General features: G+C 37.3%; 4 protein-coding genes and 1 non-coding gene across 5 annotated transcripts; 1 reads left to right on the top strand and 4 right to left on the bottom strand.

Annotated features, from left to right (window-relative positions):
• Window positions 1-32,327: 32,327 nt before the first annotated feature.
• LOC104248630 (uncharacterized) lies at window positions 32,328-34,438 on the bottom strand. The gene is made up of 6 exons (XM_070163263.1): window positions 34,376-34,438; window positions 33,579-33,827; window positions 33,384-33,466; window positions 33,214-33,301; window positions 32,540-32,697; window positions 32,328-32,460 (listed from the first exon to the last, which is right to left on the bottom strand). Exons 1-6 carry the CDS (start codon window positions 34,436-34,438, stop codon window positions 32,328-32,330), a joined length of 774 nt encoding a protein of 257 aa, XP_070019364.1.
• A 952-nt stretch (window positions 34,439-35,390) lies between these two features.
• Window positions 35,391-39,902, top strand: LOC104216741 (syntaxin-22-like). Its single transcript, XM_009766860.2, has 7 exons — window positions 35,391-35,893; window positions 36,658-36,751; window positions 36,984-37,123; window positions 37,332-37,406; window positions 38,474-38,631; window positions 38,712-38,812; window positions 39,545-39,902. Exons 1-7 carry the CDS (start codon window positions 35,706-35,708, stop codon window positions 39,608-39,610), a joined length of 822 nt encoding a protein of 273 aa, XP_009765162.1. The 5' UTR covers window positions 35,391-35,705; the 3' UTR covers window positions 39,611-39,902.
• Window positions 39,903-40,281: 379 nt separating this feature from the next.
• Window positions 40,282-45,921, bottom strand: LOC104216742 (uncharacterized). The gene is made up of 8 exons (XM_009766861.2): window positions 45,761-45,921; window positions 44,043-45,408; window positions 43,579-43,768; window positions 43,365-43,468; window positions 43,159-43,261; window positions 42,770-43,065; window positions 41,261-41,566; window positions 40,282-40,901 (listed from the first exon to the last, which is right to left on the bottom strand). Exons 2-8 carry the CDS (start codon window positions 45,360-45,362, stop codon window positions 40,545-40,547), a joined length of 2,676 nt encoding a protein of 891 aa, XP_009765163.2. The 5' UTR covers window positions 45,363-45,408; window positions 45,761-45,921; the 3' UTR covers window positions 40,282-40,544.
• Window positions 45,922-48,615: 2,694 nt separating this feature from the next.
• Window positions 48,616-58,737, bottom strand: LOC104216743 (heat shock factor protein HSF8). Its single transcript, XM_009766862.2, is given in 3 exon segments — window positions 48,616-48,895; window positions 48,898-50,098; window positions 58,154-58,737. Coding segments are annotated over 3 exon segments (1,551 nt in total). The 5' UTR covers window positions 58,436-58,737; the 3' UTR covers window positions 48,616-48,827.
• A 5,556-nt stretch (window positions 58,738-64,293) lies between these two features.
• On the bottom strand, window positions 64,294-64,365 carry TRNAW-CCA (transfer RNA tryptophan (anticodon CCA)). The gene has a single exon. It is a non-coding gene; the product is annotated as a tRNA-Trp (tRNA).
• Window positions 64,366-72,089: the final 7,724 nt, after the last annotated feature.

Genomic DNA, 72,089 nt, shown 5'->3' with positions numbered 1-72,089 from the left:
AATAATTTAAAATGTGGGTACATAAATGTCATTGTGTTGTCATAAGTAAGGTGATGCCATTCTTGTCCAAAATATGCCGAATGTCCCCAAAGGGCGCCGAAAGGCTGTTTTTGCAAGAACAACCGCCTCAAAAAAAAATTGCCGGTTAGCAAACACAGCCTTTAAACCTTCTTCATCGAAGTGTTTGTTATATATATGAATTTTGTTAGAAATATTAATGACTTTTTTTTCAAAATGAGTCTTGATTTTGGGTTTATTAACATCGCTCACAGGTACAAAATGAGCACCACCCAAAACCCACCGTTTACAGTTGTAGATGAGTTTCTATTTCGGCTTCAGATTTGGTGGTGTGAATTAGAAGGAGATGGTCAGAAATGAGTCATTAAGTATTTGGGAGCTCTCACAGATATTATGAAAAATAAACCACGCGATGATTTGATTACGACACTAGTGACTTTTTGGGACCCTGTTCACAATGTCTTTCGCTTCTCTGATTTCGAGCTTACTCCTACATAAGAAGAAATAGTTGGATATTCCGGTTTTGACGGAGATTTGAGAAACCAGAATCTTATATTCCCAAAAGCTCCCTCAGTACACCGATTCTTTGGTCTTCTGAATATCAGCAATCAAATCAGAAAAAGCAACGTTATCAAAGGGTGTTGTTCTTTCAACTTCCTATATTCAAGGTTTGGAAAGACGGATGGATTTGAAATTCATGAAAAAGGCCTTACCAACAAACAAAACAAGGACACCTGGTAGATTCACCGATACTTTGCTTTCATGGTGGCTTTTCTGGGAATCATGGTCTTCCCAAACAAAGAGCGGACGATTGATATTCGTATAGCCAGAGTCGTACAAGTCCTCACCACCAAGGAACATCACACTCTTGCCCCGATCATTCTCTCAAACATTTATCGGGCGTTGACTTTGTGTAAATCCGGGGCAAAATTCTTCAAAGGTTGCAATATTTTGTTGCAAATGTGGATGACTGAACATCTCCGATGTCACCCCAAGTTCATGAAGTATGGTCCAAGCAAGGACAATTTCATCGAGAGTTATGAAGAAAGAATAAAATATTATAAATCTCCATGAGGGGTGGAAGCCTGGATATCCCATTTAAGATCTTTAATGGCAAGTCAAATTGAGTGGACTTTGGGATGGCTCCCAGTAAGAGAAGTGATACATATGTCAACCTTAAAGAGTTATTTGCTATTGTTGGGTTTAAGAAGCGTCCAGTCGTATGCACCACAGAGAGTTTTAAGACAGCTAGGGTGATACCAAGTGGTGCCCGATGATGAAGATTTGAGTGTGCAAGTGATTGAACTACACCCCGAAGCCACTCTCCCTGAGGCTTTAATCCAGCGAATTTGGAATGGTTGTCGATACTTGAAAGACGATACCCAAGTTTCAGATCCTGCGAAAGGCGAGATAAATCCGGGTTATGCTAGGTGGTTTGAGAAAAGATCCTGTGTGGTTGATGCACCAGAACTTGATCTTAGAAGGCCCATAAAAAGACCGCATGTTCAAGCCTTTGATGACAAAATCCAAGAACGGTTGGCTTGGGGTGAAAAGGAAAAAGGGTACAAAGCAACTATTCATGCCTTAGAAGAAAGCCTGAGGAACCTCAATTTAGATAAAGACTTACAGACACAAGAAGCAGAAGGTGAAAAAAGAGTCTGATTAGCGAAAATAAAATTCTTCGCGCTCAGTTTAAACAGATGAAGAAAGCCTCTGAAGCGCCAGTGAGAAGTTGGAAAGATCAGAAAATCATTGCCAATCTGATGGGAAAAATGCAAGATTATGACTCCATCTTGACAAAGATTGAAAAGGCGTTAGACAAAGCTAAGGAAAAAAATCATACAGTTAAATGAGGAGGCCAAATGTAGTAAGGAACGCCAAGTAATGAGATTTGAAGAAGAAATGGCTCAATTCAAGAGAGAGAAGGACCATTGGATACATTCAGAAGCTCAACTCCATGCACAATTGGAAGAAATGAGAAGGTAAAATAGAGAACATCAGCACACTGATATTGATAGGGAGAGAGCACAAGCAAGACTCGATCAGGCCAGACTTCGAGCTCAATTGGAGTCAGCTTTAGATCGCGAAGACCACATAAGAGATATAGTCACCACTCGCCAACAGAAATTGCAAAACCAAGACCAAAATCTCCAAGATTTCAGAGCACAAATCCATGATTTGGCCGTTTATACTTCTCAAAGTTATGTGAACTGCCAAGGGATGGATTATGAAAGGTTTCTAGAGCATGCACCTACTTTTGCCCGTCATCTTCCAATGGAGTTAGAAAGAATGTACCATACACTAGGAGGTCAGCCGGGTCAAGCCCCACCGTGAGCAGATGTTCTAGTGATTAAAAGCAAAAGATTGTGGAGTGAAGCGTAGTCATAGTTGTTGGAACTTTTCATATAATAGTCATGTTTTAGTTTAAGTCCATGTTGAGTCTTTTAAACCATTTTTCTTAAAGTGTTGTCCCAATGTAATGTTATTTCCGTCTTTGTAATGTTTTGTTTGTTAATAATAATAATTGTTTCCACCAGAACTACGCTCGGTCTGATTCATGCAGGGTCATGATACGTAGGCAATCTTCATAAGATTTGACCACAACCAAAAGAAAAGAATAAAATGAAAAAGGGGAGGGAAATAAAAGTAGGCGTGAGTGACAATAAAAGGGAAATGTCAGGAAAAGCTGGGATGACACAAGCAACCAAGCAAATTCATGATAGAAAATGGTTAATTGCCTAGGTGCATTGCATCCCAACGTGTAATTGCATATGTGTGAGCACGTGATTTTTTCCCTATATATGGATAATTCCCAAAAATTCAAACAAAATAATTTTTCTTTATTTTTACAATTTTTGTGAATTTTGGTGTCATTTGTGTTAATTGTTTGCATTTTATTTGTGCATTTTTATTCATATGAAAATATGAAAAATGCAATTGGCATTTGCATTTAGGATTTAACTTCATATTTTAGGATTAATTAGGGGTTAATTTGTGTTAGAACAAAATATAAAGAAAATAACAAAATGGTCCGTTTTGCATTTTTAGTTTAAATTTGTATTAGTTTGCATTTTTTAAGGAATTAATTAAGAAATATATTTTTTAATGTAATTTGATTGTGGGTTTTTATTTCAGCATTTTTGATAAAAATCAGAAAAAATATATAAAATGAAAAAAGGAAATAATACAAAACAAGGAAAAGAGAAAAAGAAAATAAGTCAAATAAAAGAATTGAAAACAATGAACGAGGCCAGCCCAAATCTTTTAATTCCCAATCCGGCCCAAGTCACGCCCCATCAGCCCATAACCCGTTTCCACCCGGTCCGATTCTTTAAACTCCAAACGACGTCATTTTAGGGTTCGATCGCAGCCATTGATTCTTAATCCAACGGACGAGATCATCCTAGGATTCCCCTATATAACTGTCCGAAACATTACCCCCACCCCGGTCCCTCGCCTTCCTCACCCTACCTCTCCTCTCTAACCCTAATCCAAGCCGCCACTAAACCCCTCGCCGGCGGGAAACGCATCGTACGCCGTTCACCCCCAAGCTTACACCATAGATTCCTCATGAACTCCTCTTTCCAACCATACCGTTGGTTTCCCTCGAATCACAACCAAGGCCGTCGAATATTGATTTTTAATTTTCCGGCCAAGTCGTTACTTTGTCCAAACGGGCCCAAAATAACACCACACCATCCCCAAACTTTCCTCAACCCAAATCCATGACCATCTTCCTTCGAATCTCGGTGAAGCGACTCGAATTTCAAATCTAAGAGTTTCCGGCCAAAACCCTAACCCAAAATCTTTGTGATTTTGGACCGTAATATCCTTAACCATGTGTTCTCTTGTAAAAACACATGGTTAGGGATGTTATGTGTCAAAAATCTGGAAAGATTCGGACGTCAGCGACTGGCCGGAGTTTTTCGTACTTCAGTGAGTTTTCCTGTTTCATTCTTTTACTTGCATGAGTGAAGTTTTAGTTACAATTTTGATTTCAGTAAGTGTTCTGTTAATTTTATGTTTTATTTTGTTTATTAGTATAGTTTAAATTTTCTTTTTTCCTCATTCCATTTGTTTTAATCAGTGAAGCATCTTCTCATTTTTAGTTTTGTTTTAGTTTGATGCATGTGTCATTTGTTAGTTAATCATAGTTTTAATTTCAGAATCGTCATAATTGATTAGTTTGGATTCGATACAATTTTGTCCATTAATTGTTAGCTAGATGTTTAGATTAATTTCAATTTCTTTTTAGTTCTGAATTTGATGTTCGAATGGTCAATTGTGAGCTTATTGGTTTAAAGTTAGTTTAAGTTTATTTAATGTTGACTATTAGCTTAAGCTTTGCTTTGATTGATCCTGGTCTCCTGATTTTCTAATTTGTTTGAGTTTGGGTGATTGAATAACTGGGATTGGTTAGTTCAATTAGTTAATTTCTGAGTTCTAATTAATCAGTCCTAGTTAGTTTTGAATTAATTTAGGGGATTGGTTATAGCTGTTGAAAATTTAGGTAGAATCAGTAACTTTGAGAAGCTTTCAGGGGTAGTTTAGGCATGGAAAAGGGTAATTCTGATAAGAATAGTAATTTCAAAGTAAAAGGAAGGATAGTATAGGTATTGCATGGGTGGAAGAATACCCTAGGGTCTTCTAGAATAGGATTTTAGTGTATATTTCAGCACAATAGAGGGGCTTACTTGAGTAACAAGTTAAAAATAAGAGGACTAAACTGAAAATAGAAAAGGACTAAAAAGAAATCAATCTGATTTACCCTCTTGTGTCACCTATAAAAGGGCATCAAGTGCCTTGAGGAAGAGGTCTTCTTTTCAGCCAATATTAGCTCCCAAAACTCTGGCCATTATAGATTTCAGATTTGAAGCAGCTTTCTAATTCAAAGACCAAAAATACAAAACCAAAAGTTCAAAAAAATATACAAACCCAAAAATGTTACTGTTCCATTAGGCATTGAGTAACTTTCAATTCTCAGCTTTTATTTACCATTTCCTAATTCAGATTTTGGTTATCATGACTTAGCAGTCTTCTGGGTCCATTTCTGTTGGTTTTTCGAGTTCATTTGAATCAGTTCAGGCCCTTCAGTTGATGCAACAGTCGAGTAGTGTGTTACTTAGTGTTTGGTGAAGCTGTTTTTGTGTTAAATACCACTTGTTTGGTTGTTGTTTGAGATTGGTTTCTGGTGTTTAATTCTCCCTGAGCTGCTGAATATTGTTCTTGGATACTGTTGTTGTTTCACCTGCTTCTACTAACTCCTTCTTCTTTCACTACAATTCAAAAACCAGGTACATATCCTGAAGTTTGACGCTATGTATCTTCATTTCACTGGAAATATGAATCAGGATTGAAGTGAACTATATGCTGTGGAGTTGTAGTTTAAGTGTGATATGATTTTTGGCATTAATGCTTAATATATGTAGTTCATCTGTTTCATTATAATTATATCCTTTGGTTAAAACTGGTGATGCATGTCTGATAATCGAGTTATGTAGCTAAACAGATGCTCATTGGACTGTTAAACTATTTGACTTCATTGTAGGTAGAAAACCTGTTTAGATTGGTTTGGTACACACGTTTGATAATTGATTTCTACAGCTAGATTTGAGTTATTGGTATTGTTAAATATGGGTTATGCAAATCCAAATGTCACCTGTTATTTGTATTCGAATTGAGCTCATAAATCAGGTGGGCCATGACCCATGTGGGAATGGGATTTGGCCTTGTGAGGGCTCAATCCCAGGCTGTCAAACAGTCTGCCCTCATGAATTTAGGCTTCCTAGGGAATTCGATCCCAGGTGCAGTCATCTGTCACCTGGGCTTCCTTCTCTCCTGCCTGACCATAATCTTTGGGCCATTTCTGAAGCCCACTTTTCTTTTAAATCTCTAGCCCATACCTGGGACCTTAATCGTCTGCACGTAATTAGTTTTCTTTCCTCTTTTAGAGACAATTGATCAATAGAAAATTGTAGTCACTCTCAAATGGGCCTTTTAATAAAATGTTGAGACGAACCTCGCCAAACAAAATCATGTATGCGGGGCCCTCAACGAATGGTTATTAAAATAATTAAAATTTGGGAGGGTTGTTTAGTAAATTTCACGGCCTTCCCCAAAAATAATAATACGTTAGAATCTTCAGGCACGATTTAATTAAATTACTTTCTTAAATTCGGGTGTGCATTGATGCGGCCCAAATCCAAATCTCGACGAAGTCGAAATGTGTCGACAACCACGGGTGCATTGATTGCGACGTGGTTCGAAACGCGTTTTTACAACGTCGCAATTCTTTTAGAATAAACAATGATAAAAAGCGGTTTACGAATAAAAGGCACATAGCTAGTATTTATTAAAATCAAATAAAATCAAATACAATAGTTGAGAGACCGTGCTAGAACCACGGAACCCGGGGATGCCTAACACCTTCTCTCAGGTTAACAGAATTTCTTACTCGGATTTTTGGTTCGCGGACCGTTAATAGAGTCATAAATTTCCTCGGTTCGGGATTCAACCGGTGACTTGGGACACCATTAATATCCCAAGTGGCGACTCTGAAATAATTAATAATTAAATCTCGTTCCGATTGTCCTTTAATTAGAAAAACTCCTTTACACGCCCTTGCGGGTGTGTGAAAAAGGAGATGTGACAGCTCTGGCGACTTTGCTGGGGAGTCGAACCCAGAATCTCTGGTTCAGGGTTCAGATTCGAGCTTAGATAAATTGTTGTATTTGATTGTATCTGATTTTCCTACATGTTTTGTGCTGAATGTGCTAAATGTTACCGCTTTGATGTTATCTGAACTGTATATAAACTGTGCCGATACTCTTCTCTCTTCACCTCCGGGGATGTGCTTACTGGTTGAGACTCCCTATTCTGTTAGTGTCATACCTTGAAATAAGAAAGAGGCTGGACAAGTTACGAAGCCGGATGGCCTTTTGGTTCCCGGTAAGTTGCCCCCTTCTCGACTTGAGTTGTCCGCTCGGGTACACAGTCTAGAACACCGACTCAGGATTTGAACATAGAATAACATGACTTCATGCCGAATCCCTAGTAGGAACAGTTATTTGCATCATGTTGCATTTGACTTAGGGGACTCAACACAGGGGTTGGGTCCATCTAGGGCTAGCAACCTGAAATGAAAGGACTATCCTGATGCATCCTACTTGCTCCGTACATATATTTGTTGCGAACCTGCATGTTGACCGGTTTCTGAATCTCGGGAATGTTGAAAAATCGAGGGAAAAAAAAGAAAAAAGAAGAAAAAGAGAGAAATAACAGAAAAACCAAGTACTGTCGAAACTCTGCCGAAATTTTGAGAAAACGAAAAAAGAGTCTTTTATTTTCGGACAGTTGTTTGTTGAAAAGAAAATGGAAAAGAGTCTTTGTTTTAGTTTGGAAAAATAGGTTGTTTTATTGTTTGTTGAAAATGAAAAAAAAAAGTCGTTATTTTGTCTTGTTTTCAAAAATAGAAAATGAAAATAGTTTGTCTTGCCATGAAAAATAAAAATAAAAAAGAGTCTTGTTTAAAATGGTTCGGTTAATTCGCCCGAACTACGCCGGTTTGATTCTCATAGGGTGTGGGATACGTAGACAACCCTCATCGGGTCCAACCTTTCCTTTGCAAAAATAGCCAAAAAAATGTCAAAATTTTTATTTTCGTCGTAAATAAGTTGGGTGATGTCGTTTTGTAAAAATAGCCAAATGTTCCCAAACGGAACGCCGGAAGGCTTCCCTTGAATAAATAGCCACCTTTGGTCATGTTTTCATTTTTTGACCCTCACAGCCTTAAGTTTTCGTCCTCGAGGCGTTGAAAGGTCGTGTTGCAATACCGAGTCTTTTATCTTAATTTGAAAAAAAAAACAAGTAAAGAGTTGTAAATAAGTCAAGTAGGGCCATCTTGTCATAAATAGCCGAATGTCCCCAAAAGGGACGCTGGAAGGCTGACTTTGCAAAACAGCCATCTTGGTCAATTTTTGAGTTTTGACCGGTTGACTTTCGCAGCCTTAAAATCTTTGTTCTCGAAGTGCTGAAAGGCCGCGTTTGAGTATCGAGTTCTTCATTTTTTTAAAATCTGAAAATATATATAGGTAATTTTATTTTGAGACGAAAATATAGATAGTTTTTTTTTCTTGAGTCGAATAACAGTTTTTCTTTTGCTTAATCGCCTTAATAAATGTGCAGGATGAGCACAGTGCTAAATGAGCCCTTTTCAATAATGACCAAAATCCCTTTTGAGTTGCGATTATGGTGGAATGATTTAGGCAAAGAAGGGCAAGACGAAGTGAAAAAATATTTGAAAGATCTCCCGAATTTATTAGACATTCAGCCTCGGGGGGATATTATCAGGGCATTGGTCGCTTATTAGGATTCGGCACATAATGTATTTCATTTCTTGGACTTTGAGCTCACCCCGACATTGGAAGAAATAGCGGGGTACATCGGAAGTGATCAAGCTCCGTTGAGGTTCAAATACTTAATTGTTCCCAGGGCCATTACCGTACACCGGTTTTTGAATTCCTTGAAAATACCCCGAACAGTTCATCATCCAGATTTTGCAAAGGGTTTCTGCAGTTTCCGCTTCATATATGATAGATATGGCCACGTGGGCGGGTTCAATAATCCAGACTTTAAGCTATGCAGTAGAAGTAACCGACAAAAATGGGAGGAACACAGACGGGTGGCTTTTATGATAGCCTTTTTGGGCTTCATAGTATTCTTAAGGAAAGATGGAAATATTGATTTGAAAGTAGCTGGGGTCGTCAGTACCTTGCCAACCATGGGAAAAAGCACTTTAGCATCTATGATCGTGGCTGACATCTTCCGGGCTCTCACTGCTTGCAAAGCTGGGGGCAAATTTTTTGAGGGAAGTAACTTGTTGTTACAAATGTGGATGACTGAGTATTTGTGCCCCCGCTCTCAGCTCTTGAGTTATGGTTCGTTTGAGAAAACTTGTATAGGAGAATTTTACACAAGAATCAAAGGGGCTAGTCTACCTGAAGGAGTAACGGCTTGGACATCATTATTTCGGACCCTCACTGCCAGCCAGATACAATGGGTGCTCGGATGGTTGCCTGTCGAAGAAGTCATATATATACCAGCGGCCAGGCCGCATTTTCTGTTGATGGGACTCAAAAGCATCCAGCCCTATGCGCCATATCGGGTTCTGAGGAAACTTGGGAGGTATCAAGTAGTACCGAGAGATGAAAATCTGAGTACCCAAGTGGTCGAAATTAGTCCTGACGGTCGGTTCCCCGAAGAAGAAGTTCGCCAAATCTGGAGTGAGTGTCAACATTTGATGGCGAACACTTGTGTGTCAGATAGAGCTAAAGGGGAAGTTGCCCCGGGGTATCATGATTGGTTCAGAGGTGACGTGGCGTGTGGGAGACCGGCTAAAAGACCTTATCTCAAAGATTTCGCCGAGTCGTCCCAAGAGCAGTGGGATTGGTAAGCAAAGGAAGAAGGCTATCGAGCTGAGATTAGTAAGCTGAAGTAGCAAGTTGAGAGTTTGAAATTCGAGAGCAATGTACAGGTTGCCGCGGATCAAGGTGAGAAGAACAGACTGGCTCGAGAAAACGAGACGCTTAGGGCTCAAATCTGGCAATTAAGAACAACCGTCGATAAGTAACCAAGGAGCCGATCAGATGATCAACTGATAAAAAGGCTGGAAAATGAAGTCAGGGAATGGCGGAATAAATTAGAAAAATCCGAGAATATCATGGAAGAGCTTAAAGCGCAGTGGGCTACAAGAACAGAGGAGCGCCGCCAGTACTTGAATCAGTTGAAAAGGGACCATGAGAAAATTGTTGCCAATTTAAAGAGAAAAGTGGTTGCCCTTGAGGGTAAAGCGGTTAGGCAGGCTAGAGATTTTGGAATTGAAAGTGGACATTGTTACGACTTGTTGGACCAAATGGAGGTAGAAGTGCAGCAGTTGCAAGATCAACACCTGCAGGATTCTCGAGCTTTAAAGACGTGCAGTGATCAGATAAGACGCTTACTTATAGAAAAGAAGCAAACAAAAGACATGATTAGAGCCATTGCTCATGCCATTTTTAGGAGAGGCTGGATTTGTGAAGGCATGACCTATACTACTTTTGTCTCAACAGTAATGATCTATGTGAAGCGAACCATGAATGAATTAGAGCAGTTTAAAAGGGATTTGGATCCTAGGCCCGCGGAGAGGCCGAACGACACCCCGCATACACCTAAGTTTGAAGAACTAGAGTATGCATAGTCCGTGTCTGTAGTTTTCTACCTTTTGAGTCTGTCTTTTGTCTGTCCGTTGTCTTTTCAGGTCAAGTATGTTTGCAGTCTTAGAGTCTGTGTTTGCTTTTAATTTGCGTCTATTAGTTTCATTTCGAAAAGTGTTTAGTTTGTAATAGTTCGTTTTAGTAATGAAAAATGAAAATTTCAAAAATAATTCTTATTTCCACCCTTTATTTTTGCATTTATTTTCACGAACTACGCTTGGTCTGATTCGTGCGGGGTCACGATACGTAGTCAATCTCCATAGGATTCGACCGTAATCGTAAAAACAAAACGTAAGAAAGAGAGAGAGATAAAAAGAAGGGAGCGAAAAAAGAGAGAAAGAAAGAAAAGAGCGGAAAAACAAAAAGAGAAAGAGAAAGCAAGAAATGAGCGGAAACACAAAAGAGAAAGAAATAGAAGAAAGAAAAGAGCACAAGAGAGGGATAAAGTGAGAAATTTGAAAGAAAGGTAAAAAGAAACAAGGAACGAAGTGTCGGGATGACGCATGCAATCGAGCAAACGCATAATAGAAATGGTTAACTGTATAGGTGCATTCATACCGACGTGCGGTTGTCAAATCTGTTAAGACTTAATCGCTAATAAAGTGGTTGTCTAAATGTGTGAGTTCAGGTAGGTGGTTAGATGATTGGAAGTTCTGGCAACTAACCCGTACAATACCCGGTCGAAAGATAAAGTAAACATGATAGGACAGGACTCGGAAATTAGCCTTGTGTACCCTTCAAATGAAGTTGAGGTAACAGATGTGGGTGCTATGAAAGAAGAGATGAGGAAACTAAAAGCACAAATGGCCGAAATGCATCGGGAATGATCTCAGGGACATCCGACACCAATATACCCCGCTAATCCATCTTACATCCCACCTCTGGCTCAGGTTCAGGAGCCCACCACTCCCCACGCATCTTCAGCCTTCTCCTATCACACCCAGGGATATGGTACTACTTCATATGCTCCTCCAGCTCCATCACCCAAACAGAACCCTCCCTTACCCATGGTTCCAGTCTTTGTGGTACCTCCCCCAGCCCCATTACATAGATCGTCCAGTGAGCCGCTATTCCAAGCTCACGACACCCAATATTACCCTCCCGAACCCACTTTTAAAATGCCTGAGCCATATTCCTATACTCCCCATTTTGAAATCCCGGGAGAAGTTGAGAAACCGGTTAAGAATGCAGAACAGGAGGAAGTGATTCATAAAGTCAAAAGCTTGGAGCAATCCTTCAGGAACATGCATGGTTTAGGCAACCAAGTTAGCGTTGCATACAAAGATTTGTGCCCTTTCTCTGATGTTCAGTTGCCTGCGGGGTTTAAAATGCCGAAGTTTGACTTGTATGAGGGGAACAGTGACCCAGTAGCCCATCTACGTGGCTTTTGTAGCAAGATGAGAGGTGCTGGGGGGAAGGACAAATTGTTGATAGCCTATTTCGGTCAAAGCTTGAGCGGGCCCGCGCTGGAATGGTACACGAGACAGGACCCCGGCCGCTGGTATACATGGGATGATTTGGCACAAGCATTCATTGGCCATTTTTAGTATAACCTTGAAATAGTCCCCAATCGTCTGTCATTGTTGAAGCTGGAAAAGAAGCCTGGGGAAAGTTTTAGAGAGTTTGGTTTCCGCTGGAGGGAACAAGCAGCAAGGGTTGATCCTCCGATGAGGGAAAGTGAGATGGTAGATTACTTATTGCAAACATTGGAGCCTACCTATTTTGGTCATCTAGTGACATCTGTCGGAAAGTCATTTAATGAAGTGGTAAAGATGGGAGCCATGATCGAAGAGGGATTGAAGTCTAACAAGATTTTGAGCTACTCGGCATTGAAAACAATCACCCAGGCCATCCAAAACGGTACTGGTGGTGTGCTTGGAAAGAAGAAGAAGAAGGAAGAAGTTACTACGGTTGAAACTAGTACTTGGTCCAGGCCCAATAACCCTCCACCCTACTACAACCAACCCAGACCCCATCACCCAAATTACCAGTATACCCCATATATCCCACCACAACATTACTATCCACCACCAGAACCACACTTTTCTATCCACCACGCCCAGACATACACTCAGCCTCAGGTGCACTCGCAATGGCATGCACAGACTCCCCAAAACACACATCCACCCCCACAAAACACCTATCCACCCCCAAGACAAACAGACCAGGAACCGGCTTCTGCCCAAAACCAAGCTTTTAGAAGTGAGAAGGCCCCAAACAGAAAAACATTTACTCCGCTGGGAGAATCTTACATCACTATCTTCCATAGATTGAAACAGTTGGGAATGTTGACCCCAATTGAGTCCAAAGCACCAAACCCCTTCCCAGAAACCTGGACCATTCTGTTAGCTGCGAGTATTGCTCAGGGATGCCGGGGCACGATACTGAAAAATGTTGGAAATTGAAAAACGCGGTACAAGAACTCATTGATAATCATCATATTGAAGTACAGGCTCCAGAGGCCCCAAACATCAATCAAAACCCGTTACCAGCACATTATGAAGCCAATATGATCGAACTGATACATAAGGGGATAGAGCCTAAAATACCCTCACAGACGGTCATGATGATCCATTCTACGGAAGCCAAGGTCAAAGAAAAGACAGTTAGCGCGAGACCAGTGGTTCAACTAAAAGCGATAAAAGATAAGCCAGTGTTGGTAATGGGAAAAGGACCATTTGTTGCTGCAGAGAAGCCAGAGCCAGTCAAGTTAGTGGTACCAGGGTCATCATCTGCACCCGTGGTTGTTGTGAAAGGGGCCTACATAGAACCAGTTGTCATAAAACCGGTAGTCCAATTACCCGTGGTTGATAGCAAAACCGTACCGTGGAAATATGACAAGGTAGTGGTAATATACAAAGGAAAGGAAATTGAGGAAGAGAGTTGTGGAGCACAAGGACTAACTCGGTCGGGACGTTGTTTTGCTCTTGAAGAGTTGAGAAAGGCTAAGGGCGCTAAAGACAATCCAGTGCTAGTCAAAAAGGTTGTGACGGAAGAAGAGGTAGAAGAATTTCTGAAAAAGATGAAAGTGCAAGATTATTCCATTGTTGAACAATTGAGAAAAACACCGGCCCAGATCTCGTTGTTGTCATTATTGATCCATTCTGACGAGCATTGCCTAGCTTTGATGAAGATATTGAATGAAGCTCATGTGCCCGACAAAATTTTAGTGAACCATCTGGAGACAATTGCCAACAAAATCTTTGAGGTAAACAGGGTAACATTTTCTGATGATGAATTGCCTGTGGAAGGCACAGAACACAATAAAGCTCTCTACTTGACGGTCAAGTGTGAAGATTCAATGGTTACTCGGGCGTTGATCGATAACGGGTCAAGTGCTAATATTTGTACGTTGTCCACATTGAACAAGTTGAAGATTGATAATGATAGAATCCGCAAAAATAGTATTTGTGTTCGAGGGTTTGACGGAGGGGGAACAAACACAGTGGGGGATAGTATACTCAAATTGACTATTGGCCCAGTCGAGTTCACTATGGAATTTCAGGTGTTGGATGCTGCAGTGTCTTACAATCTTTTGTTGGGTCGACCATGGATCCACGCGGCCAAAGCAGTGCCTTTCACACTGCACCAAATGGTCAAGTTCGAGTGGGACAGATAAGAAATCGTGTTATATGGGGAAGATCCCACATGCGCCATGAATGATGCCATTGTGCCCTTTTGTAGAAACTGAAGATGATAAGGGACCATGGGTTTATCAGGTCTTCGACACGGTCCCGGTGAACAGAGTGCCCGAGGGTAAAAGCATTCCATGTCCCAAGGTGGAAGCTGCGACCGTCATGGTAGTATCAGAAATGCTGAGTAATGGGTTCGTGCCAGGAAAAGGTCTGGGGGCTGAGCTTCAGGGCATTGTTCAACTTGTTTCTCTGCCCAAAAATCTAGACACCTTCGGACTAGGGTTCAAACCAACAACAGTAGATGTTAGAAAGGCTCGTAAACTGAAAAAGAAAGCTTGGGTTCTTCCCAAACCGATTCCACGCTTGTCCAGGTCCTTCGTCAGGCCGGGTGGCAAGAAGCAGTCCTTGGCAAAGGTGTCGGGTCCACTGATTGATGCAGAGGGGAACTTGGATAAGGTGTTCGAGAGGGTATTTGCTAAAGTGAACATGGTTGAGGTCGGGGAAGGGTCAAGTAGAGCAGATATACAGGACATCGGACCACATGCTAACCTCAACAATTGGGAAGCTACTCCTCTTCCAATTTGGAGGGAGTCATGGTAGTGGATTTTGTTTTCCTTTTGTCACCTGAATTATTCTAGGGTTTGTAATTCAGTTGCTATGTTCCGTCCGTTTGGATGAGTTAAAACCCTATTATCTTTACATTCAATGAAATGCAATTTTCTTCTTTCTTCATTCCTAATTTTGTTTCCATTTTTTCTTTTCTTTTTGTACAGTTCTTTTTATGTTGATATCAATGATATGACATGCATGAGGAATCTTCGGCCTAGTTTTAAAAGCCAATCTAGCTCAGAAATAATAATACAAGAAATCGAGTGTGATGATGAGGTGGATTGTAACGACGATGAGGCTTATGAGGAAATTAGTAAAGAATTAAGTTACTTTGAAAAAAAACCCAAACCTAACCTAAATGACACAGAAGCAGTTAATCTAGGGGACCAAGACAATGTGCGGGAAACTAAAGTAAGTGTTCATCTAGAGCCACAACTCAAGGAGGAGATAATTAAAGTATTGCATGAGTACAAAGATGTTTTTGCATAGTCGTATGATGCTATGCCGGGTCTAAGCATTGATTTGGTGGTTCACAAATTGCCCACTGATCCGGCACTCCCTCCTGTTAAGCAGAAGTTGAGAAAGTTCAAAACGGACATAAGTGTAAAGATCAAAGAAGAAATTACCCAGCAATTTGATGCAAAGGTCATTCGGGTTACATGGTATCCCACTTGGTTAGCTAATGTTGTGCTTGTGCCGAAGAAAGATGGCAAGACCAGAGTGTGTGTCAATTATCGAGATCTTAACAAGGCGAGTCCAAAAGACAATTTCCCACTGCCCAACATCCATATACTGATTGACAATTGCGCCAAACATGATATTGGTTCTTTTGTGGATTGTTACGCGGGTTATCATCTAATTCTAATGGACGAGGAAGATGCAGAAAAGATGGCATTCATCACGCCGTGGGGAACGTATTGTTATTGGTTCATGCCGTTCGGTTTGAAAAACGCTGAGGCAACTTATATGAGGGCCATGACAACAATATTCCATGATATGATACACAAGGAAATCGAGGTGTACATGGATGATGTGATCGTGAAGTCTAAACAGCAGTCCGACCATGTCAGAGATTTGAGAAAGTTCTTTCAAAGGCTTCGCAAGTACAATCTTAAGCTCAATCCTGCAAAATGTGCTTTCGGGGTGCCATCTGGGAAGTTGTTGGGGTTTATAGTCAGCCGACGGGGTATTGAATTAGACTCGTCGAAGATCAAAACTATTCAGGAATTGCCACCTCCAAGAAACAAAAATGAGGTGATGAGTTTGTTAGGAAGATTGAACTATATCAGTAGGTTCATTGCTCAGCTCACGACAACTTGTGAGCCGATTTTCAAATTGTTGAAGAAAGACGCTGCGGTCAAATGGACTAATGAATGTAAGGAGGTTTTTGATAAGATAAAGGGGTATTTGTCGAACCCACCCGTGTTGGTCCCGCCAGAACCAGAGAGGCATTTGATTCTATATCTGACGGTTTTGGATAATCAATTCGGCTGTATACTGGGGCAACATGATGTTACGGGTAGAAAGGAGCAGGCTATCTACTATCTCAGTAAGAAGTTCACATCTTACGAGGTTAAGTATACTCATCTGGAGAGGACATGTTGCGCCCTAACTTGGGTGACACAGAAGTTGAAACATTATTTGTCATCCTACAGCACCTACCTCATATCTCGCTTGGACCCATTAAAGTATATTTTTCAGAAGCCTATGCCCACGGGGAGGCTTGCAAGGTGGAAGATCCTGCTTATAGAGTTCGACATTATCTATGTGACAGGGACTGCAATGAAAGCACAGGCATTAGCTGATCATTTGGCTGAGAACCCCGTCGATGAAGATTACGAACCTTTGAAAACTTATTTCCCTGATGAAGAGGTGATGCACATTGATGAATTGGAACAAGCTGAGAAGCCGGGATGGAAACTTTTCTTTGATGGGGCTGCAAATTTGAAAGGTGTGGGAATAAGAGCGGTACTTATTTCTGAAACAGGTCAGCATTACCCTGTTACGGCTCGGCTTCGTTTTTACTGTACGAACAACATGGCAGAATATGAGGCATGTGTATTGGGATTGGGATTAGCTATAGATATGGGTGTACGGGAAGTCTTGGTCATGGGTGACTCGGACCTACTGATACACCAAATTCAAGGAGAATGGGAAACACGGGATTTAAAGCTTATACCGTACCGACAATGTCTGCATGAGCTTTGTCAGCGGTTTCAGGCTATAGAGTTCAAGCACATTCCAAGGATTCATAATGAGGTTGTCGATGCTTTGGCTACTTTGGCGTCGATGTTGCATCATCCAAACAAGGCTTATGTTGATCCGTTGCAGATTCAGGTCCGTGATCAGTATGCTTACTGTAATATGATAGAACAGGAAATCGACGGCGAGCCGTGGTTCCATGATATCAAAGAATACATCATGACGGGAGTATATCCGGTACAGGCCACCAGTGATCAGGAAAGAACGATTCGGCGATTGGCAAGCGGGTTTTTCTTTAGTGGAGGAGTGTTGTACAAAAGAACTCCAGACCTCGGGTTGTTGAGATGCATGGATGCAAGACAGGCCACATCTATCATGATTGAGGTACATTCCGGAGTTTGTGGACCGCATATGAGTGGGTACGTTCTAGCAAAAAAGATTCTCCGAGCAGGTTATTATTGGCTCACTATGGAGCGGGATTGTATCAGTTTTGTGTGTAAATGTCATCAGTGCCAAGTGCATGGAGATTTGATTCATTCTCCACCATCAGAACTACATACGATGTCCGCACCATGGCCTTTTGTTGCATGGAGCATGGATGTTATTGGGCCAATTGATCCAGCAGCGTCAAATGGGCATAGGTTTATTCTGGTAGCTATAGACTATTTTACCAAATGGGTGGAAGCTAAGATGTTCAAATCTGTGACTAAGAAAGCTGTGGTCGACTTCGTGCACTCAAATATCATCTGTCGGTTTGGGATTCCGAAGGTAATCATCACGGATAATGGGGATAATCTTAATAGTCATTTGATAAAGGAGACATGTGAGCAGTTTAAGATTACCCATAGGCATTCTACTCCATACCGTCCCAAGGCAAATGGTGCGGTTGAAGCAGCCAATAAGAATATAAATAAAATACTCCGGAAGATGGTTGAAGGTTCTAGACAGTGGCATGAGAAATTATCTTTTGCATTGTTAGGGTACCGCACCACCGTTCGTACCTCGGTAGGGGCGACTCCTTATTCATTGGTGTATGGCACCGAGGCAGTAATACCTGCAGAGGTGAAAATCCCGTCTCTGCGAATCGTTGCGGAGGCTGAGATCTATGATGATGAATGGGTGAAAAGCCGCCTTGAGCAGTTGAGTTTGATTGACGAGAAGAGATTGGCATCAGTGTGTCATGGTCAACTGTACCAAAGAAGAATGGCAAGAGCATACAACAAGAAAGTGCGTCCAAGGAAATTCGAAGTCGGACAGTTAGTACTGAGGCGGATTTTGCCTCATTGGGCTGAAGCAAAAGGAAAATTTGCCCCAAACTGGCAGGGACCATTTGTAGTAACCAGAGTGTTGTCTAACGGTGCATTGTATTTGACAGATGTAGAAGGAAAATGTATAGAAATGGCCATCAATTCCGATGCAGTCAAGAGATATTATGTATGATTTCTTTATTTCTGAATGTATCTGTTTGTATTTGGCATATCTTAAAGATTGAAATGACGAAGGCGTTTTGTCCTGCTATCCAAACACTTTTATCCCTTGTCATCCTCTTTGAGCCTTACTTATTTTTCATACTCCTCTTTCGAAATCAATGGCACTATCAGGGAACACAGGTGCCGAACATAAAAAAAAATCAAAGGAAAAAGAAAAGAAAAGTAAAGAAAAGAAAAAGAAAAAAGAAAGAAGAAGAAAAAGAAGAGAAAAGAAATAATGAAAAGTGAAGGAAAAGAGAAAGAGAAGAAAAGAAAAAGAAAGAAAAGGAAAGAAAGAAAAACACAACAACAAAGGTAATTATGATACCGTGAACTACATTTGACTTGATCCCGAAAGGGTACGTAGGCAGCCTTACTCCGAGGTTCAGTCATACCTAAAATAAAAATCCAAAAGTCCCCAAGCATTAAACCGGGGCAGAAGTTGTGGTTGTAGTGAGTAGTTGGATTCCGAAAGTTGTAATTTGAACCCATTTGAATTGTTTTGAGCCTTTTTATACCTTTCTTTCTAACCCAATCTAAAAGCCTACATTACGGTCCAAAGAAAGACCTTCTGATCAATTTTTAAGAAATGCCAAGGCGAGCAGGTAGCGGTAATTCGGGGCAATGGCAACACTCTGGTCCAAGCAAGAAGAACAAAAGATAAAAATGAGAGAGTCTTATGGGTGAAAACCCTCACGGGCACTGTAAGGTGACGGGAGCTGAGAAAAAATAAAATAAGAGAGTCTTAGTGGTGAAAACCTTCACAGGCACTTCAAGGCGAAAGAGAGTTGAGAAATGGCAAACTGAGAAAGGTCTGTTGATGGAAACCGTTTCGTGGTACCGCAGGAAAACAAGGTTAAGGTCTGGGTAATTCAAACAATTGATGGAAGTTTTGGGAAACAAAGAATGGCAATTGAAAGTTGGTTAGTTGGACAGATTGGGCCAATTAATCCAAAATGCATGTCATGACCATTGGTACCGGTTGTTCCGCTCAGATAAGTTTCTTTTCCTTCTCTTTTTAAACAGTCATCTGCTTTTGGATTCTTCTTATCCTCAACCCAAAAATCATTGCATTTCATTTTCTTTTGAGGGTTTTATCTAGCTAAGATGATTTAGTGCCAGTTTTGTTCAATGCAAGCAAAAAAAGGACTTCAAAGCTCACTACCATCTTCCGAAAATGGTAAAACATAATGTTGTTAGAGCATGTCAACAACAACATGATGTAAAAATGGAATATGGGAAGTCGCAGGAAGTTTCAGCGGTGGAATAATTAGGCAATGTTGTGGGAAATGTAAAGGTTCAGACAAAGGGGTCGGAGGTATGAAATAACAGCACGGGTACAAAACATTCGGGTTGTCAGAGGTTGGGGAGTTAGAAAGTCAGTCAGAAAGTCAAGAGGTTCAGAGTCAGTTCAAGGAAGTCAGTCAACACAAAGCAAGGCAGTGGAAGGATTTTTCAGCAAGAATGCCATCAACTAATCACCGTTTTAAACTAACGAAATTTTCTTTGATTGAAACAGGGGCAGAAAAGTTAGTTGTTGAGGAGGAATTCTCCAGAAAGGAAAAACAAGCAGTAATCAGGTTTGATCGCAAAGTGCAGTTTCATTAAATACAAGATAATCATGAATAGCATAGGGGAATATAATTTGGTTGCAAAGTTTGCATGTTTCGGATAAAATGCAAGTTGTCAGGACCTTCCTGGATAATAAGACGTAATTCAAATAACCGGGTAAGATAACATGGTATAGTGAGAAGTAACACCTTAGGTTCATAATTGTTTGGAGTTGTCAGGAACTTCCTGGATAAAGGATGTAGTTTAAACCCTTGTAGATAACATGATGTAGCGAGAGTAATACCTTAGGTTTATAATTATGAGGAGTTGTCAGGACCTCCCTGGATAATAGGATTTAGCTTTAAATTCTTAGTAATATGTGATAATATGATTCAGTTTAACACTCACCCATACACCCAGCATCCAAACTGGAGCAGAAAATTTTCGTTGGTTGATTATTTTGTTGAAGTCATGAGTTCGCCTGGAGAACAGAGACATACTTTTCAAGTTTGATGTCAGGAGTCCGCCTGAAGAACGGAGACATACAGTTTAAATTTTAAAAGTTAGGAGTCCGCCTGGAGAATAGAGACATTCAATTTCAAATTCAGAAATCAGGAGTCCGCCTGGAGAATAGAGACATACCATTCAAATTTTAAGCAATCAGAAGCCCGCCTGAAGAACAGAGGTGATACAATTCGAATTTTAGTTATCAATCAATTTCTTGTCTAATTTGAAATTAGGATTCCGCCTGGAGAATAGAGACATTCAACTTCAAAATTCATAAGTCAGGAGCCCGCCTGGAGAACGAAAGAGTTTAAATTTTAAGCGGTCGAAATCAGGAGCCCGCCTGGAGAATGGAGGTATTAAATTTTAAGTAGTCGAAATCAGGAGCCCGCCTGGAGAATGGAGGTATTAAATTTTTAAGTAGTCGAAGTCAGGAGCCCGCCTGGAGAATGGAGGTATTAAATTTTAAGTAGTCGAAATCTGGAGCCCGCCTGGAGAATGAAGGTATTAAATTTTTAAGTAGTCGAAGTCAGGAGCCCGCCTGGAGAATGGAGGTATTAAAATTTTTAAGTAGTTGAAGTCAGGAGCCCGCCTGGAGAATTGAGGTTGTTATATTTTAAGTTGTAGTTGAAGTCAGGAGTCCGCCTGGAGAATAGAGATATTACAATTCAAGTTTAGTTTTAAATTCTCATCCAGTAACATGTACCCATTTTTCTAACTGGGGCAGAAAGTTTTCGTTGTTGTGTTTGTGTTGTGAAGTCAGGAGCCCGCCTGGATAACAGAGAAATACATACAGTTCAAGTTTCAGAAGTTGGGAGCCCGCCCAGATAACAGAGGAATACATTCAAGTTCAAGTTTATTCAAGTCCCGCGAGTTGAAGAGAAGGAACGACATCTTAGTTAGCAATCTGGAGTAGCAACGATGGATTTCATCAGAGGAACGCAAGATGATAAGGAAGTACAAGAACAAGTTTGAAGATTTTAGACAGGATCTTGTAATTCATAGTTCATAGCTTAGTCTAACTTCTTTTTTTTTACACGGTGTAATAAGGGAGGTCAGCAAGTAGTAGCAGCAGCAGTCGCAGTAAAATCACAGCTCCTGGTAGTCCCAGCCACCAGACATTCCCGAACTACACTGACCTGATTCCTGTTTAGCCCAGGATATGTAGGCAACCACTGAAGCAGGGTGCGGTCAAACTTTTCAAAAATGCTTCACACGAAATTTTCAAACGGGCAAAATCGCTCGTATGTGCTCACTTGTCTTTGCACGAAAACTCTTCGTGTTTCTGAGCAAAGAGGGGCAGCTGTGAGCACGTGATTTTTGCCCTATATATGGATAATTCCCAAAAATTCAAACAAAATAATTTTTCTTTATTTTTACAATTTTTGTGAATTTTGGTGTCATTTTGTGTTAATTGTTTGCATTTTATTTGTGCATTTTTATTCATATGAAAATACGAAAAATGCAATTGGCATTAGCATTTAGGATTTAACTTCATATTTTAGGATTAATTAGGGGTTAATTTGTGTTAGAACAAAATATAAAGAAAATAACAAAATGGTCCGTTTTGCATTTTTAGTTTAAATTTGTATTAGTTTGCATTTTTTAAGGAATTAATTAAGAAATATATTTTTTAATGTAATTTGATTGTGGGTTTTTATTTCAGCATTTTTGATAAAAATCAGAAAAAATATATAAAATGAAAAAAGGAAATAAATACAAAACAAGGAAAAGAGAAAAAGAAAATAAGTCAAATAAAAGAATTGAAAACAATGAAAGAGGCCAGCCCAAATCCTTTAATTCCCAATCCGGCCCAAGTCACGCCCCATCATCCCATAACCCGTTCCCACCCGGTCTGATTCTTTAAACTCCAAACGACGTCGTTTTAGGGTTCGATCGCAGCCATTGATTCTTAATCCAACGGACGAGATCATCCTAAGATTCCCCTATATAACTGTCCGAAACATTACCCCCCCCCATCCTGGTCCCTCGCCTTCCTCACCCTACCTCTCCTCTCAAACCCTAATCCAAGCCGCCACCAAACCCCTCGCCGTCGGGAAACGCAACGTACGTCGTTCACCCCCAAGCTTACACCACAGATTCCTCATGAACTCCTCTTTCCAACCATACCGTTGGTTTCCCTCGAATCACAACTAAGGCCGTCGAATATTGATTTTTAATTTTCCGGCCAAGTCGTTACTTTGTCCAAACGGGCCCAAAATAACACCACACCATCCCCAGACTTCCCTCAACCCAAATCCATGACCATCTTCCTTCGAATCTCGGTGAAGCGACTCGAATTTCAAATCTAAGAGTTTCCGGCCAAAACCCTAACCCAAAATCTTTGTGATTTTGGACCGTAATATCCTTAACCATGTGTTCTCTTGTAAAAACACATGGTAAGGGATGTTATGTGTCAAAAATCTGGAAAGATTCGGACGTCAGCGACTGGCCGGAGTTTTTCGTACTTCAGTGAGTTTTCCTGTTTCATTCTTTTACTTGCATGAGTGAAGTTTTAGTTACAGTTTTGATTTCAGTAAGTATTCTGTTAATTTTATGTTTTATTTTATTTATTAGTATAGTTTAAATTTTCTTTTTTCCTTGTTCCATCTGTTTTAATCAGTGAAGCATCTTCTCATTTTTAGTTTTGTTTTAGTTTGATTCATGTGTCATTTGTTAGTTAATCATAGTTTTAATTTCAGAATCGTCATAATTGATTAGTTTGGATTCGATACAATTTTGTTCATTAATTGTTAGCTAGATGTTTAGGTTAATTTCAATTTCTTTTTAGTTCTGAATTTGATGTTCGAATGGTTAATTGTGAGCTTATTGGTTTAAAGTTAGTTTAATTTCATTTAATGTTGACTATTAGCTTAAGCTTTGCTTTGATTGATCCTGGTCTCCTGATTTTCTAATTTGTTTGAGTTTGGGTGATTGAATAACTGGGATTGGTTAGTTCAATTAGTTAATTTCTGAGTTCTAATTAATCAGTCCTAGTTAGTTTTGAATTAATTTAGGGGATTGGTTATAGCTGTTGAAAATTTAGGTAGAATCAGTAACTTTGAGAAGCTTTCAGGGGTAGTTTAGGCATGGAAAAGGGTAATTCTGATAAGAATAGTAATTTCAAAGTAAAAGGAAGGATAGTATAGGTATTGCATGGGTGGAAGAATAACCTAGGGCCTTCTAGAATAGGATTTTAGTGTACATTTCAGCACAATAGAGGGGCTTACTTGAGTAACAAGTTAGAAATAAGAGGACTAAACTGAAAATAGAAAAGGACTAAAAAGAAATCAAAAATCTGATTTACTCTCTTGTGTCACCTATAAAAGGGCATCAAGTGCCTTGAGGAAGGGGTCTTCTTTTTAGCCAATATTAGCTCCCAAAACTCTGGCCATTATAGATTTCAGATTTGAAGCATCTTTCTAATTCAAAGACCAAAAATACAAAACCAAAAGTTCAAAAAAATATACAAACCCAAAAATGTTACTGTTCCATTCTTTCAATTCTCAGCTTTGATTTACCACTTCCTAATTCAGATTTTGGTTATCATGACTTAGCAGTCTTCTGGGTCCATTTCTGTTGGTTTTTTGAGTTCATTTGAATCAGTTCAGGCCCTTCAGTTGATGCAATAGTCGAGTAGTGTGTTACTTAGTGTTTGGTGAAGCTGTTTTTGTGTTAAATCACACTTGTTTGGTTGTTGTTTGAGATTGGTTTCTTGTGTTTAATTCTCCCTGAGCTGCTGAATATTGTTCTTGGATACTGCTGTTGTTTCACCTGCTTCTGCTAACTCCTTCTTCTTTCACTGCAATTCAAAAACCAGGTATATATCCTGAAGTTTGACGCTATGTATCTTCATTTCACTAGAAATATGAATCAGGATTGAAGTGAACTATCTGTTGTGGAGTTGTTGTTTAAGTGTGACATGATTTTGGCATTAATACTTAATATATGTAGTTCATCTGTTTCATTATAATTATATCCTTTGGTTAAAACTGGTGATGCATGTCTGATAATCGAGTTATGTAGCTAAACAGATGCTCATTGGACTGTTAAACTATTTGACTTCATTGTAGGTAGAAAACCTGTTTAGATTGGTTTGGTACACACGTTTGATAATTGATTTCTACAGCTAGATTTGAGTTATTGGTATTGTTAAATATGGGTTATGCAAATCCAAATGTCTCCTGCTATTTGTATTCAAATTGAGCTCATAAATCAGATGGGCCATGGCCTATGTGGGAATGGGATTTGGCCTTGTGAGGGCTCGATCCCAGGTTGTCAAACGGACTTCCCTCATGAATTTAGGCTTCCTAGGGAATTCGATCCCAGGTGTCACATGGGCTTCCTTCTCTCCTGCCTGACCATAATCTTTGGGCCGTTTCTGAAGCCCACTTTTCTTTTAAATCTCTAGCCCACACCTGGGACCTTAATCATCTGCACGTAATTAGTTTTCTTTCCTCTTTTAGAGACAATTGATCAATAGAAAATTGTAGTCACTCTCAAATGGGCCTTTTATAAAATGTTGAGACGAACCTCGCCAAACAAAATCATGTATGTGGGGCCCTCAACGAATGGTTATTAAAATAATTAAAATTTGGGAGGGTTGTTTAGTAAATTTCACGGCCTTTCCCAAAAATAATAATACGTTAGAATCTTCAGGCACGATTTAATTAAATTACTTTCTTAAATTCGGGTGCGCATTGATGCGGCCTAAATCCAAATCTCGACGAAGTCGAAATGTGTCGACAACCATGGGTGCATTGATTGCGACATGGTTCGAAACGCGTTTTCACAGCGTCGCAATTCTTTTAGAATAAACAATGATAAAAAGCGGTTTACGAATAAAAGGCACATAAGCTAGTATGTATTAAAATCAGATAAAATTAAATACAATAGTTGAGCGACCGTGCTAGAACCACGGAACCCGGGGATGCCTAACACCCTCTCCCAGGTTAACATAATTCCTTACTCGGATTTCTGGTTCGCGGACCGTTAACAGAGTCACAGATTTCCTCGGTTTAGGATTCAACCGGTGACTTGGGACACCATTAATATCCCAAGTGGCGACTCTGAAATAATTAATAATTAAATCCCATTCCGATTGTCTTTTAATTGGAAAAACTCCTTTACACGCCCTTGCGGGTGTGTGAGAAAGGAGGTGTGACAATATGTATTAAACTCTAAAAACTAACAAGTTTGTTGTTTTCCAGAGAATTCAAGTAGTTAGTTTATCTAGAGTATACTGGCACATTATCATTACCAAACCAGATCAAAGGGACCAATACCAGAAATCATGTCTATCCCGGATGTCGACACAAGTGTTGAGGTAGTGGAGTTGGACGTCAGTAAAATGAAAGAGGAGATGCTCAAACTTAAGCAACAGATGGCCGAGATATATCAGGCCTGGGCTAAAGGACAATCACCCCCAGCTTACCCTGCTAACCCTGCTTCCACTCCACCACCGGCTCAAACTCAGGATCATCCTGCCATCGATCTATTCCCGAGTTTTCCAATTTACCAGCACTACTGGGGAACCACTTCTCATACACCACAATCTCCACCCCCTAAACCAATTCCATACCCCTCTACCAATAACTCCTGTCTTTGTAGCACCTCCACTAGCTACACTCCACAAATCTCCTAGCGAGCTTATGTTCCAGGTCCAGGACAACCAATACTACCCCTCGGAGCCCACTATCAAAGCTTCTGAAACCCATTCATATACTCCTCGCTTTGACCTCCCGATAGAAGCTGATAAACCAATCAAAAATACTGAACATGAGGAGATGTTCAGGAAAGTTAAAAGCTTAGAACAATCATTCAGAGACATGCAGGGGTTGGGAGGGCAAGTCAGCATGGCCTACAAGGACCTATGCTTGTTCCCGAATGTTCAATTACCGGCAGGTTTCAAGATGCCCAAGTTCGATCTATACAATGGGCACGGCGATCCAGTAGCCCACTTGAGGGGTTTTTGCAGCAAGATGAGGGGAGATGGAGGAAAAGACGAATTGTTAATGGCTTACTTCAGTCAGAGTTTGAGTGGATCAGTATTGGAATGGTATACCTGCCAAGACCATGGGAGATGGTACACATGGGATAATCTGGCGCAAGCATTTGCTTGTCACTTCCAATACAATCTTCAGATCATTCCAGATGGACTGTCCTTGACTAAGCTTGAGAAGAAGCACAGTGAAAGCTTCAGAGAATATGGTTTCAGATGGAGGGAGCAAGCATAAAGAGTAGATCCCCCAATGAAGGAAATTGAGATGGTAGATTACTTCCTACAGGCTTTGGAACCTACTTACTATGGCCATTTGGTCTCAGCTATGGGAAAGTCATTCAACGAAGTAGTAAAGATGGGGGGCATGGTAGAAGAAGGCCTCAAGTCGAATAAAATCATGAGCTATTCGGCTATCAAAGCAACTACTCAGGGTATTCAGGGCGGCATAGGAGGGATTGGGAAGAAGAAAAGAGAGGAAGCAACAATGGTTGATTCAGGAACTTGGTCTGGATCCAGAGGTTCACCTTACCACTACAATCAACCTTGACCCTATCAACAAACTTATCACCACAATCCACCCCAACACTACTATACCCCGCCAGAACCTCATTTTTCCGTCTACCATGCACAAGCATACAACCAACCTCCTGCCCACGCTCAATGACGTGCTCCTGCCCTACCAAATACTTATCCACATCCACGAGCCTACCAAAACACTCCCGGACAAAGTTTCAGGCCTAGTCAAGCACTCAAGGGTAAAAGGTTACAGAAAAAGAAAACCTTTACTCCGTTGGGAGAATCATACACCAGTTTGTTCCATAGGCTAAAATAGCTAGATATGCTAAGGCCGATACAGTCCAAACTGCCAAATCCTCCTCCAAAGAATCTTGACTATACTGTCAGCTGTGAGTATTGTTCTGGTACTCCGGGTCATGATGTAGAAAAGTGTTGGCACTTGAAAAGTGCGATACAGAAGCTTATTGATACCAATAGAATTGAAGTTCAAGCTCACGAAGCACCTAATATCAACAGGAATCCGATGCCAACCCATCAGGAGGAAAATATGATCGAAATAGTACATGCGGAGGGGGAACCCAAGAAACCATCACAGACCGTCATGATGATTCGGTCCTGTGGAGTCAAGACAGATGAATAATCAGCAGATGAGAAGTTGGTGCTCAAGCAGAGCAAAAAGAGTGTTGAGCCATTTATGGTAGTAGAGAAGGGGTCTTTAAGCAGAGTTGCAACGAAACAGGAAGGGGTAAAGGTGATTGTACCAGGAGCGGCCAGCAAACCCATTATAATCGTGGAAGGAGCCCGCGCAGATCGGGTTATTATCAAGCCAGTAACCCAATTACCAATAATCAACAACAAGGCTATTCCATGGAATTAAGAACGGGTAACGGTGATGTACAAAGGGAAGGAAGTCAAAGAAGAAATCTGTGAAGTACAGGGTTTAACTCGCTCGGGAAGGTGTTTTACTCCCGAAGAGTTAAGAAGAGCTAAAAATAATCCAGCACTAATAAAGAAAGCCGTAACTGAAGAAGAAGCAGAAGAATTCTTGAGGAAAATGAAGTTGTATGACTACTCTATCGTGGAACAATTAAGAAAGATGCCCGCTCAAATTTCCCTATTGTCATTATTGATCCATTCGGACGAGTACCGTCAAGCTTTAATGAAGATCTTGAATGAGGTACACGTTCCCGATAAGATCTCCGTGAATCACTTGGAAAAAATAGCCAACAAAATCTTCGAAGTAAACAGAGTCACATTTTCTGATAATGAATTGCCTGTAGAAGGTACTGAGCACAACAGAGCTCTTTACCTCATATTAAAATGTGAAAACTCTGTGGTGACTCGGGTATTGGTTGACAACGGGTCAAGCGCAAACATCTGTCCTCTCTCCACTCTAAGCAAGTTGAAAATAGAAGATTAGAGGATCCATAATAACAGTAGTTGCGTGTGGGGATTTGACGGCGGAGGTAAAGATTCAGTTGGGGACATAGTGCTAGAGCTGACGATAGGGCCAGTCGAGTTCACAATGAAGTTTCAGGTGCTGGATATAGTTGTTTCCTATAAATTATTATTGGGTCGACCCTGGATCCACATCGCTAAAGCGGTCCCATCAACACTAAACCAGGTAGTCAAATTTGAATGGGATAAACAAGAAATAGTTGTGCATAGGGAAGACAGTTTATGTGCTCGCAGCAATGCCATAATACTAGTCATTGAAGTGGAAGATGAACAGGGACCGTGGGTCTACCAGGTTTCTGACACAATGTTGGTAGAGAAAGTTTCGGAGGGGAAATACATTCCAAATCCAAAGATAACCGCCGCATCAGTCATGGCAGCCTATGAGATGTTAAATAATGGTTTTGTACTAGGTAAAGGTTTAGGCTCATTTTTGCAAGGCATCATACAGCCGGTGTCTCTTCCCGAAAACTTGGGAACATTTGGTTTGGGATTCAAGCCCACTGCCGCAGACATAAGAAAGGCCAGAAAGCTAAAACAGAAGGCATGGGTCCTTCCAAAGCCAGTCCCACGTCTTTCCAAATCATTTGTCAAGTCCGGTACCAGAAGTTACCCGGTAACAACAATTCCCAGTTCTATGATTAATCCTGATAAGGAGTTAATTGAAAGATTTGAAAAGTTATTTGATGGTGTGAACATGGTGGAAAGTGGTGAAGGTCCTAGCAACGCAGAAATTCAATTCGTTGGGCTAGAAACAAAGCTTAATAATTGGAAAGTCACTCCTCTCCCCATTCGAAAGGAGTCTTGGTAGTTTATTTTGATTTTCCTTCAGTTTGTTTGGGTTATTCCAAGCTTGTAATCCAGATTTTTATCTTTCAGTCTGTTTGAAGTGTGCAAACCTTGTTATCTTTCATCATTCAATGAAATGCAGTTTCCCTTTCTTTATCATTCCTGATAGTTTTTCTTTTGTTTTTCTTTTCTTTTCTGTACAGTTCTTTTTACGCTGACTCTAGTGATATGGCATGCATAAGGAATCCTCAGCCCAGTCTTAAAAATCAATCTGATTCCGAAATAATAGTTCAATAAGTAGATTGTGATTACGAATCAGAAGATGATGAGGATGGGGCCTTCGAAGAGATTAGTAAGGAGTTAATTCACTTCGAAAAAAAACCCAAACCCAACCTGAATGATACAGAAGCCGTCAATTTAGGAGACACAGATAATATCCGAGAGACTAAAATAAGTGTCCACCTCGAGCCAAAGATCCGGGAAGAGTTAATTAAAGCACTCATCGAATTCAAAGATGTTTTTGCATGGTCATATGATGACATACCGGGCTTGAGCACTGATTTAGTGGTCCACAAATTGCCCACCGATCCAGTGTTTCCTCCCGTCAAGAAAAAGTTGAGGAAATTCAAAACTGATATGAGTGTGAAAATTAAAGAGGAAATCACCAAACAATTGGATGCAAAGGTCATTCGGGTCACTCGATATCCTGTTTGGTTGGCTAATGTCGTGCCTGTGCCAAAGAAAGACGGCAAGATCAGAGTATGCGTCGATTACCGTAATCTCAACAAAGCAAGTCCGAAGGATAACTTCTCATTACCCAATATCCATATTTTGATCGATAATTGTGCCAAGCATGAGATATGATCTTTTGTGGATTGCTATGCCGGGTATCATCAAATTCTAATGGATGAAGAAGATGCAGAAAAGACGGCATTCATCACGCTGTGGGGAACTTATTGCTACCGGGTAATGCCATTTGGTTTGAAGAACACCAAGGCAACTTATATGAGAGCAATGACTGCAGTGTTTCATGACATGATACATAAAGAGATTGAGGTATACGTGGATGATGTGATCATAAAATCAAAGCATCAGGCCGACCACGTTGGGGATTTGAGGAAATTCTTCTTGAGACTTCGCAGGTACAATCTCAAGCTTAACCCTGCCAAGTGCGCATTTGGTGTTCCATCCGGAAAGCTGTTGGGATTCATAGTCAGCCGGCGAGGCATCGATTTGGACCCATCAAAGATCAAAGCCATCCAAGAATTACCACCTCCGAGGAACAAGACTGAAGTGATGAGTCTGTTAGGGAGGTTGAACTACATCAGCAGGTTTATTGCTCAGCTCACGACAACTTGTGAGCCTATTTTCAAATTGCTGAAGAAGGATGTTGCGGTCAAGTGGACTGATGAGTGTCAAGAAGTGTTTGATAAGATAAAAGGATACTTGTCAAACCCGCCCGTGCTGGTTCCGCCAGAACCAGGAAGATCTTTGATTCTTTACTTGATAGTCTTGGAAAATTCATTTGGTTGTGTACTGGGGTAACATGACATTACCGGCAGAAAGGAACAGGCTATCTACTATCTTAGTAAGAAGTTCACTGCTTATGAGGTTAAGTACACTCATCTGGAAAGAACATGTTGCGCCCTAACTTGGGTGGCTCAGAAATTGAAACATTATTTGTCATCCTACACTACTTACCTCATTTCGTGTTTAGATCCGTTGAAGTATATCTTTCAAAAGCCTATGCCAATAGGGAGACTTGCGAAGTGGAAGATATTGCTCACAGAGTTTGACATCATCTATGTAACTAGGACTGCGATAAAAGCCCAAGCATTGGCCGATCATTTGGCCGAAAACCCGGTCGATGAAGATTACGAGCCATTGAGAACTTATTTTCCCGATGAAGAAGTGATGCATATCGATGAACTGGAGCAAATTGAAAAACCAGGCTGGAAACTTTTCTTTGATGGGGCTGCCAACATGAAAGGAGTCGGAATAGGAGCTGTGATTATTTCTAAAACAGGGCATCACTATCCTGTTACGGCTCAACTTCGGTTTTATTGCACCAACAACATGGCTGAGTATGAAGCCTGTATTTTGGGTCTAAGTCTAGCTGCAGACATGGATATCCAGGAAATCTTGGTCTTGGGAGACTCGGATCTTCTGGTACATCAAATTCAAAGAGAATGGGAAATGCGAGACTTGAAGCTCATACCGTACCGACAATGTTTACATGATCTTTGTCAACGGTTTCGATCAGTGGAGTTCATGCATATTCCAAGGGTCCATAATGAGGTCGTCGATGCTTTGGATACCCTGGCATCAATGTTGCACCATCCGGACAAACCTTATGTCGATCCTCTTCATATTCAAGTCCGAGATCAGCATGCTTACTGTAACATGATTGAAGAAGAACTTAATGGCGAACCATAGTTCCACGATATCAAGGAGTACATTAGAATGAGGTATATCCAGTGCAAGCCACAGGGGATCAAAAGAGAACAATTCGACGGTTGGCAAATGGATTCTTCTTAAGTGAAGGAGTTTTGTATAAGAGAACACCAGACCTTGGATTATTAAGATGCATAGATGCTAGACAAGCTACGGTTGTCATGTCCGAAGTACATTCGGGAGTCTGCGGACCACATATGAGTGGATATGTGTTGGCAAAGAAAATTCTCCAAGCAGGCTATTATTGGCTTACCATGGAGCGAGATTGTATCAATTTTGTGCGCAAATGTCATCAGTGCTAGATACACGGAGATTTGATTCATTTTCCACCATCAGAATTGCAATAAGTGCAAATATATTTTCAACACTTTCCTTCCAGCATAAGTTTCATATCCTTCTAACAAAGGTTTTAAAGTTACAGTTCTAACAAAAATATTCATTGTTTATTTTAACACTTAATTGTACAGTAATAGTCTACGGCAAGTATACTTTGGATGAATTAACATTTGTAACTACCTAAATATAGCTAGATTCCTCATTAAATTTTGATTTGAAAATAAGCAAAACAGATTGTAAATTATTACTTGACATGAGGAGTATATATAATCAAGTAAACAACGTAAACTAATCTATCTCTTCATGTTAATCCTCTTTTTAACACATTGGATATGTCGTTAAAATTGCATTAGTTGAAGGAATAAGTTACTATTATTCCTTTATGTTCTTTATGTAATACTTGATCATAATCTTGAACATGAATTTTTTATAAAGAATATCGTCCATTTCACTTGGATAAGAACAGTCAACATCCGCAAGTGAAGTCTGCACCAAATTTCATAAGTTAGAAATATTTTTATGGTTAATCAAATTAAATTTAGTAGTATATCTCAACTAATCTTTCCTTGAGTTCTTTTGCGGACTTCCCTATAAGTTGCATAGCTTCGCGATTCCAAAGCAACAATGAGATAAAAGCGGTTCCATCCATAACACGAACTTGAAGCCTATACCTGCAACTCAATTTTTATTAACCTTATGCATATTTTTTATAGATATAAGATTTTAAATTTTTTACTAAATAGTACTAACCTGTGAGTAACAGAAGACTCTTCTTCATTGCATTTGGCACAAAAGTATTTATTTTCAACTTTTTCCACCTTTCGACTACACTTGTTGCATGCCAAGTATGACCATCCCCGGTCAAGTTCCAAATTAACCAATTTTGCCGCAATCCAATAGTTGGATTCCTATTGAGTAAAAAAATAAACAATTATTGTAAATGCAAAACAGATAACATAAGGTAAATATAATTGAGAAAGTAAATTAAACTCACTTGCGTGCACTGAACTAAATCTCTAATAGTTTTAAACAATACAATTCCTTTGTCTAACTCATCTCTAACAGAGTAACTTTGTTGAGAACTTGTTCGAGTGATTCACTCAATGTTTGATTGACGTGCTGCAAGTAATCTGCATAAGTCAAAAATTGTAATTTATAAATAATATTTTTATATTTTCTGTACATATAGAAAAGGATTATACACTTCACAAACCTGGATTTAAATTCAATAGACTGCGGCAACGTAGAATTTATCCATATCTTTGTCTGATCCCAACAGCTACGCACTGAGTAATTATCTATGTGTCAAATGAAATATGAATAAAAATTTGAAATTTAAAATTATTTTTACAGTAAAATAAAAAAATACATGTAATTTATGGTAAACCTCGATATTTTTGAGGTTTCATATGCTGGAAAATAACAATTAAAGGATCATCGGCAGATTCATTCAAGTGATGTTGAATTTGATCCACAAGTTCGCTCCATAATGTTGCCATAATCCTGTTCCTCCTATACGTTTCATGGTAAGATTAATAAACACATATATATAAAATCTATCAATAAAGTATTTTTCTATTTTAAAAGTACTTACTGATCATCTTCGAGTACAACATTAATAAGGAAACTTTGGTCGTCTTCCTGATTGTAGGTCTTAACATCTTCATAGGTCACAACCTAACCAACAATATCTATAAATATAAAAGTTAGTAACATACTTTAAGAAATAACATTTTTAACTTCATTTAAAATTTTAAAAAATATTACCGAGTAATTATGTCTCATCGACATCATGTTCATTTGTTAGTTGGTGAAAAGGGCGCAAGTTAAAGATGTTCATATGAAATGAAGGATCATTTGTTTCCTCGACAAATGTCTTCTGAGTAAATGTCAGTTTCAGCTTGTGTGTCGTAGTCCTCAACTTCAAATTATTTGGTCTGACTACAAAGTAGTTCATACGATATAAGCGAAGTTCATGTATCTTGTTCCTAAAAAACTTAAGAACATACTTTCCGATTGTAGCATGTATACGATCACCCTGCAAATTCAGATTCATTATTAGTGCACAATTATGAAGCCAACAAATGTAAGCGCGTATATACTTTCATTACTGTGTAAAGTTGTTAAAAGATGTAATGTCAAAAACCAGAATGTTACAGTTGTTGTATATCAATTATGAAGGCAACATTAGCAGAAACAAAGCTGAAAATTGCATATATAAACGTAGTTTGTATATGTTCATCCGATGATCGTGTAACCAAGGCAAGCAGTAGCTAATATTTGCCGAACTTATATATTTTGTACAATACTTCTTTAATAGCAGAACAATTCCTCTGTTATTTTGAACAATAAATCTATTATTATGTACAAAGATGCAACTTACCTGATTGTTAATATAAGGACAATCACTGTATAAAGGTATGCTCAACATTCGAAGTGAAAAACGAAATGACAATGAATTCCAAATCAGTTAAAAATCTGTTGATATGGAAGTCGAATTATTTAAGTAATGCATCAGAAAGAATTTTCATATGGAATGCGACTACATTAGTAAGTTTAAAACTATGAGAAAGTTGAATATGTTACCTTAGAATCTTGTAAAACCAATTCAATTGAAAACGGTATTTGCGGGTTAAAGCGATCCGGCATTATCCACATTCGAACCACTCTAACTTTGAGATTCCATTGGATCGAGTTGGATGATATTTGTTTGATATCATGAATTTGTGTGGCCATACTTGCAAAGTAATTGCAATCAGACTGTAGTAGATGAAATATGAAGTTGAAAAGGTTTTGAAAATATAAAGCACATAAATCATGGAGTTATAGATGTGTATATAAATTTGGGATTTTTCAGTTGGAAGAGCATGTTTGAGACCACGAGCAGTCGTGGGATAATGGAGATTGTTTTGCGTTTGAGATGCCGACTGTTTTGTTGGAATAACTGATATTATTCCTCCTTTTTTTTAAAAAAAACGTAGGTATTAAAAATTTAAAAAAAGTAACTGCAAATTGTGGATGGTAGTTACAGAGTAAAACACGGGAACTTACAAAGTGGAGGAATCTTTTCCTTGATTTTAATAACAACAAGTTTAATTAAAGGGAACAAATTCTGGAAACCAAAAATCGTGGGATGAATGTGGGAGTATTAACTGTTCTGATTTTGCTGATTTGTAAAGATGCATGTTGTTTTGTTTTTAATAACAATCACGTTAATTAAGGGGAGGAAATACCGGAAAGCTAAAATCGTGGGAGGATTGGCAAAGATGTGAGTATTGGTTGGTTATTTCGATTTTTTTGCTGATTTAGCTTATTTATAGGTAGAAGAAAAAAATTTCAACTTTTTTGGAAAGTTGTCTTAATTTGTTACATGTGTTACCATGATGGGTGTTCCACTTGACAGCCTAATATTGTTTTGCTTGTGTTATTCTATATAGATAGATGTTCGACTGTATTTTTGTTAGGAAAATAAAAAGCAAAACACAATTTGAATAATTAATTTCAAACTTAAGCTGCCAAATACCAAACAGCTAAACGTGTCACATCCACGACAACAGAAGCCCACCTGCAAATGCAAATTATATTGTGGGCCTTTCCACTCGTTCCTTTTCTTCCTCCTTTTCATCCCCTTCTCTTTCCCCTCAAATATTCAAAAAAAATTCCACCTTTTCATATATATATTACTACTAAATTCGATTTTGTTAATCTCTGTATATAATATAACTATTGATTTGGATAATCACACCTTAAATTTTCCCTCCTCGAATTACCCAAACCCCAATTTCTAGTTTTTTTCCCCCCTGTGTAATTTTGATCAAAATTTGATTTTGTTTCTCTTTTTGTATATAATTATAGATTTTGATACTTGGGTTGGGGGGGATTTTTCGAAAAATTTGAAGAAAAAGAAGAAAAAAAAATGAGTTTTCAAGATTTGGAATCGGGTCGGTCTTTGGGTTCCAGAAGATTCCAGACAAATGGGAAGCAAGACCCGACCCAAGCAGTGGCTTCTGGAATATTCCAGATTAATACTGCTGTGTCTACGTTTCAGAGGCTAGTGAATACACTTGGTACCCCTAAAGATACCCCTGAGCTAAGGGAGAAGTTGTAAGTGGCTCTTAACATTTCATTCATTTTTTATTAAATCAGGTTGAATTAAAGAATTTCTAATAATTTTTATTTGTATTTGCCTATTATTAGCATGAGATGGTTTAAATGAATTAATTAACATGGTTAGTAAGGATTCATATAGCCGATCCCAATTTGTTTGAGACTGAGTCATTATGGTAGTTATTGTTGTTGCCAGTGGCGGAAGAAGCATTTTATCCAAGGGATTCAACAAATAAAAAAAGTAAACGCACGAAGAAGATAAGGGGATTCAACATCTAATATTACATGGAAAAAAAATTAATGTTATATACAATGTGTAATTTTCTGCTAAGGGGGTTCGACTGAATTCCTTCCGCGCACCTAGCTCAGCCCCTGGTTGTTGCTATAGGCTGAGTTACATAACTAGTGTATGTGAGAGTTTTGCAAAGCATAGTTGGTATAAAACTCAGTTAAAGGAGGAGGGTTGTTGTAGGTTGACGTCAAACTGAAAATCATCTAGTTATAATGAATTGAATTCTATGAATATTGGTGCTCGAATTGATATTTAGATTCAAATAGTCGGTTCTAACTAGTTTGGGATTGAGGGTAGTGGACCGCATTACTGTGTTTTCCAATTTTAGTGCTTAGTGGCAGTGACGAATGTTTCAATGGAGCTCAAAGATCTCATACTTTTTAGCTTGTAGTTTAAAAAAAAAATAGTAGTTATCAATTGGATCAAACATTTGGTTGGCGGTACTTGTGCTGATTTTGCTCTACTGCAGGCACAAGACAAGGGTACATATTGGGCAGTTAGTCAAAGATACATCTGCTAAACTTAAGCAAGCAAGTGAAACAGATCATCATGCTGATGTCAGTGTAAGTTTTTTAAGAGATCGTTATTTCTGCTCACCGTCTTTTGTCGGTATTGATGGGTCTGCACTTTCACATTATGCATATTTAAGCACGTATTGATCAGCTTATTTCTCTATGAGATTCTTTTATATTGAGCTCTCATTCTTGTTTTTGGCTAGTCTTCTGTGTATTTCTTGCTCTTATTTCCAACTTCGCTTACACTTAAAATTTAACTTCATATACTATTTGTGCTCAGGCTAGCAAGAAAATAACAGATGCAAAACTCGCTAAAGATTTTCAAGCTGTCTTGAAAGAGTTTCAAAAGGCTCAAAGACTTGCAGCAGAGAGGGAGACGGCATATACACCTTTCATTCCTCAAGCAGTTCTTCCTTCTAGGTAATGTCGGTGGCAATGGTTGTTTTTACGGGAATTATCATCAGTAAACAGAGTTACCGGCATATGCAGAGCTACATAAAAAGGAAACTTATAGTGCTATGAGTTTACTCTACAGGCGAATATTTATAGACTTACTGAATCATACCCTTTCTTTATATTTGTTGCCTCTCATTTTTACCCTTAATTTATATTACCGTGTGGTATACAGTTACACAGCCAGTGAGGTAGATGTTGCTGCCGATAAGAGTCCAGAACAGCGAGCTCTCCTTGTGGAATCGAGAAGGTGAGTTAGTCTTGTCCTATTATTTTTTTTGCTGTTTGTTACTTCCTCCGCCGCAATTTATGTAATACTCTTTCCTTTTTAGTCCGTCCCTAAAAGAATGAACCTTTATATATTTAGGAATAATTAACTTTAAATGTTCATTTAACCTTAATGGGATAATTCATAGCCACACAAATATCTATAACTTATTTTAGACCACTAGTTTCAAAGTCTATGTTTCTTTCTTTCTTTATTAAACTCTGGCTCTGGTCAAACACCATCACATAAATTGGGATGGAGAGCGTACTTGTTTTTGTGTTTGTCTCTAGATTGTTAAACTCATTATTATCAAACTCCAGATATGCATTTAGTTATAGAAATATCGATGGTCGAATTGGTTGCTAAAACTAACCAGCAAGATAGCTATCAGTTGTTGGCATACAAGGAAATGAAGCTGACCTTTGGGTTTGGACCCAAGGTAACTGTTCGGTTAGTGCAAATTAGATAGAGCATTGTTTTATGTCGTATAAGAAAAATCAGATAACACCTGAAGCTTGGGGCTTAGGGTGTTGGGAACAAGAGTTGCCAAGGGGTGCAAAAATGTTAAATTTACTTGGTGTTACTTGTTAGTGATGTCTTTTAATGAATAAGTAGTAATACCAAACTCCAACATTAGTTGATTAAAAAAAAGTACTAATACCTAAGTCTACTAGATTTTTATGTCTTGATTTGTTGGAAATATTTGGGCTTGTTACTGACCGTGAGTTAGTGAGCAAAAGAAGCTCCTATACTAATGTGAAAAGAGGAGGTAGATGTAGCTATTTCGACATTCTATCCATGTGAAATCTGGGAGGGTAAATCAGAGGCCGATAAATTGTTGAATTCATTTGCTTCTGTGAAACACAACTTGAAAACTTCCATTTGTTGGCCATGTCCTGAAAATGCATTGACATCTTCTTATGGAACTATACTTGTGATGCGAATATGATCTAAGATCAATGATTTTGCGTCCTTAAGACATGTATCTTCACTTCTCATTTGGTGAAACTTAGCTTTTGTTTTGTGTTCCACGTGCCCCTTTGCTGCAGGCAGGAGGTTTTGCATTTGGACAATGAGATTGCCTTCAATGAAGCTATTATTGAGGAAAGAGATCAGGGAATACAAGAAATACAACAACAGATTGGTGAAGTGAATGAGATTTTCAAGGATCTTGCCGTGCTTGTTCACGAGCAAGGAACTATGATTGGTAAATCACTTCCCTTTCATTTTAACAATCAAAATCTCTAGGTGACATTTACTTGATGTATATAAGTCTCTTTCTCTCAGATGACATTGGCTCCAACATTGAGAATTCTCATGCTGCTACTGCACAGGGGAGATCTCAACTTGCTAAAGCTGCAAAGACTCAAAGATCAAATTCATCTCTGGTAATTCCATTACTTAAGCATCCTTTCCCCGAACATAGATCTGGATCAGTGTGCTTATGCAAGCTATGTTTTATCAAACCTTCATATTAGTTTTACTGTGCTTATATTCCATAAGAAGTCTCGTGGTTAGTCTCTAGGATTGGAGAATTTAGTTGTGGACAAATCGGAAGCTGTTCTATCATTAAGGTACTGCATCTTGCCAGGCTATGAACAAAATGGTATTTAGATGCTCTAGTTACAGCACTGTTTAATAGAAGTGGAAAAGTAAAGAGTAGCTACATTATATTCAGGTGACTGCTGTATACATCTACGCATAGTTGTGTCCAAATTTGCTGTGCCATTTGAGGCAGTTGTCGTTAGAAGCTTTAAATCTTTATGAAGAGTCATAATGACAAGTCAAGTCATGCAATTAGTTTCTTAGGTTTCATGTAGCGGACTATATGAGGGGAGGAAGGTTTTGGAAGGAGTATGGTAAGGTTGGATTTTTCATCCTGTGTAAGTGGGGGCAATATGGTTTGAACGAATGTTGAGTTCTTTTAGATGGTTCGAATCTTTCAATCAAGCCACTCTAATTTTACTTCCTCATTACCTCCTATCCATGTAGGTGGAAAATACAAGTGTACTAATTTCCATTTCCTGTCACTTTACAGACAATGTATAAATCTTTCCATCTTATATTCCTGGCAGTGAAAATATAATGAAAATGACTTCTTGACGGATTATCTTCTGCAGACCTGCTTGCTCCTGGTGATATTTGGAATCATTCTCCTAATTGTGATCATAGTACTTGCAGCATGATCAGAAGATACTCAGATGGAGGAAAGGATCCTAAACTCTTCAGCAGTGGAATTGATATTTGTGATTCTAGATGTTTTGAGGGCACCAAAGAATGCTCGTACCGATGCATGAATCTTTTTTTGATGCTAGAAAAGTTGTGGAACTGTGAATTGAAGTTTCATATGGTTGGGGAGGGGGGGGGGGGGGGCTGTCAGTGTTTGTTTTAATATTGTAAATTTGGTGTTTGGAGTTGCAAAGCGTGTTGCTACCATGTTATGGCTTTTTTTTCAATAAAATTTGATTCTTATTTGAAGGGACCTTCTCTTCATTCTGATTCTAATTGTTTTATGTATGGCATTAACTGGAGAACTCCGTCACATAGAAAACTTATCGCCTGCTGTATCCACAGGCCACGACCTCGACAAGAAAAGAGATCAAATAAAAATATTCCACCAGTTAAAAGCTATTTTTATTTTTCTATAATCAATTCTAGCTGAGCTCCGAAGTGCTTTACTCATGTTTTTAAATCTGTTATTTCGTCAAGAAGAATATAATTGAAGAGGACTCGAAATTTCTAATAGATGGATGATTAATTCATATCCTTATAACCTCTATTGATAAAAATTTCTCACAGGTTAAACTCATTTATTCCTTCTACTGTCTATATCCAACAAAACAGTATGAAAGCATCATCAGTTAAATGGTTTCCATTACATTGATAAACAAACAAGTTCTCTAAGGTTTCAATAAACAAACTACCGGATTGGCACGAAAAAGAAGAAATGAATTTCTAAGGTTCAACTAGTCAAAACTGGAACAAAGTCAAGACTGAAACTGCACAGATTTTAGTGAATTAAACATACAAAGCAAATAAAAATCTAGTCTGAGGAACATAACACTTGCTATAACTAGTTCACAATGGTAATACATATTAGTTTTCAGATTGCTGAGCAGTCTAAGGCCGTCTCCTCTTCCGCTTCTTCCGTTTATCATCACTTTCACTATCACTTTCCTCAGAACTGGATGATGATGATTCTGACTCGGATCCTGAAGATTCAGAATCAGATGAACTCCCAGACTCATCCGATTCAGAAACAGGCTTCTGTTGTTGCATGATAAGCCTTGGCATGTTCTTGAGATACTCTCGCAGATTTTCCGTAATTCCACCCAGACCAATGGAAGTGAAAAAGTTGATAGCAAACCTTGTATTCTTGGGATTATCCTTCGGGAAAATAGAGTCGAAGGAGTCCTGCATGTTGGGGTCGTTAAGACGCTCGTTCAACAAGCGGATGCCTAGGTGCTCTGACAACTCCTGCATAAATGACACATCTAGATTGAATTTGAAGCTAACAGAATAATGTCCCATTACTGTTGCCCCCTCAAGCACCCCCGCCGCCTAAAAAAAGAAATGAAAACAAGAATCCCAGAAAAGAGCAGGAGAAAAGATGATGGGTGTGGTCAAAATGCAACTTTTGACATGTGGTGATATATTTAGTGATAAAAGACTTCAAACAGGTGGACAAACAGAAAGTAAATACTCGGAAACAGCAATTTTTGTAATATAATAGAGAGGGTCTAAAGAAATTAGGCCACAAATATCAAACTGGCTATAACTTATTTGAAAGAAAAAAAATGAAGCAAGCTGTAGAAATTAGAGACCAAATTATTTACCTGGAATAGGATCTTGATAAATATACGAGAAGAAGATGTTGTGTCCTCCTCTGTCAGCCGTATATAAGCCAAAACATGCCAAGGCAGAGCATCAGTGCCAAGCAAATGAGCAAAAAACTTGGCCACGTTACGCAATTTATTAGTTTCAAGCCGGTGGATCATGGAGTACTGCTGCACAAAACATTTTTCAAAGTTCTCCTGATGAATTCTGTTGATCATACAAAAACGCTGCCCCAGTAGACCATAGTAACGAAGATAAGTCCTCTCCTGACTGCAGCACTCCAATAACATGATGCACAACTCCATCTGCATGGATCAAACAAATTTAAATCGGTTTTCTTTTCTTTTTGGTAAAACCAGCAAAGGGTCACTCATTAACACAAGAATAGACAATATTCTGTCAGGACAAAAATGATTACAACACCAAAATCATTTTCCATTTTAACCTGGCTCCAAGAGAAAACAAGTCAAGGTACCAGGCTACCAAAATATGTTACTTATTGACAACAAGCAGTAAACAAGTCAAAATTAATATAACAAAACTTAAATAATCATCCTGATACAGTCCTAAGATATCAATATACTGGGAATACTCCCCTTGGATAAAAACATTGGTGAAAAGTTGTACTCATCTTATGAATAGAATAGTCCACGACAACACACAAAGGTGCAAATTTCCACAGTTTCTCCCTTTTTTCTACGTTGCTGGATGTTCCACATGAGAACTAAGATTAGCTGGACAGTATACTGCTTGTATACGGGAGTTTTTCCCATTACAACTACTACTACTACTACGCCTCAGTCCCATTATTAAATAACTATTTAACTTATTGAAAAACTAATATTAGCTGGAATAACCTGATGGATTCCAAAGGAGAATATAAAAGAATCCATAAGTCAAAAGCTGCCTTGCAGTGAAGCAGCAGGTGACTTGTGTCCTCCCGATGACGATTACACATGAAGCATGAGCTAATTAATTCCTCAAATTATCAATGTTAGAAGTTGCATCATGGGCTACATGAATCTCCACCTACATGGACCACAAGACAAGCCAATTACATAATCCCCCCACCTTCATTGCCACATCTATTCCTCGACCATCATCTTAATGGAACCACAGAAAAATGGTTTATGGTATGCACGGTTCACTGGCAATGTCCTTTTCCCGAGAATGATAGAATGGAAATGTCTCTACGCTATCCATGATAAATACGAGGAAAAATCAAATTCAACAAGAGCTTAAATTCTGGAACTCTTTATTTTGTATCCAAAAATTTAAATTTTTGCTAGACCTTTTCTCAAGTCCAACTAGATTTTTGTTTTAACTTAAATCTTTTCCATATAATGACAACCAAATCAAAAGCGACATTATTATCATTCGACCATCAAAGCACATGAAAATCTATGTACAGATTAATCCATGTGAGCATGCATACAGTTATGCATAGGACATGGCTCAACAGGAGTAGAATAACGCCAAAAAAGAAGAAGAGAGATTAAGATACCAACCTCCTGACCAGGCTCTAGTTTGATTTTCAACAGCTTATGCCCTGCTTCTTCGAAGTCAACACTAGACATAATCGTCAGGTAGATCGTTCTCCTGAGGTTGATTAAGTTTGTCTCTGTCTCGTCCTTTATTTTCATTTGCTCCTCATCCTCTTCGTCAGACTCATCATCTTCATCTTCATCCTCTGATTCTGCATCAGACTCTCCTTCTTCCTCAGATTCTTCACCAAGTATTGCCTTCTTTAATTCTTCATACTTCCTTTCGTTTTCTAAGAAATTAGGATCCGGCTTGAAAATATCTGAGCATATAGACCCCAACATCAAAATTCCATATAATTGCTCAAGAAACGTCCATTATAATACCTCTATGAAAACCCAATTATAAAACATACCTAAAGTAATTTCTGGATCTATTGTATCTGAGAGAGAGACTTCATGTGTTAATTGATCTTCCTGCTCAACAAGGTCAAGTTCTGGACGCACAGCTGGGTAACCCTGAGGAGGATGCATGTAAATGATCTAATATTTCTTCTTGCTTTGATAAATAAGGAATCAAATATTTCTTCTTACTCAGAAAACAATAAAAAACCAAACTCACCTGAAACTTTGCTTTTCGCAATGCAAAGAGGCTTTCAATTAAGAACTGAACTCGTTTATCTATTTCACCTTCATGAAGAATACCACGGAACCGCTCAAAGATTCCTATTTAAATGCAAAAAAATGTATTAGCATGACAAACACAGCAAAACTTTACATGAATAAACTAAAATAGAAATCGTGAATTACAGAACAAACTTTCAAGGTATACTCACCATGCAATCCTCGTGGACAGAGGTCCTGAAGCATTGAACCACATTCTGTAACAAAACCAACTGCAACCTCAACACTATCATCAGTAGGTTTCTCCAATAAAACTGTAAGCAGTTCAAGAGCAATAAGCTCATGAACGATTTGCTGGTTTACAAGATGAGCAATAAATTTGACAGCTGCTAACAACTGAGGCTGAAAGAGTAAAAATTAAGGGTAAGACAAATTATGAGAAGATTCGCATTATGAAACATGAATTTAATAACTAAACTAAATGGCTCGGTAACACTCCCCCCCCCCCCCCCCCAAGTTTCTCTGGAGTGAGTGATATTCTCAAAGGAGGATTTGAAGTCTGTGACATCCAAATAAACCGTCTGTTCTCTGTCGTCCAAACAACAATAATGTACAAATATACATTATATTGCATAAATAGAAAAGACCTGCAAGCATAAAAGCAAGAGATACGAACCTTATCATTACGTTTATAAGCCCTTTGCAGCTGCAGTATGATCCTTCTTAACAAAAGATCACCCACTTCTGGGAACTTGGTGTTAACCACGGCAACCAATGCCGCAAAGACATCAGTAAAACCTGGAGAAGCCATTTGGGACTTCATACAGGATCTACAAAAGAGACCCCTCCCTCGAATCAAGTTTTCGGCAAATAACTCCGGGATAATGTTTTTGAGGTTTGCTGCATTAACTTTATTCACTAGCCCGTTAATGCTCTTCCTTAGAGCATCCCAAGTCATCCTCTGGTACTCGACACTGCTCTTGTCCTGAACCTCCTTCATCATTCTAGCCAATTTGAATGGCGGAATGTAAACACCGCCGCTCCTGCCCAACTTTGATGTGTCCATATTCAAATTAACATCTTGCTTTTGCACCTTGGAATCCTCCTCACCGGCTTTCAAAGCCCCATCCTCTTGTGCATTAGCTTTCCTATTTTTATCTTTTTCATGCTTATCATCGACCCTCTTTTCTCTTTCTACATCCCTCCTCCTATCTTTCCTATCCCCTTCTCTACCATCATTATAACGATCAACCCTACCCTTGGGTCTGTGCTCATCCTCCCTTCTATTAGGCACCTTCTCATCATCATCTTTCTGTCTCCTCCTCTCCTTCCTATCATCCCTTTCATCTACATTCCTTCGACTCCTCTCCATCCTATCATCCCTTTCATCTACATTCCTTCGACTCCTCTCCTTCCTATCATCCCTTTCATCTACATTCATTCGACTCCTCTCCTTCCTATCATCCTTTACATCACCATCTTCACCTTCATGTCTTCTCCTCCTCTTCCTCCTATCATCCCTTTCATCATCATCATCAACAACTTGGCTTTCACTTTTTCTGCTCTCCTTCTTATCATCCCTTTCATCATCATCTTTCAACTTCCTTTGTCTCCTATCATCTCTTCCAGTGTCATCTTCGCGTTCATCTCTTCTTCTTCTCTCCCTCCTAACAACCCTTTCATCCTCATCTACTCGTTCACTTTTTCTCCTCCTCTCACCATAAGCATCTCCATCATCGACACCTTCTCTGCGACTGCTACGATCGTCGTCTCTTTCCGGAGGGTCCAATCCCTTCTTGAGAGCAACTTGTGAACCGGAAAGCTTTCTACCTGAATACCCACGATCATCATTGGAGTCAGCATCCCTGGAATCACTTCCATCGTCAGAATATGAACTCTTTTGGTGCCTCCTAGATGATGGAGGAGGGCGATTCCTTCCGCCCGTATTTGTTCTACCAGCAGCCTCCAAAAGCATATCAGTTAACTCTTCTTCCATGATCTTCTATTCCGCTCAGCTACTTGTCCAATAACAACTTCAAAAACTACATGAAAAAAAAAAGAGCAACTTTTTAGTTACTAATATTTTTGATAATTTAGACAAAATGAGAGCAATTTATAAAACACAATAATTGGCAGTTTGACAATAAACAGACCTAAAACAAGGAAATATAAAACAACAAGTCTAAATCGCCCAATTGAACCCTAAGGCTGTCTACAGAATACAAAAGAACAAGGAAATACTATGATGATGAACCAAATAATTATCGATTCAGATCCATTCAACTCTATTAATCACTCAAAAATTCTAAAATTCAGCTCAATCAAGTCAAAACTTCAGCATTAAAATAATTGCAAAGAGAATAACTGAAAGGATAACAACTAGGGGATACATACAATTTGATACGGCCGGATTATGACGAGAACGTGAAGAAGTTCGCCGGAGGGAGATGAGAAGGAACAAATTAGGGCGCAGAGCATAGAATGGTTGGCAACAGCAGTAAGCGGTTCGGATTTAGGGTCCGTTTGTTTGTTTTTCGAATGAACTCATTAGAAGGAGTTTGGGCTTGGGCTAAAAGTTCAGTATATATATTTTAAAAAGAAAAAAGAAAAAAAAATATTTGTCTTCACTGGGTGTTCGTCCATCGGTACGGTACGTTATTTAGACATTTCGGTTCGGTATTTTCGGTATTCAGTTTCTTAAAATGCTATACCAATACCGTACCTAATTAAATTCGGCATGGTTCGGTTTTTCTCCTTTCGGTTTATTCGGTTCGGTAACTACAGTTTATTCGGTTTGAATACTAACTTGTGCATAGAGTCATAGCATATAATATTCTTAATTAACGTACTCAAAAGTACAAAATTAAAAACGTTTGTTGACAAAAGTTTTATCCAAAATCAGTAAATATCAACCCAGAGAGAAAATTGTATATAAAGGAATAAATTTGATCGTTAGAAATGTCTTGTTACTTGCTTAGAGTTACTTGATGAACTTAACGAATAAAGGAAAACAAAATTTTAGATTTTTTATATTCATGTTATAATTAATAATATGTGTATTGTGCAATATAATATATATTTCGGTACGGTATCAGAATTTCGGTATTTCATTTTAAAATACCAAATATCATACTGAATACCAAAATATCGAATACCAAATATCAAAATTTTCGGATTCGGTACGATAATTCGGTATTTATCAAATTATGCACAGCCCTAGCCTTCACTCTATTTCTTCTCTGTATATATAATGAAATATAGAATTGAAGATTTAATTGAGCTTTTCTTTAACGAAAGAAAAAACAAAGCCAAGTGAAGCGGCGAAAGTTTCCGATTAGGAATGGGATTTGGATATTTCGTATCCGTTAAGGGGCACGAATGTTTGGACAACATTTTCGGAAAACAGGCTTTTTGAATTTTAAGAAATATATATTTTTAGCTGTTTTTAAAAATAATAGATGACAAATATATATAATTTTTATATGTATTATATATTTGCAATATACATATTTTATATGCTTTTTGACAAGCGAATATACTTAGTTCTGGTTGATCGATCAATTTTATATTTTTTCCTTTTTCTTTTTTTGAAAAGGAGTTTGTGAAAGTTATTGCTAAAATCTTGAATAAATTAATTTGATTTTGATTGGAAGGATAACGAAAAATAATCCACATAATTCAGTATCTGATTTGTCTTATAAGAGCAAATAATTAGAGGTATATCTAAAAATTTAATTTGATAGGTATAATCAGAAGATTTTTATCACTAAATCTCTAAAATTCATTATTTTTTTGAAATTATATGATGAAAATATAATAGTTGTTGGAATTTTAATGATTTTATACACTTGTCGAAAACGCTGAATAATTATACTTTTCGTTCGCCACTGTAAATAATTATATATAACTAATGTATTATTCACTTGGCCGTAGTAAAAATATTCCGTAGTAAATTATGCAAAAAGATATATACTAATTTATGCAGAACATAACGTGAAATGAGAATACGTGTATTAGCCATACGAAGATGAAGTAATTAAACACAACACTACACTTAAATTAACATTTTCTACGTAGCGTTCCTTTAAGACTATCTACTTCATTAACATTTCTCACATTATTATTCATAATATAATAACACAATGCATAAACACCTCTTGTATTATAATTTTCTCATAATAAGATTGCGAATGGAAAGACCCCAAGTCTTTGAGGTATCAGAGAGAGGTGAGGTTTGCAAAGTAGGTGACGGTGAAGCCAGGATTTTCATCGGAGTAATTTTAAATATAAAAAGGTGAACAATTGAAGAAGCCAAAGAAATTCAACCTCTATTATATATAGTATAATTTTTCGGCGAAAGGAGTTCAGATGAACCCCTTTCCGCCACCCTATCTCCACCCATGGGTGACATAAAGTCTTTATTGAAATTAATTTACACCTTAATAAAACAAGAAAATTTGTAATCATAACTAGATTGCAACTCAAGCAATATGATTTTATCTGCAATGGATTTTATTTCGTTTTTCAATTTTTTGGACATTAAAATTTGGGAGAATGTTAATTGAATAATCATACCGTTATTAACTGAATTTTGGGTAGTTTGACACACTCTATGTCCCATAATACAGTTTCATTTTCTTTTCATACGTAGATTTCCAATAAATGAAGACTTTTAAGCATTTATTTATACTTTCTTTCTTCACTTTCATATGAATTAAGTACAAAATTTTCAAGCATTTATACATACTTCAATGGTAAAATTGCTTTTAAATACTATTCTCATGCAGTTTCTAACTGCATCAGATACCTGATGCGGGTCAGTCTTTTCCCTTTCCAAAACTCTAAATTGAACCTCATTCGATAGACTCGACCTTAGTCAACTCAGGAATGCAACTTATACCACAATGCATATATGCACAAAAATATGTATTTAATGAGCTTCACTTAGCCTGTCACTCCCTGTACAATATACTATAAGCTACAAAGTAGAATAACAATAAAACAAAAGAACAATGGAGTCGATGTAACAAACGATATAGCAGTGTATACTGAAGTACAGTTTACGAGGGTCACAAAGAAGAGGGTAAAAGGCGCATCAGTTGGAATATTGACAGCAAAACAAAGGCAGCAAAAAGTCTATTGAATCGTTACATTCTGATGGGAGCATAAAGCTTATATCACAGCAACAACTGGAACAACCGATACATATTTTTACATATTTGTGTGCATGAATGTAAAAAGAAAGGGGAAGGGACAAAAGAAACGTCGATTTAATGTAAACTTAGATCCATTCAGCTTTATGTCAAGAAGAAGAGAGAAATCAAGATGATCAAAAACAGGGTAAACTAGAAGCTAACAAGGTCCCCTATGTGCAAAGAGCCCAGGGACCAAAAGTGCGTATTAGCAGCTCTCTTATAGGTAAAGGCCAAGTGACTTACGATACAGACACTACCTGAATTTTCTAACATAACTCAATGTACATTTTCTTTGATAACCAGATCATAGTTTTTGATTGTTTGATGTTAGTAGCCCCATTTGTTCAGTAAGCTGGTCCATGTGCTGAGTTTTGTCCCATCCATTTTCTTGTGGCTTGGTTTCATTGGAAATATCATCCATTGCAACAGGGTCCATCTCCTCTGTCTCTCCGGGGGAAGGGCTTTGAAGAAACTTTTCCCAGAAGGGGTCACCGACACCAGGAAGCTCTTGTATATCATCCAGCAAACCAGTCTGCCATTCAATTTGAGGATCAGGAGAGAAACTACCGATTTCTAATGGCATTTTCCCGTTCGCTCCGACTGAAGAATCCATGAAAGAATCATTCTCCATCTCAGATTCGATAATATCCATATTGTTTCCAGGCAAGATTTCTTGTAACTGTGATAGCTCAGGCATAATCATATCTGTCGCAGAAAGCGAAACAGGAGGCAAATCCTGAGCTTCTACAAATGAGCTTATGTCTGAAAACTGGTTATTGGTAATTTCAGAAGATGAACTTTGACCGGCAATTGCTGAAGCTGTACTCAGCAAGGGCTGGCCAGAAGTTGGTGGGACTTCCTGAAGAGTGACTTCTGAAACACGAGTGGAAGACGCATTAGATTGTGGTGAACCATCACCAATCAGGAAACTTTCAGGACTGCTGTTGAAGTTCTCTAGTCTAGGAGAAGAATCTAGTTTTGAAAGCTCCCTAAGCATTGCCTTAGCTGACTCATTCATCACAGGTTGGTACTTCACAATCTGTCCATCCACAGGGGTAACTGAATGATCCTGTGGTTCAAAATCCTGCTTAATCCTCCGTTTCTTGCTGCCTTCAGCTATGCGCCTATTACTCTCATTTTGCTGCTGTACAAACTGTGCCAAGAATCCAGGGCTGTTAACAGCTTTTGCCAGGAATGACATCATCTGTTGTTGTCGTTGTTCCATACCCTGAAGGCGCTGCACCATCCCTTGCAACTGATTGTCAGTAGTTTGCTGCTGTTGTCTGAGCTTAACCAGCTCTTGCATAAGCACGTTCTTGTCCCTTTTCAGCCTCTCAACCTCTTCTTCAAGTCCAAATTTCCCAACCTCAACACACGCCCCAACAGATGCACTCTGTCCATGTGGCTGCTGCTGTTGTTGTTGAGCATGTCCATGAGCGGGTTTACGCCGACTTATACTTCTAAGCAGGTGTTTCTGACCTCTTAAGAATCCCTCATTAGCAAATTCCCAGCGATCTGGATCAACCTTTCTAAAACCCTGTTTGTCATCAAAAACCCCCAAAAGAGAAAAATACAAAAGCATGAGTAGGAGTTTGATAAGTAGCACAAAGATCATTGCACCAGTTTTTCGAATTAAAGGTAATTAATCAACCAAGAAGTTTACCAAATAGATTTGTTTGTCATCAAGATCACTCGTCAGGTTTCCTTCGCAAGCAGAAAAATATCAATAAACAATTCAAATCTCCACCCACACTCGATGGAAGGGATCTCAATAGTAAATCAAACTCAACCTATGACAGCTCAAGGGAAACCATCCCTGCAACCACATTTAGTACTAGACAGTGGAGTTAGCCCCGTAAAAAGGTTGCGCTCTCTATTTTCTAACATGGCTATGCTCTGTATTTTGGAGAGGAATTTGTCTACTCCTTCAGCAAGCTTCAAGATCAGTGTCATAAATATGACACAGTGGTTGTAAGAATTCTAAACTCTACATTGGAGGATAATATGACTCCGTTTTTGAGTGGCCTAACATCATTCACTAATATCACAAAGATAAATATGCACAAGCTCTCCGTCTTCACATTACTATGTGCACATATTTTGACACACAAATAACAGAACTGAACGTTGCAAAAGTAAAATACTTGAACAGATGAGGATGGCCTTCCTAAGGTGTAGAGCATACATGATAATCTAGCTATATACGATTGTATGTATTCACCAATTTGCCAGTTCGCTATAGCACTACAATTAAAAAACAGTGAATAGGTTATGGTGTCTAGGAGTGGGCATATATCAGGTAAAACCGATAACCCGGACCGTTAATTATTTATTGGGTTATAGGATTAATGGTTCAGTAACGGGTTAAATTTTATTTTATTGGGTTATCAGTTCGGGCTCGGTTTGGCAATTCTGTTATTGGGTAAAACCGATAACCCAATAAGGATTAACTAATTTACTAATTTACCCTTAAGTATATACATACTAGGGTTTCATGATTCATAGTTCACTCTTTGATTTCCCTATCTTTTTCAGTTTCTCTGCCTCACGCCCTCACCAGTCAGCTCGTCAAGACTCGGGCAGACATCAGTCACATTTCTCTGCTTCTTTCTTTCACTCTTCAGTCGCATCTTCACTTCATTTCTCAGATCCATCAAATTCTTCAAGTCGCATTTCTCAGTCGCATTCTTCAGCTTCATCTTGATTCTTCGTGTAAGTTTTTAGTGGCTTCGTCTTCATCTTTTTCTTAATTTGTTTGAAAGCATTCTGGATTTTACTTAGTTTGTTTGAAAGTTGAAGTGAGATTTGTTGTGTGCTTTAATTGTTGAGCTGTTACAAAGTTATCTTATGTCAGTTGTTATAAAATTTGTATCTCATAACTAATAAAAATTTTAATCTAGATACATAATTCTGTACTAGAGTAAAAAAGCAGATATCGATGTACAAAGAGTTACTGCTAGTCGTTTGAACAAAGAAGATCTTAAGAACGCTGATTTTACCGAAAATGTTGTATACATTGCAAATCTTATAAAATTGTTTTAGCAAAACAGTTTTATACCGAAACTGTTTTATACATTGCGAAACTGTTTTAGTTGTTTTATCTTATCGGGTAAACCGATAACCGAACCGATAATGATCGATAACTGATTAACCGATAACCAATATCTTATCGGTTTGGTTATCGGGTTATGATATTTGTAAATAGATAACTGATAGGCCCACCCCTAATGGTGTCGAGTAGAAGTGTCAAACGGGCGAGTTGGGCCGATTTTGGGCGGGTCAAAATGGGTTGTGTCAATAAATGGGCGGGTCATTTTTACCCGCCCAACTCTTACCAAGCTTTAATTAATATGTATTATTTTTTTATGAATTGTATAATTACTCAATAAGACTCTTTTTTTTTATTACGGCCATATATAACATATCAAACAAAAAAAAATATTTCTAAGGTATTTCGACAAAATTACTCATGGATCAATTTGGGCTAAAAATCAGCCCAACTTTAAATGGGTTGAGTCAAGATGGGCTGAGTTTAATAAATGGGCGTGTCAATAACTAGCCCAACCTTTGGAGAGGTTGGGCAAGTCATTTGGGCGTGGACTAAATTTGACAGCCCTAGTGCCAGGAAATAACAACAACAAAAACAACAACAAACCCAATGTACTCCCATAAATGGGGACTGTCAGGAAATATAAAACCTTAATTCGAAAACAAGCTAATGTTCTTTTGTTTGAAATATATGGATTCAAGACAACAAATAATAGATGCATTGCAAATTCCATGTCCCCATTCTGCGCAATCAACGTTACTTGGATCCGTCATTGAAATGCATCAAGCTAGTCTGATTTTAAGGCAACCAATTTCACGAACTTCCACAAGTAAACAGAAACCATAATGAAATACAACAGATGTCTCTCTCAGTAGCACTTCAAAAGGCAAGCATCTTTCTCAACTAAGATCAAGCAAGGCTAAACAGATCTAATGTTGAAAGAAATGTTTGCATAACAAGAATGGCATGTACACTGAATTATTTCCCTATGTTTTTTCAAGTTATCTGATTTTTAACTTTTATTTTATTTCTTTTATGAGACCACACTAGGTTTGTTGTTTTTATTGTTGTTGTATTTTATTTAACTTTATCTTATGCGAAAAAGTGAGAGAATATCTTCCCTAAGTTAGATAAGATTAGATCTTTTTGTGAAGCAAAATCAAAAATAATATTTGTCGAAAAATATTTCTTACTTAGCTTGGCTACATTTCTTTAGTACTTCCTTTTAAAATTGTATCGAAAATAAAATATAGAAGAAACTAATGCATATGTATTTGTTAAGAAAATATATTTAGAAGGGATTATTTCGAGACACATCACTTTAGTGGCAAATATAAATTTATTTTTCATCTTCTTTCTTTTTCATTCCCATTTCTTTCTTCATTTCCTTCTCTTCCTCTTGTCACATTTTTCGTCCATTCACTGTTGATTCCTATTTCGACTAATAACTCTAGTCTTTTCCCTTTTTATTTGTCTTCCCAAGAAGCTCTCATATCTTTCAATCACATAGCTATCACCTTTTTGTCCTTCCAAAACTTCTTTTGCTCTTCTCAAAAACTCATCCCATCACGTCCCTGCCACCTTATTGTCTTTTCAAGACTTCTTTTTCACTCTTCTCAAGAACGTCTCCCATCTCCAATCACATTTTTGTCCTCCTAAAACTTCATTTTCCTCTTCTCAATAATTCTTCTATTCATCATCACATCTTTATCACCTTTTTGTTACCTCTGTCTCCTCCCAGACTCTTTTTGTTCTCAAGAACACTTCATTTCACCATTACATCTCTATCACTTTTATATCACAAGAGGAAATGAAATAGCTTTAAATAATCTTATACTCTTCTATCAATTAGCTAAGAACAACCAAGAGGAAGAGCTTCTCAATAACGAAAACTACCCCAACTCTCATAGTCACGCCAAACGAACTTATCACTCAGATAACATTTAACCTTAATATCTTATCACCTTTTAATCACATTTTCGTCTTCTTAGGCTCATTTTTCCACTATTTGGAATGATTGAGAGTTGTGGTAGAAGCTCTTCTTCTTCAATGGTTGTTCTTAATTGATTGAAGAACATATGTTAAGGAATAACCAATAATCAAGTCTTAATATGAAGCTATTTCCTTATTCTATTCTTTTTTGATATAAATGTGATAGATATGTGACATAAATAATTCTTGAGAAGAGGAAAAATTAGTATTTGGGAAAAAGGTAACAAAAAGGTGATAGAGATGCGATAATGAAAGGAAGATTTCTTGAACAGAGGAGCAAGTATTGAGGAAAGAAAAAGGTAACAAATAGGTGATAAAGAAGTGATAATAAAAGGAAAATTGTCTTTGAGAGGACAAAAAGGTAATAGGAGATAGCAAAAAAGAAGTCTTGTAAGACCAAAAAGTAATAGAGATGTGATAGAGAGATGAGAGAGCTTCTAAAGAATATTAAAAAAAAAAAAGTTTTAATCATGGCAAAGGATTTTATTGATCACAAAAAAGGCATGATAGAAGATGTGAGGGATTCTTTGGAATACAAAGAAAGGGGAACAATAGATACTATTGGTAAAAACAAACAGATCACGATAACAACAACATATCCAGTATAATCTCACGGGTGGGGTCTGGGGAGGGTAATGATTACGAAGACCTTACCCCTACCTGGAGAGGTAGAGAGGTTGTTTCTAATATACCCTCGACTCAAGAAAAGGTGGAAAGGAAGAATAGGGGAGAAGAAGAGGAGGAAAGAGGGGGGAGAAAGGCGATAAGCAAAGAGGAGAAAAAGTAGCATCAAACAGATCATGGTAAAAAGTCGAAAAAAGATGACTAAAGGAAAAGAATAAAAGGAAGAAAGAGAAAAGGAAAAAGGAAAGCAAAAGAAGGTAAAAAAATTGGAAAATAAATTTTATATCCCCCACTAAAATGGTGTGTTCTTCAAAATAATCCTTCTCTAAATATATTTTCTTTACAAATATAAGTGCACTAGCTTCTTTCTTTGCTTTATCTTCAATGAAGTTCTAGAAGTACAAAAAATTTACCCGAACTAAGTTAGAATCTCAAATAACCTTGATAATGAGCCATATAATTATCATTATTCAGTAGTGATCAATATTGACGTATAGATGTAAGTGGATCGATCAAGTATCCAAAGTCTAAGGAAAAATCAATCAACAAATACATTTATACTTTTCCTTCATAAAACATCTAAACTTAAAACAATTTTTTTTTTTTTGCATAAGATAAACTTAAACAAAATACATATTAATAATTAAATATGTTAAAAGGGGGAGGGAAAAATGGAGTGTCTTCTGGGCACAGAAGGAATAACAACAAATTAAGATCATCCAGCCCATCCAAATAAGCATCTTGCACACAAGCGTGCAAGAGAGAAGACCTTTCTATTCTGGACATGATGATTAGCACCAAAGCAATAGAGTGACAAGTCTCCTTGAGTAATTTTTCAACCTAAAATTCACACTTTTTTTGATGTACTAATGAGGCCGAAATTACAGAGATATAAAGAAAAAAAATTTATACCTTTTATTGTTGTCGTTCTTCTTACCTTAGCGTCCAAGGTGATGATCCAACAATACCACAGTTTCTTCCCTCCCTATAACCACCTAAAATCCTAACTCTTAGTTAAACTACAGATACTTTTAAACAAGTCACTATTAACCAGCCAACATTGTACCCTATGGGACAAAAGGTCATCTTGCTTCTTCCCAATTTCTATTTTGACTCCACATCTTGCTTGCTTCTCAATTTCTATATTGATTCCACTAACAGTCGAGGAATCTACAAATATTCAAGTATCAACCACTTCCTGATTTATGTCAGTTCCTTGATTCATGTTGATTCCCTATCTGCCATCTTTGACACATTTATTTTGCTTTGATTACAAATTATTAGCAACTTATTTTTGAAACTCCAAAATTATACCATATTGGCATGAAAGGCAGTCTTGCTACTTCCCAGACTTCTTTTTTCATTCCATTAAGAATCAAGTGTTTCCCTTTTGGGTTCTCGTAAATGGAATTACACTATATAAAAGGGACTTCTCCTACAGATATCTTACATAAAAGAGCCCTGTAACTTTTTCTTCCTCTTTGTATCTTTTAATCAGTACAGAAGTTGGAGAATGCCAAAAGATTAGCCTTACACAATTTTATTTTCCTTTGCTCAGAATACTTCCCCCCAATAGATCTGCATCTGACAGCATCAGTAAGGATGCTTCATGATAGGTTTCTATGACTAAATGGAAAATGTCAACAAAAAGAATTTAAGAAGAAAAGCGGAAGTTCAGAGAGAAGATTGAGAGAGTTAAGATTTCACATTCACATCAAGAAGTCCTATTATATGCCTAATATGCTAAGCCACTTTCGTGAATAACCGGAATGAGCAGATAAATTACAAAATAGCTAGTGTCACTCTTCACCAGTAAGAATTCCTTTCCTCCGCTGATGAAGGATCATCCCTAGTAAAACATGGAGATTATATTTCTTTGACCTCCAAGGCAAAACACAAGCATCTATGATATGGATGCTCAACAAGGGTGAGAACAAGAGCATCAAAAGATTACTAAGAGAAACATGGATGAAAGGGCACCTGTTGAAGGTTGAAGGCTAAGTGCAAACTGCAAAAAGTCTTAACCTTGACCATTTACCTAACAATATTGCGGAATCTCATCTTTACATGATAGTTAGAGATGAACCAAATAGTCTGGTGAGGCCATGGCACCCAAAAGTATTAGGACATTAAACTTTTCTGTCCTATGATATTAGAAACATTTCCAAATGAATTTCCAAATTTGTCAATTTGCTTCCTCCAAACATTCCTCACTCACTTTGGCACCTTCAAAGAGGATTCCTACAATAGATCAAAGGCCTCCATATATCTGCTACACAAACTCATTCCCCTCCAGCCCCTCTTGCACCCCCCACCCCTCTACACAGCTATCAATCACCTTTTACAACATTTAAATCCACAAAAAGCAACATAACCACCTTTTTCTATGAAGAAAGAACTGGAAACAAGGTCAAGAACCTTACTTTATCACTAAACAAAAGAACTGAAGATAGGGTAAGGAACCTTACTTCATCACTAAACTTTAGTCCAATTTAGATCATCAAGCCTTGAAGTGCACTAGGGACAAAGATATATAGACATCAAAGAGCATCAAAAACTGAAGCTACTATATCAGACCCCTTTTCAATTTGGAAGGGCAGCAATAACAAGATAAGTTATCATTGTCAAAACATGATGCGGATATTGACAGTCCCATAATCAATTTTACTGTGGTCCAGAAATATCCATGCTTCCTGATAGATTATCTACTTGATGGCACAATAAGAGCAACTTTTTTCAAGAATCAATAAATTCCCTAGGGCCAGTGGCGCAAGGTTCGCAATCCGGTGGATAAAGGACCCGTCCCTCTACCTCTCTCCACTTAAATACCAGGCTTTTATCTGCAGCAAGGTTCGACCCCGTGACTTGCGCCTAATCCACACATCACATGTTACGCTCTTACACTAGACCAAACCTCGGGGCTACAATAAGCACAACTTTCATGTAATATCCTTTATTATCTTAGGGGAACTAAATCCTATATTGATCTTGTAGTAAAAGATTGAAACTCAATTAATCCACGAAGTTAGATTGCACTAGCTATAGTTTTAAAAAAAAAATATGTTGCAAGGCACAACACCCAAAGATGTGCTTAAGTGGATAATTAAGGAAATTAGTCACAAAAACAATGCACATGTTATACATAGCAAAACAACGACATGTCTTCGAGAACGTCATTCTTTAATGCAACAAGATAGTTGATTAGATTTTAATCACAAGATTGAACATAATGCTTCCAATTAGCAATCACCAAAAACAACAGGAAAGAAAAGACCACATAGCACAAGAAGTTGGAACCTTTTCCGCTGAAAACAATCTAAATCTCCGGAAATAACAATATATTAAGGCCCAATTCAACATCACTCAGATGAACTACAACAAGTACGCCTCAGTCACAAACTAATTGGGATCAGATAAACAAGTTTTCCACATCTATTTGGCTCAATTTAGACAAAAAAACTAAACCTATGCATCATATCAAAAAGGATTTAAGCCGCCATAAGCTTATTTTACCTATTATAGCAGGTTGTTTACCATTTAATCCAGGTTACTAACCAAGGGTTATTATATACAATTAATTAACTATAGTTACCAGTTAAATGACCTGATAATGTACATATCCTTTTTACACCGTCAATATATAGAACTTAAATGGAACCCAATAAAGAGCAAAGGGCTCTATAGTTTTACACAATCAGCGCATATATACAAGGACGGTCCAAAGATTTTTTAAACCATCAGGTCACACAAAAGTAATTGGAGGTAATTTCATTTAATAAGCAATAATTAGTACCTATATACAAGAAATGTAAGTAGCTTGATCTAACAGGTTAAATAATCTTTACACAGTTAGTGCGTCAAACTGAAACTCATCAAAAAAAAAGACTCATGAAACTCAATAAAAGGAAAAGGGAAAGAAATGCCTACATAAGTATTCAATTGGCGAACAAAGCTGGAGAAGTTATTGTGCTTGAAGTACTTAGGAAGAAGGTCCCTAGCAAACTCCGGTGGGTCCCAAACCACGAAGCTATTGTTAGCTGGGCCCCACGACACGATCTTATCCGTACTCGGGTCATCCACCATGTCATACGTCTTCACCAGAAATGGCGGAGGCGCATTCGCACTTGGCATCGGCGCTGGCGCCGGAGCCGACTTTGACGGCGGTGCTCCTCCTCCTCCGTCCGCGGCAGCGGAAGAATTGGACTCCATTCACAATAACTATGTCGGTGCTTAAGATAAAATAATAATAAATCAAATCAAACTCTGGATAATAAATAAAGTACACATTATAATATATGAATTGATATGTACAATTTGTACGGAGAGATGCTTTTGAGGGATTAAGTAGGGTTTGGCATGTTAGCCATTAATGGAGGTGGAAAGAAAAAACCCTAATTTTTAGAGAGAGAAAGAGATAGAAGTGTGTGCGAGCGAGTGAATTTAGAGAGAGAAAGGGTGGGGGTAGGGGGAAGTGTGGGTGTGGGTGTGTGCGTGAGAAAATTGAATAAAATTTGGACTGGCGGAGTAAAAAGGGACGAACTGGTTAATTTGTGCAATGGCCACGACAGAGGTAAAGACGAAATGACTAATTTACCCCTTTGTTTTGTTGTTTGGTCCGGAATTTGCGGGGGCAAAAATGAAAGCCGCTCACTCCCCTTTGCTTTTTCGTTCTTTAATTCTTTTTTCTTTTTCTTGTGTGATGTCTATTTTCTTATTTAGGTCATTTGGTTGTGATATTGGACTTATTAATCTCCACATAAAACTCACATAATAATGCAATATTTAATTAGCAGCATAATAAAGAATAATCATTGCATGATTGATGTGATATTTGATTAGCGGTATAAAATAACTAGTGTATTTGGCCGCTTCGCGCGGTTATAAAATTATTTTTCATGTGCAAATATTTTAATTAAAATATAGTAATAATGCTTTTGAAACTTTTTTTTCTTATACTTATCATCTTCCTACTTCAAATAAAAGTACTTTCACTTTTCATGAATGTGTTTGCATATATAGATAGATGTATTTGCATAAATGTTTTTTCATCTTTATGTATGTCAATATATATTCCTTCTGCCATTTTATGTGCATATGTTACTATTTGAAAGTCCAATAAATTTATCTTTGAGCACATTTTTAATTTTTTTTAAATATTCTGAGTTATTAACTATTATGATATATAGTACTTTAGTTTCTGCATATATAAATTTTATTTTTAAAATTTTTGAAAATTTTATGTCCGAATTTACATTAAAAATTAGTCAGTTTGTTCCTCATGATCCGAAAAGGTTCACATAAATTGAATCAAAGGGAGTAATATTTCGTTTGTACATTTAATAATTTTTTAATATAGTTATTAGTACTTTTTATAAAAAGTTTCTCATAGTAAAAGAAAAAGGATAAATAAAGTAATTTTTCTTATACTTCTCAAATTAAGCTCCAATTTTGGCCGAATATTCCATTTCCTTCCCCTTTCTAGTAACTAGTTTTTAGTGTACGTGCGTTGCACGTGTCTATCGTGTTAATCAATAAAATATATATAAAAAGAACAAATTTATTCTGCATGTATCCTATACACTCCTATAATTTAGGTAAACCGATCTGTATTTCAGTCATCTTCGTAGGCCGTCAGCCACACACTCCCAATTTAATCCCCTTTTTTGAGTCTTATGTTTCTTCTCATCTCAAAGATTTATTTAACTCTAACTTATGCACCACATGAGAAAGTAGGAACACTCCAAAAGAACTCATTCCACTCAATCCCTTCCTAAATAATTATATTTATGGATTACATAATTATACATATTCAAAGTAAATATATAACATTTCAAAATTTAGCATGTAAATAGAAAAGTTTTTTTTTAAAAGGAATAAAGGATTCTACTTTTTGTTTGACAAAGTTGCCGAAAAATTGCTCATAAAAAAAGTAGCTAAGAGTTTCCTTTTAATGTATTGTCCTTTTCTATTTATGCATAGGAAAAAATAGAATTTAAAATAATTTGATTCCTTCTTGAAATATATATTTTCTTTTAATTAACTTAAGATTTTAGGAATCGAAGATATTTTAATTCCTTCTCTAAAACGTACTTTTCTCATTTACTTATGGTAGGAATTTTAGGAATGTGTTTTTCACTTTTCTAAATCAAGGTCCTAAATAAGAAAGTAATTAAATGACTATTTCTAAATATTAGGAAAGTAAATTGAATGATTAATACTATATAAAGAAAAATAATAAAATGACCATTTTGTCAAGTGTGAACTCTATTTTAAATGGGTAAATAAGACGAACGATATTTCGCTTAGGGCCTTCGTGCTTTTAATATAATATAGATTTTTCTATTTCTCTTATCTTTTCCTTTTGTTTGTTCTTATTTTTCTTTTTCTCCCCTTAATCTCATCCTAATTTTATGCAAAATTTCTAAAATGCATTTTTTTCTTAAAATAGTCTCATCATTATTTCCTATAAATTCAAAGTGCTTCAACCAAAAAAAAAAGAAGAAGAAGAGATATCAAGATAAAATATTACATACACACAAATATATCAAATTAATTGTAGTTTATGAGCAAACTTCTATACAAAACTTCCGCCTGTTGTTTCCTTTCTTCTTTTTCCTTCACCCAATGATAATCAATTGGAGGTCAAGTTAGTAAGAGCATTGATGATTCCTTGGAATTACAAATGGCCTTGGATTATTAATGTGTTGATTCCCTTACTTTGTTCATCCTTGTATCTATATATTTCTGCTATTATATTGCACAAGATTTCGATTTGGTTTGTGAAAAATTAAGATGGTGAATGCATAAGGTGTTTCTAATTATATAGAGGTGTTTCGAATTTAATGGTGAAAAGTTCTTTCAAATTCCGCAGTTACAAGTGATGCAAGCATATATAAAGTTGTAACTGAAAGTTTACTCTAAGAGGTGAGAATTAATTTTAGAACTGAAAGGTTATGTAAGAGATTTAAAGGAGAGGTAATTAAATAGAAGAAGGAGAAAAAAGAGACATATATTTGAATCTGGCTATCATAATTTATTGCCTTCACAATTCTTTATTAGTATTTATTTTACATTTATTGGTACACATTAAATTCTATTGTAAACTCATGAATATATTGAATTTTTTAGTAAAATATTAAGGTAAAAAGCCAAAAACATCAGAAATTAGATAAATATTATTGCGCGGTCGTGAAGAATATGAATATACCAAGGCTCTTTTTTTATATATATAAAAAATGTGGGAGAACTATTCATGAATATGCTTTTTAAATTTAGTTTAGATGAAAATAAATTTGATAAATGTGCATACAAGATAATTCTGTACGCAGGCATTGTTATATATTGGTTAACTTTAGGAGGGTAGAAGACAAAAAGTAGTAGCATATATTCTTTGACAATTTGACATTATACAGGAAAAAGTAAAAAGAAGGAAAAGTTCTTCATGTTCAGATAGTTTTCAAGAAGTTGCAGTAAAGATATAGAGCCAACGGTGATATACATTGTATAAAATATCCATCTCAATACTACTACAATATTTGATTCAATAGTTTTTTCCCCGTAAAACTTAATAAAATATGAAATAAGAATATGAGAATTAGTAATATATGGATTAAAACAACAAAATAAAATAAAATAACCTTGCAGTAGCCACGAGTTTATTTTGTTAAAAGAATAAGCAAATATTTTAAGATATATATTGTATAATGACTTTAATACAAATTAAAAAAGTAAATATTCAATAGAAAATAATATCTACATTACAATTCATATATTATAATCTCTTGTATTGTTAATCCCTCAATTATATTCTCTGAGTCAATAATATTTGCATTACAAAAATTCTTGTACTACTAATCCTGGGATAATGCATCACAATATATATATATATAGGCGCCTAAGTAATTATTACTAAAAAAATCACAATAAGCAAGGAAAAAAAATAGATTAATAAGAAAAAAGCGAGGACTTTTATCAACAAAAAAAAGTTGAAAAACTAATCATATGCTTAAAAATTTTACTTACATTTCTTAAGTAGCATGCCGGTATACTTCTTCGTTCCCTGCTTACACTTTTTGAAACATCCTGGCCTGAAGACACAAGATATTAACCTCGTCAACAAAAAAAAAAATTAGAAGAAAGAAGTGAACTAATCAAATAAAAACTTTGCACGATGAAGCTATAATAATAAATTGAAGAGGAAAAAAACTAATGATATGTCAACAAATTTAATCTAATTCTGTAAAGTTATAAAGAGAAAGGAAGACAAAACTGATCTCATTTTCAACAACACTCTTCCATTCATGCCATCAAGATAAGACCAAACAAAATGTCCTCCCATAGGGGGTTATTTCAATTCATTACAAAAGCATTCAAAAAAGGATAATTAACGGGCTGCTGCACAAAAGGTTGTCCATTCTTATATAGTGAAACAAATAACCTCAATTTTAATGATAGAGAGGAAAAGATACGAAGAAATTTGAGAATTGATGGATGGTTTTTTCAATTCTCCAATTAGTATACACAATAAATAATAGTAATTATTATAGTAACTTATAGACAATAAATTTATATGGGAGTTATTTTGTGTAAAAACACCTTAAATAAGGGATGGAGGAAATGAACCATATTAAATGGAGGATTTTTGACATCTCAAAAAGGAAGAAAGTCAAAAAAATGAGAAAAAAAAAAGATAAATGAGATCCTTGGCTTTAGAGAGTGCCAAGTCATCTTTTCCATTCCCCCCCCCCTCTATATATATGTATATATTAATTTATGCGAAATTCTAGAGTAATCTATTTAAAGATAAATTTGCATCTTTAATGTATAAATCTTAAAATGTTAGAGAAATTAAATTTTGTTATATTGGACTTAGCGTCTTGGTCTATAATCCATAGTAATTGGGAGATTGACGCGTATGCTACTCATCGTATTCGAGCGGGATGAGTGAGATGGAGACTTGCATCCGGCGTCTTGTGTGATAAGAAAGTGACACCGAGACTTAAAGGTAAGTTCTACACAAAAGCTTGTTAGACTAACTATGTTGTATAAGGTGTTGGCTAGTTAAGACCTCTCACGTTCGTAAGATGAAAGTAGCGGAAATGAGAATACTGAAATGGATGCATGGCATGTTAAGAGAGATAAGATTAGGAATGAAGATATTCATGACAAGGTGGGAGTGGCCTCAGTGGTGGACAAGATGCAGGAAGCGCGACCGAGATAGTTCGGACGTGTGAGGAGAAAATGTATAAATGCCTCAATGAGGAGGTGTGAGAGGTTGTCTATGGCGGGACCAAGGAGAGTTAATTAGAGGTAGGTCGAAGAAGTATTGAAGAGAGGTGATTAGGCTGGACATGGGACATCTTTAGCTTGTCGACAATGTAATATTTGATAGGAGGGTGTGGATATGTAGGATTAGGGTAGTAGGTTAGATAGTCGTCAAGCATAATTCTTTGTCGTACCTGTAGTATAAATAGATTCTCGTACTTCTATTTCTTAAACTTCTAATACAACGTAATGTTTCTTTTGGTTCGATTTTTTTTTGTACTGTGATTAATATTTCTTTTTTATAAATTCTCATTTGTCGTATTTCCTTATTCTACCTGGTGTGATTATGAGAAATAACCTATTTGCCTTCTTAAAGTAGGAGTAATGTTTGTGTATACATCATCCTCCGCAGACCTTACTTGCGTGACTATACTGAGCATATTGTTATTATAGACTTAGCAGCTTGAGATAAGAATCATATAGCCAACTCTAAATTGCTCAAAATCGAGGCATAATTATAATCTTTTTAAGAGGAGATTATCTACAATGATATAATACAAAAACTTTTAGTCTTGCAAAATAGTGTTTGCATTGTCTTAAAAAAAAGTTGTCGTCTATGGAAAATTAGGAAGGGAGAAAAGGAAAAGCATAGTGGGAATTGAACTCCCAAACATTGTATTCTGTACTTGACCGCATAACAAAAGTCCAAATTGGTTAGTTTGAACCACAATAAAAATTAAGGGATAAATGTGGATATTTTTCTTTAGGAAAAAGAAATGGGATCATATATGATTCGGGGGGATTGAACCCGACGTGAATCGAACACGCAACCTTCTGATCTGGAGTCAGACGCGCTACCATTGCGCCACGGATCCCGGATGTTAAGCTCTGCCTCCTCAATTATTCTTATACAAAATTCTTAATTACAAAAATGTCTCCTTGTAACACTTGGACCTAACTTTAGTCATACCTAGGGGTGTGCATTCGATTTATCGATTCGATTTTGACCCTTATCGATAATTACTTATCGATTATCGATTTGTACATATGCTTATCGTTATCGTTTCAATAAGGTTTCGATTTTTTCGATTTCGATTTATCGATTTTTGGGGCTTATCGATTCGGTTATCGATTACACCAATAAGAAAATTTTTTACGGGATTCCACGGAAAGTATATCGCTACAAACACACCTAACTAATATGGACAAAAGGAAGCTAAAATAAGAAGAGCACCGTTTATAACATAAAAATTGTGTCAACAAGCACATGCAACGAAACTAAAGTAAGGGATCAAATGTATGCCACCAACACTCCAACGGTATAAACAAACAAAAAATCAAAATACATCATCACGACTAATTCTGTTTTCCATTAATTTGAACTTCATTCCCTTGAGCTTTAAATATGATCATTCCTTAAATATGGTAGAAGAAATAATAGGGTTATGGACTTAGGGTAAAGGAAAGGGTATTATAGAATAAGGGTAAAAAAAATTTAAAAAATTTAAAAAATTTTAAAGAAAATAAAAAAAAATTTACTGTAGCTTATCGGTTTATCGATAAACCGATAATCGAAGAGGACAAAATCGAAACCGAAATCGATAAATCGATAAGGAAAATTTTGAAATCGAAATCGAAATCGATAAATCGATAAACCGATAACAAATAATCGATTCGATTTATCAATAAACCGATTCGAATGCACACCCCTAGACTCATACCTACATGATTTAAAAATTCCATTTAGTTATTTTTTAATAAGTTTGCATCAGTATATTTATACTAAATTCACACACATATTCATAAAAAGGTAGTGGAACAATGATATTTTCATCGTCTTAAAGATATTGTTTAGCTCGATATACATTGTACACAAATAGCAATATATTGGTTTTGCAATATAAAGTTTGTATTTGACTATAAGTTCGATGATATTTGTTTCCACTAACAACATTGCTGTATATTAGAACTTTATCAAATCTTATATTAATTTATATCATACATTATTTTTTTTAAATATAATAATTAAAATACCAAAATATATAATCATCAATATATAGTTAACTCAACTGAAGGACCAATTAAAAGAATAATTAACATGAAATATATCAAATTTTACTATTATTTAGAAATAAGAGTTGGGTGTACGAACAACGGTACGAACATGGACACTCTTGGAATTACAAATAACGTTAGGGATAAATTGATAACACTTCTTCATTATTAAATTGGTAATTGTCCCTCCATTATTTACAATAACACCTTTACTACGTTTGTGACACATTTCCTTAGGCTTTCTTTTTTATACTATTAATTAATTATTGTACGCTCAATCTCTCTCTCCCCCCCCCCCCCCCCAAAATATTCACAATTCAGGCAATTATTATTTTTCAGTGATTGTTATTCTTTCCTCTAATCTGACTCAATATCGCTCTATCTATTTTAATAAGAGGTTTCCTAGGAGGCTAGGTCTGTTCATTTTTTCTGTAGTTTTTGGTGACCAAAATTTGGTGGCTCTAAATTACATTCCTCTTCTTCTGCTTAATTTGTCGCCAGAATTCTTCCATGTATGTCAGAAATTATATATGATTTGCATATGCATTATGTCTTTTAGGTAAATTTCTCTTTTGCCTGCAGATAATTTTACTTATGTTACGGAATAAAAATTGAATCCTTCTGAATATAACTTTGAAAACAAACTACAGCAATTGTCTCCGTGACAAAAATTCACCAAACCAGATATCTTAATGTTGTTTTAAAATTTGTTTCAATGTAATTGGTTGTTCTTTAATCTGTATCAAGGTAAATGGGTGTAGATGAGCTTTGTGTCTACTTTACAAGATTTTCTTGAAAAAACAACTAGTGTAATTTAGTTTTGTTAGGAGGGAGAAGTTTCTAAGAGGCCGGAACCAAAATGTGGTTCTTTTGGACTCAAACAACACAAATAGGTGGTAAAAAAAAATTATATTTTTATATGTAACGCCACATTACCTGACGATATACATTAACAGTAACGGCACCGTTACTGTATAGCGCCAGGTATTGTGGCGCTATACTGTAAAATCTGACATGGACAGGTATAGCGCCACAATACCTGGCGTTATACATAGATCATTAATGTATAGCGCCAGGTATTGTGGCGCTATACATAGATATTTTACAACCCTTCCGTCTTCTTCTCCAATTCATCCATCCACCATTATATTTTAACCTTCCCCTCTTCTTGGTCCCCCACCCATTCTGCCCGTTTTTTTTTTAAAAAAAATATGGGTCCCCCCGACACATAAAACTCGAAGAACGTAGGTCCCACATTCGAGGAGAACTTCGTGTTATTGTTGATTCACACTTCCGGAGTCAAAATTTCTATCTTTTTGTTTTCCGACAATTCTAAATCGAGGTATTTCGATTTATTTTAAGTTGAAACATTTATAATAATGCATATTATTTGATTTGTATGTGTTCTATTTCGGTTTGTGTTTTTTTCGAAACTAGCATGTTAAATTTATCTGGATTTAATATTAGTATTTTCTAAAAAAATATAAATTTGTAAAATAAATTTGTCTGTTAATATCCTGATTTATATATATATGTTTTCATACCGTTTTGTGTTTTATTTGCAATTAAATTGATTTGTTGTTTATGGTTAGTTTAGATTATTTTTTAGCGTAGTCTAGACCTTTTTAGTTAGTAAAACGTAGACCCTTTTAGCGTAGTAAAATTTAGAGCCTTGTAGTGTAGTAATGTGTAGTAATTTAGTTTAGAATTCCTTTTGTTTAAGTATCTCGTACTGGTTGTTGAAAATGCAAACTCTGTACAATTAAGTTAATAATTGTAAAAACCCATATATATATAATTTGTAAAATTAAGTTATTAAAAAATATGAATTTAAATTATAATAAAAACACATAATTATTAATGATAGTTTGGTGTCACTGGTCCTCAAAATATCGAGCCCTGAACCCATATATATATATATATATAATTTGTACAATTAAGTTATTAAAAAATATGAATTTAAATTATAATAAAAACACATAATTATTAATGATAGTTTGGTGTCACTGGTCCTCAAAATATCGAGCCCTGAACCCATATATATATATAATTTGTACAATTAAGTTATTAAAAAATATGAATTTAAATTATAATAAAAACACATAATTATTAATGATAGTTTGGTGTCACTGGTCCTCAAAATCTCGAGCCCTGAACCCATATATATATATATATATATAATTTGTACAATTAAGTTATTAAAAAATATGAATTTACAGTTCTCGACATGGACGCGACTATACATCCCGACCCTCGGACGTTGGATCTATTAGCCCTACAGCCCCAACATAGATCCGAGTATATATGGGACGGACAGTTGCTTACGCAGACTTTCCGGGCTAGGAGAGTGGATCTATTGTGGGAGTTTTTGCGTCCTCCCCGCGTTCTACATCCCCGCGTGGTCCATTACCTGGATGAGATGGGATTATATAGGATTATTAGGATTGGCCGGATACAGCTCGACTATGCTTTGATCACGACCTTGATTGAGCGGTGGCGACCGGAGACGCACACTTTCCATTTGCCCACAGCTACCGGCTAATGGAGCGATTTCTGCAGTTTCAGCCACCTCTACCACAGCTACCGGCTAATGTAGAAATTCCGCAACTCCCTCTAGCTTGTAGGTGGGTTATGCGTCGTACTCTTGCAAGAGAGTATGATGCCCATCATAATCTCCCCCTCTACAAAGATGTGTTGGATCTGCTGGATGACGCACAGATGAATATCTAACTAAACTTACCTGTTATAGATTAACTTAGTGTTGCACATACTAACTTTTTGTGTTCTTATTTGATAGTTCATCTGGACGTCGTATAGCGATGAGGTGATAGGTACCCTGCCAGCGTATTGCACGTTCGGCCGACATATTTGAAGGGCTTCTGTCCCGCTCATATGCCTCGATATTGTCGAGCATTATGCCTCCGAGCGGGTATTTCGCTAGTTTGGCCTGCCGCAGCCTATACCGACTCCGCCTGCATGGCATGCTTTACATTATGATAGGGATGATCGGTCCAGGGCGGACGACACATTTATGGCATGGCTTAACTGAGTACTTGGGACAGGCGAGGGGACTTGACCCCACCTCCGCAACACTTTCCTATTCAACGTTATATGGCATGGTACCGCACTGTTTTCTGACTTTTTATCGGGAACCCAGTTCATCAGGCACACGGTCGGTACGTCCCATATGCCGGGAGACACGAGGCCCTGGTATGTTTTCTGTTATTATTAATTATATACCTGTAATTTAGTGTCAAATATGTAGTTTATATTTTTTACTTTGTGGAGGCGATTGGATTGCATACCGTCTATCATATGGGGCAGCAGATGCAGAGTTATGTCCACGATCATGTGGCCATGTAGGAGTATAGTCGTCGATTCATGGATGTGGCTGCCCAGACACTGCAGCGAGCCCGATCGGATCACCGTTTGGCACACGAAACTGATTATATGGACCCAGCGTAGTACCATCGAGGTCGTGGTATCCCACAAATTGGTGGTGCCCGACGAGCTGGTGGTGCCAGACGACGTGGTCGTGGGTGGAGAGGAGGTGGTCCCCAACAAGGGGGCGTTGAGGCTCCTGCTACTGATGTTGCTGCTGATATGGCAGGTGGCATGCATGAGACGGACATGCCGTCTTACAGCCTTGGAATTTATCACTCTCCAATGCCATCGCAGGTGACCCCATCGGGTCAATTATTGATCACGGGCTTGGATATTCAAGGAGTGGATTGGGGTAGATACTTCCCAGGACCGTCCACCACTGTTGAGGATCGACCGACTCGAAATTTTTATAGTGGGCGCCGACTGAGTTATGGCTCCACATCACATGCGCATGTACGAGTTTATTAGTATTGAATTTTAATTTGTTTTAACTGTAACTTATTTATTTTCTTTAACTTTATTAATTTTCTTTTTAAGGCTTCATGCGATGTAGCGACAAATGACTACACTCAAGATCTAGACACGATGATGGTAACACAATATAAATTGTTGTGAATTGCTATGTAGTTTTCTATACTAAGTTTCATATTATTATGTAGCCTTCTACTGGAGCTGACAACACCACAGATACATGTCATCCTGCGCCGCATCCAGCTATAAGGAGACGACTTGATGATGATGATCCTGATAGCGTACCCGGGAGGGAGGGGATGCGCCTCAGGCCAACGACTGCATTGAGACACACCGGATGCGGGACACATTGACATCGTGTAAACAATATTTTTGTATACATTAACAACAATATTTAATCGAATATGCCCATTACCTTTTTTAGTTCTCCATTCGTTTGATAGTTTCATAAAATAAAATTTAGAACAATACAAGCACTTAAACTTAACTTCCACTTCAATTAAAATAAAATTTAGTACAACACAAGCACTTAAACTTAACTTCTACTTCAATTAAAATAAAATTTAGTACAACAAACAAGGAAAACATTATTACAACACAAACATAAACATAGCAGGCCAACACAATCAAAATACATGAAATATGAAAAATACACTAAACACATACATGGCCTGTTTAGCCCCTGTTGCCATTTATTCTCCGCTCCAACCACTTAAATCGTTCTTCCAGTTGTTCTTTTTCTTCTTCTACCTCTTTCAGTTTCACCTTCACCTCCACAAGTTCCAGTTTATATTTTTTTTTACGTTCCTTTTGTGCTTCACAATTCCATTGTGTTTTCCATTTTTCTTCTCCCACCTCTTTCAGTTTCGCCCTCAAGTCTGCAATAATTGTATTTCTTTCTTTTTCATGTTCTCGTTGTCTTAAACACGTATTATAAAGAAACTGCAGTTGTTCTCTATAACATTCCTGATAACATGGTTCATCAACTCATTCCTGAAAATCACAAATAGGTTCGCCGGGAACCTTGTAAAACTGGTTCATACAGTACCACTAGCGGCGTCCAACTTTACCACCATCCCAACAATTTTGCATCAAGCATGCTTTTCCACAGTTGCACTTTGGTGGACGAAGAGGTTGAGCCATTTGTGAAATATTTGCTTTTAGTAAAAAAAAAACTTACTTTTAATGAAATATTTGTTTTTAGTAAATTTTGAGCACACAAAATAATTACAATGAGCCCGTTATTTATAGGCGAGACAAGACACACATAACGTACTATCTAATGGCGCTATATTTTGCGTGTTAAATATCATGATATTGACAAGACAACTTTGTCACACCTCCTTTTTCACCCGCGCCGCCGCAAAGGGACGAGGAAGGGAGTTTTTCCAATTAAAGGACAATCGAAAGGGGATTTGTTTATTTATTTCAGAGTCGCCACTTGGGAGATTTATGGTGTCCCAAGTCACCAGTTTAATCCCGAATCGAGGAAAATATTGACTCTGTTTAACAGTTTGCGCACCAGAAATCCGGATAAGGAATTCTGTTAACCCGGGAGAAGGTGTTAGGCATTTCCAAGTTCCGTGGTTCTAGCACGGTCGCTCAACTGTCATATTCGGCTTGATTATCTGATATAATACATGTTGAACATATGTGCGAATTTTAACTCTTTACCGCTTTTATTATTATTAATATTTTTATCGAGAATTGCAACATCGTGAAAATACATCTCGAACCACGTCACATCAATGCACCCGTGGTTGTTGGCACATTTCAACTCTGTTGAGATTTGGATTTGGGTCACATAAATGTGCACCCGAGTTTAAGAAGATAACCTTATTAAATACGCGCCTAAAGCGACTAGCGTATTATTATTTTGGGTAGGGCCGTGAAATTTTGCTAAACGGACCATCCCGAAGTCTAAGTATTTTAAAACAAATTATTGAGGGCCCCGCAGCTTGTGTGTTTTATTGGGCGAGGCTCATCTCGTTTATTTTAAAAGGATAATCCTAAAGTGCCTACATTTTTTCTATTAAATTTGTCTCTAAAAATGAAAGAGAAAAGGTCTTAATTTATTTACATGCTTACGAGTTGTTATAGTCTGGTTCCGAACGCAATTTGTTAAATCAGAATGTAAACACAAAATGGACAGCCCGTTGGCCAACGTGGGCCCAGGCCCAACGTGTATGGCACAAAACTGGACCTGGGTCATCTCATTCACATGTTACTTCCTAGTTACATTATACTACGCATGCTCACAGTTTGTCAAATTAAAGAACTTGGCAATCTAATTTTTATTCTAAACCATTTACATGCTGGAATTAACCAATAGTATCTAGCTAAACAATATTCCTACAAGTTCCGAAACGGGCTATTCGTTTAATGAGCTAACTGTTGAATGTTTAAGAATAGTCTAAATCAGCTAACATGCTTTTTGAGACATGATAATCATCAAACAATAACGAACTAACTGAACAGAGCTGCTACACCATTTTTTTTACTAGCAATACATAGACAGTTCGTCCACTAAGCTACTGTCAGATGTTCCATTATATATATTAAACAACTACATGATTCTGATTAGAGGAAGCTAAATAATGTATATATACAACTAAAATTCAGAATATAACTAAGATAAATTCAGAACTTCAACTCTTCATTTCATATTCATGCTTCATGTTTCAGCTTA

Source organism: Nicotiana sylvestris, chromosome 12 (assembly GCF_000393655.2).
Source record: "Nicotiana sylvestris chromosome 12, ASM39365v2, whole genome shotgun sequence".
Lineage (NCBI taxonomy): Eukaryota > Viridiplantae > Streptophyta > Magnoliopsida > Solanales > Solanaceae > Nicotiana > Nicotiana sylvestris.
The sequence above is the reverse complement of the archived record's forward strand: the minus strand, read 5'-3'. Positions and strand labels throughout refer to the sequence as shown.

What these genes read in the sequence shown, in the direction of transcription:
- LOC104248630 (XM_070163263.1), bottom strand. Translation starts at nt 34,438, where the DNA reads ATGCCGGATCGCTTTAACCCGCAAATACCGTTTTCAATTGAATTGGTT. An exon ending in TGGTTTTACAAGATTCTAAG is followed by an intron (nt 33,828 to 34,375) that starts GTAACATATTCA and finishes CTGAATTTGCAG; the next exon opens with GGTGATCGTATACATGCTAC. An exon ending in CTGCCGATGATCCTTTAATT is followed by an intron (nt 32,698 to 33,213) that starts GTTATTTTCCAG and finishes TTTACTCAATAG; the next exon opens with GAATCCAACTATTGGATTGC.
- LOC104216741 (XM_009766860.2), top strand. Translation starts at nt 35,706, where the DNA reads ATGAGTTTTCAAGATTTGGAATCGGGTCGGTCTTTGGGTTCCAGAAGA. An exon ending in CCTGAGCTAAGGGAGAAGTT is followed by an intron (nt 35,894 to 36,657) that starts GTAAGTGGCTCT and finishes GCTCTACTGCAG; the next exon opens with GCACAAGACAAGGGTACATA. An exon ending in CTCCTTGTGGAATCGAGAAG is followed by an intron (nt 37,407 to 38,473) that starts GTGAGTTAGTCT and finishes CCTTTGCTGCAG; the next exon opens with GCAGGAGGTTTTGCATTTGG.
- LOC104216742 (XM_009766861.2), bottom strand. Translation starts at nt 45,362, where the DNA reads ATGGAAGAAGAGTTAACTGATATGCTTTTGGAGGCTGCTGGTAGAACA. An exon ending in CTGTCCACGAGGATTGCATG is followed by an intron (nt 43,469 to 43,578) that starts GTGAGTATACCT and finishes GCATTTAAATAG; the next exon opens with GAATCTTTGAGCGGTTCCGT. An exon ending in AACTAGAGCCTGGTCAGGAG is followed by an intron (nt 41,567 to 42,769) that starts GTTGGTATCTTA and finishes TGATCCATGCAG; the next exon opens with ATGGAGTTGTGCATCATGTT.